At 38.8% G+C, this 72089-nt stretch overlaps 2 protein-coding genes across 6 annotated transcripts; one reads left to right on the forward strand and one right to left on the reverse strand.

Moving 5' to 3' along the window:
• Positions 1–29262: 29262 nt before the first annotated feature.
• Positions 29263–51688, forward strand: LOC103718949 (deSI-like protein At4g17486). Of its 5 annotated transcripts, none has more exons than XM_039121421.1 (6): positions 29263–29588; positions 30705–30919; positions 38713–38849; positions 38937–39000; positions 51041–51281; positions 51355–51688. In XM_039121421.1, the coding sequence occupies exons 2-6, from the start codon at positions 30709–30711 to the stop codon at positions 51392–51394; spliced, it is 693 nt and encodes a 230-aa protein (XP_038977349.1). In that variant the 5' UTR covers positions 29263–29588; positions 30705–30708; the 3' UTR covers positions 51395–51688. The 5 variants fall into 5 exon arrangements, with proteins under 5 accessions (XP_038977349.1, XP_038977350.1, XP_038977348.1 ...); XM_039121422.1 differs by having other exon boundaries at positions 51104–51281; XM_039121420.1 differs by having other exon boundaries at positions 29265–29588; positions 38713–39000; positions 51104–51281.
• Positions 51689–53261: 1573 nt separating this feature from the next.
• On the reverse strand, positions 53262–55391 carry LOC103718959 (homeobox-leucine zipper protein HOX12-like). The gene is made up of 3 exons (XM_039121424.1): positions 54987–55391; positions 53846–54153; positions 53262–53719 (listed from the first exon to the last, which is right to left on the reverse strand). Exons 1-3 carry the CDS (start codon positions 55066–55068, stop codon positions 53465–53467), a joined length of 645 nt encoding a protein of 214 aa, XP_038977352.1. The 5' UTR covers positions 55069–55391; the 3' UTR covers positions 53262–53464.
• Positions 55392–72089: the final 16698 nt, after the last annotated feature.

Consider the following 72089-nt stretch of genomic DNA (forward strand, 5'->3'; position numbering starts at 1 on the left):
ATTGGGCTTGTTCTCTAGTATGCTCATGACAAATTGGGATAGTCACAAGGTTATAACATGTTGGCTATTAAAGCTTATGTCTGCACTTGGATTACTACGTATGGGCGGTGATACTTTATTTTTTCTTAAGCGGTTATAGTTCATGTCTAAGACTACTAGAGGCTTTGGAGTAGAGATAATATTTCATTAAGTGAATGTTCAATGCAGTGATACTGCATAGCACACCTTCATGAGGCATGACAAACCTTTTTTGGTCGATAAACTCTCTTCTTCCATTTTAATATTAAAATGAGTGGGGGGATTGTTGGTACATTTTAAAATTAACATAACAACAATTTGTCAATAAATTTGAGAAAGTTGGGAGAATATGAATGAATAAGAATTTTTGCATATTAACACTACTACTCGTATGCTAATGGGGCTTAACTATTCTTTTTTTTTAGTGGAACATTTATCACCCACTCTCATACTGCTCTCATTACTTATGCATTAATGGGCCTAATTATTATTATATTTAATAGAACATTTATCACCCTCTCACCACATTAGCCTATATGTTGTTCTCATAATGGGCCATATTAATTTGGGAAAGCCTAATATGAATAGACTCCTGATGACCCAAAGATTGATTTAAAGATTGATTTTGATGATCACAAAACCTTGAAGTATAAATACTAATGTTTGTGTTACAAGAAGAAAGATAATTTGTTTTGCAAGGAACATAGCAAGTTGGAAAAATACAAGAAGGCCTCAAAAGCTCTCAAGAAAAGTTGGAAGAAAGCTACACTTTATTGGCCCCAAGTTTCAAGTTCAAAGGATTCAAGTTGGAGGAGCAAATTCAAAGAAAGATTCAAAAGAATAGTCCTCGAGTCGACTCCTGGAAGTTCAGAGTCGACTCTGGCACTCTGGAGTTTCAAGGAACAGTGCTCGAGTCGACTCCGAAACTTTACGAGTCGACTCCGACTGAGAACAGACAAAAAAACAGAGAGTTGATTTTCAATGCTACAGTGCTCGAGTCGACTCCGAGACTGCAGGTCGACTCCAGGACTGCAAACAGACAAAAAACAGAGAGTTGATTTTTAGTGCTACAGTGCTCGAGTTGACTCCTACTTTAGCCGAGTCGAATCTAATACGCTGGGAGGCATAACGGCTATTTTTTTCTCAACTCCAACGGCTCTATTTTTGTCTCTAACGGCTAGATCTTTGTTCCCACGCCATCCAAGCTATAAAATCAAGGAGAGAGCTAGGAAAGAAGTTATGGAAGTGGGAGAGAATACTTAGGAAAGAGATTTCAAGAGAAATCTCTCAAAAGCACAAAAGGTCCATTCAAAGCAAAAGAGAGAGAAGAAGAGCATCCGAGTGAATCCCAAAGCTTCCTCTCCAACTGTGTGCTGCCTCAGTGATCCTCTACCTTGTGCCAAATCAGAAGAGGGTCAAGTAAAGAAGAAGCCGAGTTCCTTCATCTTCAAAACTTGTTTGAGGGCTTCTCTTTACTCTACTTGTTTACATTGCTATATTTGCTTGTTTAAGAAGCTTGTATTTATTTTAAATTCTTAGTCTAATATCTTGTAACTTGATTCAATCAAGAGATTGAATCAAGGGGTTAAGGTTTGTTGGTGAGCCAAAGAAAAAACCAACAGTGTTAAGGTTTGTTGGAGAGCCAAAGGAAAAACCAACGGTGTTAAGGTTTGTTGGTGAGCCAAAGGAAAAACCAACGGTGTTAAGGTTTGTTGGTGAGCCAAAGGAAAAACCAATGGTATAAGGTTGTGGTTGGTGAACCGGAGAAACCAACTGGGTTGGATTGTGAGCCCGTGAAAACAATTGGATTGGTTCTAGTCGGTGAGCCTGTGAAAACCGACCGAGTTCGTTGTGATCTTGCGAAAACAACAAGTTGGGTTGTGAGCTTGTAAAACAACCGGCTGTAATATAAGGAATTATAGTAAAATTCCCAAGAGGTCTTGGGGAGTGGATGTAGGTGCTGGGGTGCACCAAACCACTATACATCTTTGTGTTTATGATGCCTTATTTCTTGCGTTTCATGCCTTACATACATACTAGACTGTGTAATATCTCTAGCTTTATTTTTTAATTGATTATAGAGATTGTTTAGAACTTGCTTAACTTTCACTCTATTCTTACCATTCACATAGATTAAATTGATCATACAACTATAAGTTAATTTAGGATCAATTGCGCCCTAAAGCAATAGTATAATTGCTCTAGCTTAATTTATTACTACATAACTTGTAATTGCCTAGAGCTTAAGTAAGTAACATCTTATCATTCCGCTGCATTCAATTTAAAGTAAAAAATTAGGAAACACAATTTTTAGAAAACCCAATTCACCCCCTCTTGGGTTATCATCTTGGGCAACAAGTGGTATCAGAGCAGGGTGCTCTAAAATTAATTGTCGATCTTACGATCAAGAGCCAAAGATCATGACAACTCAAATAGATAGTTTTCTAGGAGAGGGACAACTAATTGATAGACCTCTACTATTTAATGGCATAAACTACACACATTGGAAAGCACGCATGCGCATTTTTATTCAATCACAAAACTATGATTTATGGAATATCACAATAAATGATCTTCACACACACTCTCGAGCTATCAATGAAAAAGACTTAGCAACAATTGAATGCTAATGCTATGAACATTCTATATTGTGCTATCCATGAAACTATATTTCATAAGATTTCTGCATGCTTATCTGCTAAAGAAATCTGGGATACTTTAAGAAATATTTATGATAATTTCAGATTAGCTCACATTTACTTCAATTGCATACTAACAATGAGACTGCAGAATCTTCCACATTAGCCGAGTCGACTCCCAGTTTGTCCAAGTCGACTCCTAGAGAAAAACAGTCTGAAAGGCAGAGACTTAGTCTTGGAGATCCTGTGAACGAGTCGACTCCAAGTATTTCAGAGTCGACCCCCAAGTTAGCCGAGTCGACTCCAACAAGGTCCGAGTCGACTCCGAGGCAGAACAGTTCAAAAGACAAAGAATCATCGTTTAGGACTCTGAGAACGAGACGTCTTCCGAAGATCTCGAGTCAACTCTCAAGTCAGTCGAGTCGACTCCAAGTAAACCCGAGTCGACTCGAGGAAGAAAGAACAACAAAAAAATTCAAAAGCTTCCTAAAGACAAAGAAGAAGAGGAAGCAAGAAGAAAGAAAGAAAGAGATAAAAAGGAAAAAAGCCTTGACCAAGGAAGAATCAAGCAAGAAAATGAAAGCTAGGAGCAACAATGATGATATTAGCTCCAAAGAACTACAAGAGGTAACTAACTTGTGCTTTATGGCACAAGAAGATAAGGTAAAATCTGAATCTACTTTTACATCAAATAATTTTCAAGAAGAATTCCCTTATGATGAATTATTAAATGCTTTCATGATTTGTATGGTGAATGTAGAAAATTAGCTATGAAGAATAAAAATCTTAAGAAACTAAATCTAAAAATTTCAAAAGAAAGAAATTCTAGTGATGAAATACAAGATAAACTAAATTCTGAAAATGAAAGCTTAAGATTAAATTTAGAACAATTGATTCAAAAAAATCAGAGTTTAATTAAAGAAAATCAAAACTTAAGTAAAGAAATTAACCAATTAAGATCTTTTATTAACAAATTTACTGTAAGTTTAGAAAGATTAAAAATGATGTTTGAAAGCCAATATGTTGCTTATGATAAATCAAAACTTGGCTTGACTCCTTTACTTAACAATAAATCTCTAGAGAAAAAGGTTATCAATTCACCAAGGAAACCATTAAATAAGATAATTTATTTCAAACATGAAATGAATGGGCATAACAACTTTACCTATCGCTCTAACATAATTAAATCAAGTGGTAAAGTTATTACAATTAAACAAATTTGGGTTCCAAAAGGAACTATATGTCCTAACTCTCAAGGACCCAAGCAAGCTTGGGTACCCAAAATGAAAATATGAGGATGTAGATGTAGGTGTGCCAAGATACCCATGGAACAAATAGAACTTTCATACAAATGGGTGTTCTAGACACACATCAAAAAATAAAACTTAAAATATACTTATGAAAAGTAATTAAAAAATAATAATAATGAAATCAGTAACCCTTGCATCTCATCATTATTTTTTCTTTAGTATTTGATTAAAATATGAATTGCAAGTATTGATCAATTTTGTGATATAGAAAATACTTTTGGAAATATAATCAAATCACTTCATTTTATAGTATGCTTTACTCACTATTGGATAAGTTGCTAAATGATTAATCAATTTATTAAGAATAACTCTATAAATTCTCTATATGCTTGATTGAGAGTTTTTATCCATGGCATTATTGTTTATTGATCATAGATATGAAAATGTGTACTTGGTATGCCTTTGAATATATGCACTATGAATACCAAGATTAAAGAAACCATCTTTGGCATATAAAATCAACTCATGCTAGTATGTACTTAATCTCAAAAGACCTTGCCATTGGCTTACTTAGATTATCTTCTGAAAGGTCAAAGTTTGCTATGCATGTTAACTAAGGAAACAAACAAAAATCAATTTCTAAATCTAAAGATGTTGTTTCCATCACTAAGTTTTCAAAAGCTTGCATTAGTTTTGTTCTTGGCACTCAAATTGAAATATTTTCTACATTAGCACAAACTCACAAAAAGGGTTCAAATGAAAAAGGTTTGCAAACTATGAAAATAAAGAAGTATCATGGCATAGTTTTGAAAACCAATTTTGTATTAAGTTGTGCACAGAAAATAATATTGAATACAATTGTTTCTACACCAAGAACACCATAAGTAAAATACGATTAATAGAATCCTTGAAGAAATGAAAAAGGCAATGTTGTATGATAGTCATCTACTTAAATAATTTTTTGTTAAAAGCTATCATCATTGCTTGTCATATATATGGTTTCTATTAGATCTATTTTTGATGAAAACTCCATTTGATCTTCTGAAAAATAGAAAATGATCTATTGCATATCTTTCATATTTTTCAGTAGTATATGTTATGCTTGATATAGTCTCTTGAAAATAATACCAAATTTGATAAAGATATTTCTATCTTTAGATATCATTCATCAAGCAATGCATATAGAACATTCAATGAAAAGATTCTAATTGTAGAATATCAATTCATTTTATTCTTTATGAGACTAATGATTTATTATCAAGATACTAAAATCAAATTATATATGTATATGGTTAATCTTTTATATATAACAATATGAAAACTTGTTAATAATTAGAACCAAATTGAGTTTTGCAGAAATGCACTTAATGAAGAAAAATTTGATGACTACTAAAAGACTAAATCAAGAAAAGATGAAATAGATCTTGATGAAATTCTTGCATGATTAGAAGTAAAGATCACCATTATCATTTGCTTGCTTTATGAGCTTTATATTCTGTCAAATGAATGTGTAGAATGCACTCCTATGTGGTTATTTCATTAGAAAAGATCTATGTAAATAATCACCTTATTTGAAATCACTCATTACAAATATGATAAAGCAATATGTGATTTGGAACAAGCATCAAAGCATGATATATAAAAGCTTGAGTAACTTTTGATAAAAAGTAAAAATGATAAATCTATACATTAAAAAGAAGAATTTGTGATATCTTGCTTGCTCAAAGCATACATTGATGGCATCATTTTTGGTTCTACTAATGAATATTTATATGGAGATTTTACTAAGCTCATGCAAAGTGAGTTTGAAATATGTATAATGAATGAATTAACATTTTTTTCTTGAACTCCAAATTAAGACAAACAAGAAAGGGGATCTTCATTGACCAAAGTTAATCCACAAGAAAACTCTTATAGAAGATTGGCATGAAGAAGGTATGTCTATGACCCCATCTTGTAGAATTTGAAAAGGATGAGGCAAAGTAGATCTATTGTTTTAAAGCTGTATTGAAGCATGATAGAATAATTATTTTATCATACAGCTAGTAGACCAGATTGTATGCTCATTATATGCCCTTGTGCAAGACTTCAATCTAACTCTAATGAATCATATTTTATTGATAACAAATGAATCATAATCTGAATTTTGATAGAAACACTATTTAAGATAAATTGATTAAAACTTAGCTAGCATGTTTTATTGATAATTATCTTAAGCAAATAGAATTAAGCTAAATTGATTCTGAAAACAAGAAATTGATTTGACCTTGATGAATCTTCCTATTGCCTCACATGCTTGTCCTTGAACCATCTTGGTTAATGAAACTATCTCTTTAGTTCAAGTGACATGTGCTTGCTTATATTTAGGCAATCTCTTGAGTAAAGTGACTCAACATTCAATTATTGTCATATCTTATGTTAAGTCATCTAGTTAAAAAATATGCTATATGAATGTTTTGTATCTTGAAGAAACTAATGACTTTCTTTCAAGAAAGAAAAGAATTTTGTTAATAATGCAGGATCCTTGAGCAAGAAAATGAGAGATTTCAACTTGAAGGATATCTCCACGTAAGATACATAAACATTCACATGCAAACAAGAGAGAGAACCTTCTTCAGCCAAAAGTTCATACATAAGAAATCTAGTAGGTATTTGACTTGAAGAATGCAAAATGAATCGGTAATTTTAGTTACCTCTCTCATAAATTAGCTGAGCAAAGTCAATAACTTAAATCTTATTGTGGCATGATTAAAATCTTTAGATATTAATTTCTTGATATCATGTCTATATATGTATTAATTGACTTATGCTTTTAGAAATTGTTTCATGGTTTGCTCAAACTAAAATATTTCTTTGCCTATATCATAACCATGAAATACACAAGTATATGCTTAAAATTTTGATTTAACATAACTTGTGAGAAGTTATGAATCCTTGAGCACAATGAAAATGTTGTTTGCATGATGTACATCTATATGATAAATAAGATTATTTCTTTAGTCCGCTCTTTCATGTAAATTACTTGAGAATAACAAAAAGAGAGAGAGATAAAGAAAAGAAAATGAACAATTATTCAAGGAAGTAAAAAATCTAAGTAAAAGCAAATACTCCAATTTTAAGGAAAAGCAAAACAAGCATAATATACTTGGCACAGTTGTGAGACTTGTATGAGCATTCTTTTGAAAGAGATAAAATTCGTAATTATTTACACTTAAATAGGGAGAGTTTGAAGTGAACATTTTAATCTTTCTATATTGCTCATCATAGGGATGGTGCCAATGGAGAGGCTAGTGGTAGTACCCGGCACTATTTGACCCAACTATTCGATGTAGGGTATATTAGGGACGGCACAAGAGGGAGGCTAGTGATAGTACCTCATGCCCCTTCCAACTTCACCGGATAGGGAGCAAATAGAGTATAAAGCATAAGAAAGTAAAAATGAAAGACAAAGTAAATGAAAGTATATAAGAAAAATCAAGTCAAATTTTTAATCACTTGAAAACATACTTTAAGGATGAAATCAGTGCAAGATTATATTTTAAATAGGAGGAGTGTATTTTATAAAAAAATTGATTTTGATCCTTGACATGCTTGTTCTTAATATTTTAATGCATGACTTAACACATAATATATTTTGCATGTGGCATGATGGTTTGAATTATGGGTTCTCAATATTTTGTAATGCTCCATGCTTGGATAATTTGATTGAAAATTTGAAATACTACATAAACTTTTGTTGGTATTATTAAAAAAAAATTAGATTTATCGTTCACTATCATCTTTGAAATCTGAAAGTTGAATAAATTTGTAAAAAAAAAAGAAGAAGAGAAGGATATCTCTATTTAAGAAAAAAATGAATTGACTTTGTTTTATCCTTCGACTTGCCTAACTTTGATACACAATGTTCTAATTCGTACTAAAATTCAACATTAAATACAAAGATTCTGAAAATACTCTAATATGTTTGAAATATGTATTTTCAATATAATGATTTAAGATGAGCTACAATGTGGAAGATACATATCTCAAATTACAACTTTGAAAGCCTTCTTGAAAATCTTTATGAAGTTCAGAATCTGATTTTGTATAAAAGCTTAAACTCAATATGATTTCTAGATAAAAACTACAGTTTAAGAAAAATAGAATAATTTTGATGCCTTGTTTATTTGCCTCGATACGCATTGAAACATACCATTTCTTATATTTAAAGTGTACTAATATTGGTCTAAATGATGTGTCTTTCAATGATCTTGATTGCAAGCAAATATTTTTAAATATATAATTTTATTTTGATATTAAAAAGATTTATTGTGATTCATGTATACATTGCTGAAAAACTATGATAAAAGAAATACCTCAATGATCATCTATATGTTTTTTTTTCTCTCCCTACATTATTAAAGACTTCCATCAAAAAATATATATATTTTTAAAAAGAGTGAATGATCTTAAGTCTAGAAATATTTTAGCTCACTCAAATGATTCTTAAAAGAAAGAAAATGTAAATGCTTTTTAAAGAAATTGAGCTTCAAATGAATTATTTTCTGATTAATATTTTATACATTTTCTCAAATATTTAGAGGAAGCATAACTTGTTCTTGAAGAATTAAAAAGAGTGATTGCTATAAATTTTGAATAAATCTAGATCACTCTACATTCTTGATATCATAGAATTTCTATTTTTTATTTACGCTTATCATTAAAATCTAAAATTCAACAAAAAGAAAAGAATGATTAAAGAAGAATGCATCTTTTGAGGGGGAGCTTAGACATATCAAGATTTTACATCTTATTCAAAAGCCACCATCATATGATGCATATCTTTTATATTTTATGGATTGATTCTGATGACCCTCCTTATATTGCATAACTTACTTTAGTTATATAATAAGCTTATATCTTGAGATGAGTTCTATAAAGGTTGTCTTATCTCAAACCTTGAGTCCTATGAAAATATGCTGAAACTTATAGAATATATACTTTCCAGATTGACAACTTGAATGTTTTATTGAACATTATCTTCAAATTCTAAACTCTTAAGTGGAATGATCAATTAAGGGGGAGAAAGAAAATTTCAGAATGAGAGATCATATGGAACTTAATCGCATAAATCCATAACTAAAGAAGAGAGAAAGACTACTAAATGAGAAGTGATCCTAATATCCTCCAATAGGTATCATCTGAAATTTAAATATAAAAATCTTTATGATACACCTTGAGGCTTGTTATTTGGTTAATATATCTTATGCATAAATCATGAACCAAATTGCAATTCAAACAGTTGATCTTAAGAGCCTCTAGCTTAATGAAAAAGGGGAGAGAATAATGTGTTGAATTTTCTTGAATATCTCTCAGAAAATCTATTTTGGAATTCACTAATGAGTCCTAATTGGCTTGCTCTTTAGAACTTCAATTTTGTGCCAATTCATATTTTTTTGTATCAAATTGTGCTTATTTTTTAAGGAATAAAAGAAAGTCTTTAAAAGAACTCTAAAAGAACTTTCAAAGCTTTGCATTTTATGTATGCTCTAAGATATATCATAAATTTTATGAATTCATATTTTGATATGTATGCCACAATATTTTTTTTTCATGAAAGAACTTTGAAGCCATTAAAAATTAATGATCCAACATGATGTTATATATATATATATATTTTTAAAAAGTTTTGTTCTTATACTCTGAAAATTAGTTCAATTGCTCTCATGTTGCTAAAATACTTAATATATTGGGCAAAAGATCTTAAATGAACAAGCTTTCATACTTATTATTAAAGAAGGGTTAGATTTTCATTCGTGCTTTCTTTGAATATCATTCTTGGTACTTCTTGAATTAACTTGAGAAAGATTCCACCTACACTTGATTTGAAAACTATCTTTGGAACCACATTCGATGTGTTCTCATTATAATTGGCTCTGATCTATGCTCATTAATCTTTTTCTAACATTATTGCCTTGAGTTATATGATTCATATTCTTGCAATAATTTGACATGCAAATCAGAGTACAATAAGAAAAAGAAATATTTGAGTATTCTTATCTTTGTGCTTAATGTTTCACTATCTTTTTGATGTTGTCAAAAAAGGGGAGAAATATCTAAGTATATGCTCATAATGCTTTATGTGTTGATTATGTTAAGTTGATTAAATCTAAAGCATTATCATGAAGTATATTTTAAAGATATATATTTTCTACTTCAAACAACTTAGCTATGCATTACTTCTAGAACACAATATATTTTATATTGCATATACTCCAAGTTTTGTCATCATCAAAAAGGAGGAGACTAATGACCCAAAGATTGATTTAAAGATTGATTTTGATGATCACAAAATCTTGAAGTATAAATACTAATATTTGTGTTGCAAGAAGAAAGATAATTTGTTTTGCAAGGAACATAGCAAGTTGGAAAAATACAAGAAGGCCTCAAAAGCTCTCAAGAAAAGTTGGAAGAAAGCTACACTTTATTGGCCCAAGTTTCAAGTTCAAAGGATTCAAGTTGGAGGAGCAAAAAGAAAGATTCAAAAGAATAGTTCTCGAGTCAACTCCTGGAAGTTCAGAGTCGACTCTAGCACTCTGGAGTTTTAAGGAACAGTGCTCGAGTCGACTCTGGAACTTTACGAGTCGACTCCGACTGAGAACAGACAAAAAAACAGAGAGTTGATTTTCAGTGCTACAGTACTCGAGTCGACTCCGAGACTGCAGGTCGACTCCAGGACTGCAAACAGACAAAAAATAGAGAGTTGATTTTCAGTGTTACAGTTCTCGAGTCGACTCCTACTTTAGCCGAGTCGACTCTAACACGCTGGGAGGCATAACGACTAGTTTTTTCTCAACTCCAACGGCTCTATTTTTGTCTCTAACAGCTAGATCTTTGTTCCCACGCCATCCAAAGCTATAAAATCAAGGGAAGAGCTAGGGAAGAAGTTATGGAAGTGGGAGAGAATACTTAGGAAAGAGATTTCAAGAGAAATCTCCCAAAAGCACAAAAGGTCCATTCAAAGCAAAAGAGAGAGAAGAAGAGCATCCGAGTGAATCCCAAAGCTTCCTCTCCAACTGTGTGCTGCCTCAGTGATCCTCTACCTCGTGCCAAATCAGAAGAGGGTCAAGTAAAGAAGAAGCCGAGTTCCTTCATCTTCAAAACTTGTTTGAGGGCTTCTCTTTACTCTACTTGTTTACATTGCTATATTTGCTTGTTTAAGAAGCTTGTATTTGTTTTAAATTCTTAGTCTAATATCTTGTAACTTGATTCAATCAAGGGATTGAATCAAGGGGTTAAGGTTTGTTGGTGAGCCAAAGGAAAAACCAACGGTGTTAAGGTTTGTTGGAGAGCCAAAGGAAAAACCAACGGTGTTAAGGTTTGTTGGTGAGCCAAAGGAAAAACCAACGGTGTTAAGGTTTGTTGGTGAGCCAAAGAAAAAACCAACGGTGTAAGGTTGTGGTTGGTGAACCGGAAAAAACCAACTGGGTTGGATTGTGAGCCCGTGAAAACAATCGAATTGGTTCTAGTCGGTGAGCTTGTGAAAACCGACCGAGTACGTTGTGATCTCGCGAAAACAACAAGTTGGGTTGTGAGCTTGTAAAACAACCGGCTGTAATCTAAAAGATTATAGTGAAATTTCCAAGAGGTCTTAGGGAGTGGATGTAGGTGCTGGGGTGCACCGAACTACTATACATCTTTGTGTTTGTGATGCCTTATTTCTTGCGTTTCATGCCTTACATACATACTAGACTGTGTAATATCTCTAGCTTTATTTTCTAATTGATTATAAGAGATTGTTTAGAACTTGCTTAGCTTTCACTCTATTCTTACCATTCACATAGATTAAATTGATCATACAACTATAAGTTAATTTAGGATCAATTGCGCCCTAAAGCCATAGACCCGTTGGTCAAAGGAAAGGGGAGGTCCTGGCTCTAGCTTAATTTATCACTACATAACTTGTAATTGCCTAGAGCTTAAGTAAGTAACATCTTATCATTCCGCTGCATTCAATTTAAAGTAAAAAATTAGGAAACACAATTTTTAGAAAATCCAATTCACCCCCCTCTTGGGTTGTCATCTTGGGCAACAACTCCTCACTATTAGCCTCAAAATACAACACATTCTCATTCTATATACCGACAAACTTGAGAGTTCTCTAAACACAAAAAGATATTCTTTTGGTGGAGCATTGGGTTAAACCTCCTATGCTGAGTTGGTTAGGAGTACAATGAAAAGGTCTTCTAACTGGTTCATGGATTTTGCCCATTATAGAGTAGGGCTACAAATGAGCTTAGGCCAATAGTCCAGACTTGAGTAATTGTAGACCGAGTTCGGGCTTAAAATTATAGCCCATATATATATATCAGGCAGAGCTCAAATAGTTATTTGGCCTGGCTTAGGCCTGGCCCTAGCTTGAGCATGAACTAGACTCAAAAACTAAACTTGAGCTAGCCCCACATCTGGCATGATGTCTGGGTTCATTAGGCTTACAAGGCTGAAATGCTGTTGTATGAAAAACCCTCAAGCCCTCACCCTTCTCTCAAAGAGTCCTAACTGGTTGAATTCACCCTTTTCTTCTCTCCGACTCCACTACGTCCTTCCTCTCAAGTTGCCCCCTAAATACTTCCCTTCTGTTGTAACACCCAAGACCTAGACTCAACCTCAACTTAGTTGAGTCGGTCGAGTCAATTTGTTAAGCTCTCTAGTTGGAGTTCAATGTGTAACCAGGTGAGATCATTGCTCAGCTAGGCTAGGGAGGCTGATACTCCCACCCGAGTGGAGCCGCCTCAATGACGATCTGCAAGACCTTAGATCCCCTACTATGTGCATAATGGCCTACGAAGGTGTGCATAACGGTCAAGTAGAGTGGAGCCATTGAATTTTTCCTGTTTCACCCCTTCTTCCTTTCGAATCTCCTCCACCATTGCCTCATCCTCCATTTCATTACCACATATTTTCTTCCAAGCTTTAAAGCGAGCACCGGGCCCCTCATCACCTCAATCATCTGTTGATATTTTTTCTTGTATTTTTGAGGGTGTGCCAAAGCCCTCTTGTCACCGGGTTTGGTTAAGCAAATGACGATCGGGCTCTTTCCTTATTTCAAAATTTTGACCTCTTTTCAAGCTAAATAACTTGCCGGACTGTAAATCTCGTTTTTCCTCCCTATGGACTACTCGTGAAGCCAATGTACACATTAGATCTTGCTCCTCAGCTAGTGGTCAATTCCAAGCCAAGCGACATGGCTCTATTTCAAGGCAAGGTATTTCCTAGCTCAAAGCCACTAGACCTCCTCCCCCTCTAGCCTTCTTCGACCTCTTTGCTATTGTCTAAGCTACTAGATTGGACACCTAGCCCTAGCCTCCTTTCTCCTAATCTCCTTCGCACCTCTTCCACATTTTGATTTCTCTATCACCGAATCTTTCTAGCAAGCATGCATCTTTCCTACTTTAAGTAGGCACTAAGATTCTAGCCCTTCTTTCTCTTTCTTTTATCTAGACTCTGTCACCCTTGTCACCACCTTTGTGGCTGGTGATTTTTCTCTCCTTTACTGGTTGGTCATTGGTCGTGCGAGCCCCCGCAAATTGCTGATTCACTATGCGTTGTCTCATTGTTGTTTTCTTTGCTTCACGATAGCTTTTTCTTGTTGCCCTTATCTCTCCCTCTCTCTTGGAAAGTTGACTTGTCGACATTGGCCAGACCCCAACTATATATCGGTGGCTAACAAAGCTCAAACCTATGAAGTCTCCCTATTCAACTTCTTTGCTTCTTGATCCATTGTGATCTTGGCCTCTTTCCTCAAGACACTCGGGTTTTGTGTTTAACGCCATAACTAAACATCTAAGTACTGTGGCCACCACCACAAGTGATAACTTGACTTCATCTCCACCACCGTATCTCCAATTTCTCTTTCTCTTCCTTGGTTAGCTCCTTGATCTCTCTCTTTATCTATCTATCTCTTCTTCCTTAATACCACCTCTAACACTCGATCATCGATCTTCGTCTAGCGTCAATCAACTGAGCCATCAATAGCCTAGACCATAATGTTATCCCTACTCAGATCAGAACCTCGTCTATTGATCTTGTTGATTGTCCATGTGATCGATTTTGGAATGCCGAGCATCATCACCTCGTTGGCCTTATCTCTTATCCCTCTCTCTTATTGTGTTTTCTCTAACTCGATGATCTCAATTTTGTGAGGGCGTAGTCATTCAGATAAGAAGCCATCGAGTATGGGTTCTAACTTTAGTCCTGGTTGTAGTAAAAATCTTGATCCCCACTTGCAACTAATCTAGATAAATTAATTTGAACTAGTAGAGGTTGGAGGAAAATATAAGGTTTCATGTTAATTTTGTTGGATGGCCAGGTACCTTAATTATGATGATTATTGATAATTTATTAGAAATTGTTAGGGATACACTCAGATTGGTAGGCACATTATTGGATCTATTGTCGGCTTAGGTAAGAATTACTATACACAAAATCTCCAATATGTATATATGTGTTTATTTATATGTAATTATGCATCATATATCGATGGTTTCTAGTTTTTGCATGGATGATTTTTGTTCATCACATAATCGTCGTTATGATGATTTCTTATTTGTATATATGTATTAAATATTGGTGATTTTTAGTTGCATGGAATGTGGTACTTGTTGTTTTGAAAATTGAGAAGAAATACAATATTAAGTTATCTTTTACTTGGCAAGAATAAGATTTAATAACTTAATGGTCGAGAAAGAGGTATTTGGACTGACCATGTTAATTATGAACAGGCTTGTCATAGGCAAGAACGTGGCAGTGTGGATAGCCTTGTCATAAAAAAAATATGGCATTATAGATAGCCTTATCATGGCAAAATATGTCATTGCGGATAGCCCATCATAGATAGGAATATGGTATTGTGGATAGCCCCACTATGGGTAGGAATGTGGTACTTTATTTGCTAGTCATGGATTGGAGTGTGGCTGTGGCATTAACAAAAAAGTTAACTATTGTCATATTCGAATCTTGTCAACTAGAAATGGAAGATAAGACACGTGAAGCCATTATTAAATAATTAAAAAATATTTGATGATATTTGTGATACATTTCTTTCGAATAAGATGGAGATTTGATGATGGGTGATGTACACTACGTGCGTGTATTGTTTTAGTTAAATTATACTAGATAGTTGGTATAAAATTTCATGACTTTAATATCCATTTCGTATTATTTATTTGCTAATATCTATCTTTAATTTTCTTTAATTATATTGGTGTGTGTGTGTATTGCTTCTTACTAAGATGTTAGCTCATACCATCTTGTTCACTTTAGAGTCACAAGATGCTTAAAAAGAAAATAGTGAGAGATGACCGTTGAACAATGGGATAGTCAGCTAGTTTAATTTTGATACCAGATGAACAATTGAAATTGTGTAGTTGAAGCAAGTTTTATTATTTGATAATGATGGACTAATTGGTTGGATTATTATGGCTATTATATATTTAATTTAAATTTCTGATGTTATTGGTTATTGGCATTGCATATTCTTTAGGGCCATGCTCCAGGGTCATACAGTCATGTCACATAACTGACTCAGGTGATGGGTCTGGTCTAAACCCTCCCTTAATTCCAAGTATCCTTCTCGCTCTCCCGCACCGCCTCCTTGGGCACTGCGGTGGCGACAACAACCATGGGTGGTGAAGATCCACCACGAACCCTTGCTGCCCCTAGTGATCCTCATCTTCCACCATCACCGCCTCCACCCCTAGCAATGAGTCCACTGTTCATTTCATCGATGTCAAACCATGGACCGTTCAATTACTTTAGGTGAGGTGGCTTTGTGACGAGAGGATTTGAGCAGCATGAGGCATTTTAGGTGGTGACTAATGTCGATCCTGCTTCTCCGTCAAAGGAAGAGGGACTCCTTGAAAAGTTGCCTAGAAGATTACAAACCAAGTTAGTACTTTCTCCAACGGGGGAGGTAAAGAACTAGAACTGAAAAACAAATCGAAAGGAGAGGGAGAGAGGGGAATAGGCGGAGGAGGATTGGGCTTTTTATTTGTTTTCACTTTCTCTAACCCTCTGCATGGTTATGGTAACGTTGGCCAATCAAGTTCTGTGTCAGGCCTGCCACTAGGCTAAGGTCAGGCTCCGGCTTATATTTTCCATTTTTTTTATACGTAGTATTGCCCAAGGTGACAAGCCAAGAGGGGGGGGGGGTGAATTGGTTTTTCTAAATTTTTGCTATCTTACTTTAGTTAATTGATGAGTGAGTAAAATTAGAACAATGCACAATACAAACACACAAGAAGTATAGTGGTTCGGTGCTCTCCTAAGCACCTACGTCCACTCCCCAAGCGATCACTTGGGAATTCACTATAATCCCTCGGATTACAGTTGGATTGTTTTCCGGGCTCATAATCCAAAAATCTTTATACTTTGGTTTTTCGGGATCACCAATAACCTTTGTTGGTTTTACGGGCTCACCAATGAACCTTCACAATTGGTTTTACGGGTTCACCAATAAACCTACACCGTTGGTTTTGCGGGCTCACCAACAAATCTTTACAAGGTGATTAGTAAAAGAAACAAGAAAGTTGAAGCTCCTAGATGAGCAAATATAATAATTATAAGCTACAAAGAAGAGTTTAGAGAATAGTTATCGCTTGATGAGACTTCTCTCTTCTTTGTCAAGAATGCTTCACTCTTTGAGGGTGGATGGAGCTCTTGATATCTCTTGAAATCTGCTCAATCACTTCCTTTCAACTCTTGAATGAAGCACTTGGATGAAGAAGATTAGGGCACTTGTCTTTCTTGTGTAAGCTTTGATCTTTTTGCAAAAGGATATACTTCTCTGATGAATAGTGTCCCTTTAAATAGTTTTCCTCACCCATTGGACATCCCTCATTGGTCAGATTTCAAAAACTAGCCGTTACTTACTGTTTGGAGGTCAAAAAGTACTTCTGCAGAACTAGCCGTTATGCTTCTGCCCGTGCTTGGGTCGACTCAACTGGGGTCGACCCAACTTTCACTTAGGTCGACTCATGCAACATTGGGGTCGACCCTCTCAGGAACCACAGAACCTTGTGTTTCAGCCTTCCTTCACTTGGGTCGACTCAACACTTTTTGGGTCGACTCAAGGTTGGGTTGGGTCGACTCAAATTTCACTTGGGTCGACCCTCTCAGAGATTCCAGAGAACTGATTTTTGAATGACATAGCCTTTGGGTCGACTCATATTCTGTTGGGGTCGACTCAAGTTCCATTTGGGTCGACCCTCTCAGGGATTCCAAAGACTTGTTTTCTTGAAGCTTGAAGATGGGGTCGACTCAACTTTCACTTGGGTCGACCCAAGTACTGTTCATCTGTGCCATTTTTGCAGAAGTGTGCCAGATGTTTTCTTGATGTGTCGGGGTCGACTCAATCAATCTTGGGGTCGACTCAATCTATACTTTGCTACAACTTAAGGTTAGATTTATCCATATAATCAATGAAATAAACTTTAAACAATTTTGAATATATGTCATGGTGGTGCTACATACTCTAAACAATGAAAATTACTATTGTCCACTTAAGAGTACGTTTCACTTGAAACTTTGCCGAATTAGAATTTAGAATTCACTATCCCTTTCCTATCGCAAATTTTATCTCATTATTAATCATTGTATTAATCATCAAAATACCACTATCATCCTCAATCTCCCCCTTTTTGATGATTACAAAATATTGAGTATGATCAAATTGATTCTTATCTTAAAATTAATTTTAGAAGGGCTCAAGTTGCTGAATTTCAGCTTTTCAAATATGAGAGTGAAGTCTCCCCCTATTTCATCCAAATATTGCCAATTTGAACTTATGGTCTTCTCCCCCTTTCTTTTATACTTGGTTAAAGATGACACTTCAAAAATTTGAGATAAAGAAAGAGTTTCAGATTATGTATCGAGGTATGAAAGGTATGTGCCAAAATCTGAAATTCGATTTAAATTTTAGACTTTAACATTTTCATTGTACAAATTGCTCCTCCTTAAATGTATAGTCTTTCCTATTATAATTTTCAACCTTGTTTGTCAACTTATTTCTCTTTCCTTGCTTCTCCCCTTTTTTGTTATCATCAAATAGGTGCATGGTAATAGATAAATAAACACAATAATTAATAAACAGTTCAGTTTCATTAATCAAAATGGAACATTGTAGTACATTAATGCTAAAACAAAACAAATACAATATTCCTCAATCAAAGTACAAAGTACATGATCAATCACACAAAGTACATGATCAATCACAAAATACATATGAGAACTAGATAAATCCTAGGCACTAATACCAAAAGTGCTAACATCAGCCTAGGGGGTATCTAATGGCTGTGATCTAGTCCTCATCCTCCGAGCATATGTGGCGAGGGGAGGTCGGGCCTGATGGGACTGAGTCTGGCGTGGAGCTCGGTGAGCTGGATGACTCTGTGCCAAAATCTCTGACTCAGCTGTCTGGGGCACAGATGGTCCATGAACCTCTCTCTCTCTCCATAGAGCTCCTACCTGCTCTCCAAGATCGCTAATCTCAGCAGTCATAATATCCAATCTACTCGTCAATCCATCAGTGATAGTCCTCACCTGAGCTGTCATAAGCTCAGTCATCCTACTCCAAAACTCATCTGTGTATCCCGCAGGAACAGATGACGAAGGTCCAGCCTCTGAAGGTGCTGTAGGATGATCCTCAGGCTCCTCATCCTCAGGGATGGGATCTCCAATCTCTGGTGCATCACCCTCTGATACAGCATGAATTCCAGCTCTTGTACGCACCCACTGCCCGTTCACCTTCTCATACCCCATGCGAATAAGGGATCGTGCAGTGTATGTGTCAGTAAATAGTAGATGCCTGGAGATCTCTCCCTCTACTGATATATCATGCTGTCGGAAGATCAGGATGAGTATCATACCATAAGGCAGGGAGACTCTCGAGTTGCATATAACCTTTCTCATCTGCCTAAGCATCATAGCTGGGAGGTTCAGGGAAATGCCCTGAATAATGTGCTCCATGACGACCAGGTCTCGCTCAGAAATGAGATCAAATCTTCCGCTTTTCGGAAACAAAATCCGACATATGAAGTTGTGCAACAACCTCATCTCAGCTGAAAGAGAGCTTGCTATTACATTTTCGGAATAGTCGAAATCATCATTCTTAAGAATCAACTGTAGAGCTCTCAACTTATTTTCAGGCTTTTCTGGAGTTGCTCCTTCGCAGGGGAGATGAAGCAACTCACTCAAACTATCTTCGGAAACCCTAACCCTTACTCCTCGGACTTCAGATATAAGCCCTCCCATTCCAGATTTCAGGAAGGCATAGAACTCACGAACCAACCCTGGATAGATCACCACATCTAGGGAGCAAAGATACTCCCATCCTTGCCTTCGGATCCAATCACCCAACCGGAACCCTTCTTGATCCAAAAACTCGGAGTGGATCCTTCTTCCCGTGGTAACCGGTCTTTCCGCAAATTTTGCAAGTTGGACTGAAGGGGAGGGAGGAGGAGACTCTACACGTGTCTCACCTTGTGGAGGCACTGTAGAAGGCTCTGTAGCATTTCTATCAACATGGGTGGTCCGTGAAATCCTCTCGGATCGCTTGGCTACGGCTCTCTTGGATCCCATTTCTTTAAGATTTTGATCTAACGGCTTTGGGAAGCTTCCTTCTACTGTTTGGAGATGATTGGAGGAGATTTGAGAGTGGGTAATAGGGTTTTTGGAAGAGGACAAAGTGAAAACAGTGCCCTAGATTGCTCATGGGTCCCCCTTTTAACAGTGGGGTCCCGTCGTTGGGTCGACCCTAGATTTTTCTTGGGTCGACTCAACGTTGGATCGACCCCAGACCCAAGTTCAAAAATTTTTCCTTCTCTTCCTTTTTCCTTTCAAAATTTTTTTTCCTTTCTTCCAATCCTTACAAATTCTTACTGGGACAATGATACATTAGTAAGGAATCTATAGACGACTAGTTTGACTAATGTTTCATAGGTTTTTAGAAATGGAAAGAGAGTATCATGAGACATCTTGCTCTTTTGTATATCTCCTTAATCAAAAGGATCACATATGCCTAATTCCCTCCTAAGCATGCAAAATCTATCTTCACTCAAAGGTTTTGTGAATATGTCAGCTAATTGTTTGTCAGTACATACATGCTCAATACATATGTTCCCATTTTGCATATGATCTCTAATAAAATGATATCTTATTTCAATGTGTTTGGCTTTAGAGTACTGAACCGGATTTTTAGTAAGGTTGATGGCACTAGTATTATCACACTTTATAGGAATGCTATCTAGTTTAATTCCATAGTCCTCTAATTGTTGCTTAAGCCATAATACTTGAGCACAGCAACTGCCGGCGGCTATATATTCGGCTTCAGCCGTTGATAGTGCTACTGAATTCTGCTTTTTGCTAAACCATGATACTAAATTATTTCCTAAAAATTGATATGTTCCACTAGTGCTCTTCCTATCTAATTTGCATCCAGCAAAATTGCATCAGAGTAGGCAAGCAAATCTAGACAGGAGTCTCTTGAGTACCATAATCCTATGTTTGTAGTTCCTTTCAAATATTTAAGAATTCTTTTAACATCACTTAAATGTGACTCCTTAGGATCTGATTGGTATCTATCTAGCACATATTCCCACACTGAACACTATGTCTGGTCTACTAGCAGTAAGGTAGAGCAAGGATCCAATTAATCCTCTATAAAGCTTCATATCTATACTTTTTCCTTTCTCATCTTTGTCTAGCTTACTAGTGGGATTTATTGGGGTGTCTACTCCCTTGTGATTTTCATTCCCAAACTTCCTTAATATTTTCTTTGTATACTTAGTTTGATGAATGAAGATACCTTCTTTAGTTTGTTTGATTTGTAATCCGAGAAAAAAATTTAGTTCTCCCATCAAACTCATCTTGAATTCTTCTTGAATTAAATTAACAAACTCTTTGCAAAGATTATCATCTGTGGCACCAAAAATTATGTCATCTACATATATTTGTACCACTAGTAGATTTTTGTCTTTTCTTTTGAGAAAAAGTATTTTATCTACATTTCCTCTACTGAAATCATTATTCAGTAGAAATTTGCTTAGTCGATCATACCAAGCCCTAGGTGCTTGTTTTAATCCATATAATGCCTTATGTAGTCTAAACACATGATTTGGCAATTCATGATTTTCAAAACCAGGAGGTTGCTCTACATATACCTCTTCCTCTATAAAACTGTTTAAGAAGGCATTTTTTACATCCATTTGATACAATTTGAAATCCATGAAATATGTAAAAGCTAGAAGTAATCTAATAACCTCCAATCTAGCCACGGGAGCAAATGTTTCCTCAAAATCTATCCCTTCTTCTTGATTGTATCCCTTAGCTACAAGTCTAGCTTTATTTCTTATAACTACCCCATTTTCATCTAATTTATTTCTAAAGACCCATTTTGTTCTAATTACAGAGTTATGCTTTGGTCTCTCAGTTAATGTCCATACATTACTTTTTTTGAATTGATTTAATTCTTCTTGCATAGCATTTATCCAATTAGTATTTTTTTCAGCTTCTTCATAAGTCTTAGGTTCTAACTGTGAAACAAAAGCAAGATAATCATTTAAATTTCTAAGAGAGGATCGAGTTCTTACCCCTTGAGATGGATCACCAATGATTAAGTCTTTAGGGTGTCCATATGCATACCTCCATTCCTTTGCTAAGTCTTGAGATTGTGGTGGCACGCAATCATTTTCCATCTCTTGATTTGGCACGTCATCAAGATTCAACTTTTCAAAGTCAATAATTCCTGCATCATCATCAAGAATACTTTCTCTCCTAGGAGACTCACTATCAGACTCATCAAAAATGATATTAACTGACTCTTCAACTATAAGAGTTCTTTTATTGAATACTCTGTATGCCCTGCTAGATGTAGAGTATCCTAAGAAGATACCTTCATCTGACTTGGCATCAAATTTACTTAAATCCTTCTTGCCATTGTTTAAAATGAAACATCTACATCCAAATACTCTAAGATATTTAGCAGTTGGTTTCTTATTCTTCCAAAGTTCATAGGGAGTTTTCTTGGTTATTGGTCGTATTAAAACCCGATTTAAAATATGACAAGCGGTACTTATAGCTTCAGCCCAAAAGTACTTTGGAAGATTTGACTCGCACAACATTGTGCGTGCCATTTCTGCCAAGGTTTTATTTTTTTTTCAATAACCCCATTTTGTTGAGGCGTTCTAGGTGCTGAAAATTGATGTGAGATACCATTTTCATTACAAAATTCTTCAAAGTGTTGATTTTCAAATTCAATTCCATGATCACTTCGAATTGCTATTAAGGTGAGCTTCTTTTCATTTATGATATTTTTATAATATTTAAAGAATGCTGAAAATGCTTCATTCTTATGTGCAAGAAATGAAACCCATGTATACCTTGAAAAATCATCTACTATAACTAGTCCATACTTCTTCCCTCATAGACTCGCAATTCTAGTAGGTCCAAATAGATCCATATGTATGAGTTCAAAGGGCCTAGTGGTCGATACTATATTCTTTGATTTGAAGGATGATTTTGTTTGCTTTTCTAATGAACATGGTCCACAGATTTTGTCCTTTTCAAAAATCAATTTTGGCACATCTTTTATTAATTCCTTCTTGACTAGTTTTGATATTAAGTCCATACTAGCATGTCCTAGTCTACGATGCCAAAGCCAACTTGTTTCATTTTTCTTTTCTTCATTAGTAATTAAACATAATCCATATTTCTTGCCTAATTCATGAAGGTCTACCAAGTAAATATTTTTTTGCCTTTGACCTATAAGTACAATGCTATTATCTTTAGGATTTGTGATTATGCAAACTGAGACTTCAAATGTGAACAAAAATTTCAGTGGATTCGTAAAAAACCGAACTATTTAAACCACGATCATGAACAAATGTGTAAATATACTCCTTAAAGAGAAGCGGATATAGAAAGTGTTGTTGCCGAGATCTATCTTTTTCTAAATATCCTTGTAATTCTTCCATTTACATTTCTACTTGAACCAGAGGCGGGACCTATTTCATTTTGGGGGTTATCAAATGATACATAGTGCAATATGGTCAGAACGGGGTATGTATTATGTATATAATTACAGTAAGAAAAATATATATATCCCGCAAACAAAGGAAACAGGGGAGTCCAATCAACAGATCTTTTTCCTCTCCTTTTCTATCCAATTGGTTTATGTTCGTTATAATTACAAGAGGGTAAAAAATCCTTTATTTTTGCAACTCGATCGCTCTTTTGACTTTGGAATAAATTTTCTTTATCAGTATACTGTTTCTTCTACACATCCGTCTCCAATCCATAATAAAGAATAATTAGGATTCATTAAAAAAAAAGAAAGAAAATCAATGGTCCACTCACAGAAGAACCCACCCTTTCCCGCATCAGGCACTAATCTATCTTTAACGTCTAATTAGATCGGGTAATCATTCAAATTAAGAACAAAAGCTCGTTGCTTTTTATTTCACCAGAATTAGAGCCATGTGAAGAACTTGTATCAGTATCTCAGTTTCAATTCAAACATGGGTTTGATTCACACTCCATATTCTGAGAAATATTTACCATCCGGAAAGAGGAAAAAACAGAGTCTTTGTCTAAAGAAATGCGTTGAGAAACGGCAGATGTATAGAATCTTTCAACGAGATAGTGCTTTTTCAAATCTCTCAAAATGGAATCTGTTCCAAACATATATGCCATGGAGCAGCATAGGGTGTACCTCTTCTTGTGCCTTTGAATCCAGAAGTACCCGCGGAGGCCCAAGAAACCACCCGACCTCGTACATCTGTAACAGTTACAAGGGTATTGTTGAAACTCGCTTGAACATGAATAACTCCTTTTGGTATTCTACGTCCATTGCTCTTAATACAGGATCATTCAAGTCAGGTTTCTTTGTTATTGGGATAGTGAATTCTTATAGATCCATCCCCCGAAGGAACCGGACATGATAATTTTTCATCATCCGGCTCGAGCAAGAACCAAAGGAATGACAGAACTAGATACATATAAAATCTATATTTCATACATATCTCCACATATATAATGACTCTATGTAAGAAAAGATTACTTTCATTAAATGATTTATTAGATAATCGAAAATAGAGGATCTTGAGTACTATTCGAAATTCGGAAGAATTACGTAGAGGGGCCATTGAGCAGCTCGAAAGAGCCAGGTAAGTTATGTTTCAAACCATTAACTAATAAGACATTTTCTATAAAGATAGATGGAGTAATAAAAATTTTATCCTTTCCAATGATATATCCTTTTTCATTGTCTCCATAGGTTACTACTCCACCCTTTTTAGATTCCAAGGTGACAAATTGCTCTACGTCACCTATCATGTATCCTGAACAGCCGCTATCTAGATACCATCGTTTATTCACCTTATTAGCTGCAAGACACCCCTGCAATCAAGATCAAGAATAAGCTTTAGGTACCCAAGCTATGTTGGGTCCTTTAGGGTTAGTACTTGATGTTCCTTTTGGAACCCAAACTTTCTTAGATTTAAGCTTATAATTATTACTCAATTTGTTGTAGCTGGACTTTCTATAGTTACATTCATATGCTTTATGTCCTAATTTATTGCAGCAATCACAAGTTATATTTTTATTTTTGGCTTTCACAAATATATTCTTTAAGTATTTTTGTTTCCTATTTGTTTTATATCCTAATCCAGCTTTATCATATACAGCATTTTGACTATCAAGAATCATATTTAATTTGGTTGAGCTAAGTGTAAATTTGTCTACTAAGGATTTGTATTTTTCAGCGTCTTCTTTTAACTTGACATTTTCAGTAATTAGATTCTTGGTTTCATTTGAGAATCTCCTACTTAATGTTTCATAGTTATTAGATAGTTTCAGCTTATCTTTGATAAGAGATTGATTTTCATCTTTTAGAACTTTATTTTTGTTGATTAGTTTTTTGTGTTCTTCTATGAGTTCTAAAAATGCATCATGTAATTCATCAACAGTAAAATCACATTCATGTTCAGAATCTACCTCATCGTCATTAGCCATATGGCAGATTTGAGCCGTCTCTTGTTGATCTTCCTCTTCCGAACTTGACGCCTCACTTTCACTCCATTCAGCCATGAAGTTCTTCTTTTTAAGTTTTCGTGCCATCCACTTCAATTCCGGATAATCTATCTTGAAATGCCCGGGCTTGTTACACTCATAGCAAATTGGCGTTTCCTTTTCTTTTCCTTGTCCTTACCCTTTTCTTTGCTTGAACTACCTTTGAAGAAGGGCTTCTTTTTATGAAGTTTCTTCTTTCCTCTCATAAATTTTCTGAATTTTCTTCCAAGCATAGCCATTCCTTCTTCATCAAATTCCTCATCATCATCAGATTCTTCCGATTCAGTTTTCTGTTTTGGAGTGGTAGTCTTTAATGCAATGGTCTTTCTTTTCTTGACTTCATCTTCTGAATTTTGCTTCATGGTCAACTCATGGGTCATGAGTGATCCTAGAAGTTCCTCCAATTGCAGTGTATTGAGGTCCTTTGCTTCCTGAATTGCTGTTACCTTGGCCTCCCAAACTCTTGGTAGAGACCTGAGAATTTTTCGCACCAATTCAGAGTTAGTATAAGACTTTCCTAAACTCTTTAGCCCATTTATGATTTCTGTGAAACGAGTAAACATTTCAGTTATGGACTCAGTAGATTCCATTTTAAACAACTCATACTTATGTACTAATATGTTTATTTTTGACTCCTTAACTTGATGAGTTCCTTCATGTGTGACCTCAAGTTTATCCCAAATTTCTTTTGCGGAGATGTATGTAGATATTCTATTGAATTCACTTACATCTAATGAACAGTAAAGTACATTAATCGCTTTAGCATTTAGTTGTGCTAGTCTTCTATCACTTTCATTCCAATCCATTTCTGGTTTGGGTATGATAGTGCCCTCTACACTAATTGTGGGTGTGTGAGGTCCTCTAGTTATAATATACCACAATTCATAGTTTAGAGCTTGAATGAATATCCTCATCCTAGCTTTCCAGTATGTGTAATTAGTGCCATTAAATAGAGGAGGTCTATTTGTGGATTGCCCCTCACTCATAGAACATCCCATTTGGGTTGTCATGATCTTTGTCTCTTGATTGTGAGATCAACAAATACTATATGAGCACCTCGCTCTGATACCACTTGTTGCCCAAGGTGACAAGCCAAGAGGGGGGGGGGGGGGGTGAATTGGTTTTTCTAAATTTTTGCTATCTTACTTTAGTTAATTGATGAGTGAGTGAAATTAGAACAATGCACAATACAAACACACAAGAAGTATAGTGGTTCAGTGCTCTCCTAAGCACCTACGTTCACTCCCCAAGCGACCCCTTGGGAATTCACTATAATCCCTCGGATTACAGTTGGATTATTTTTCGAGCTAACAATCCAAAAACCTTTACACTTTGGTTTTCCGGGATCACCAATAACCTTTGTTGGTTTTACGGGCTCACTAACGAACCTTCACAATTGGTTTTACGGGTTCACCAATAAACCTACACCGTTGGTTTTGCGGGCTCACCAACAAACCTTTATAAGGTGATTAACAAAAAAAAGAAGAAAGTTGAAGCTCCTAGATGAGCAAATATAATAATTATAAGCTACAAAGAAGAGTTTAGAGAATAGGTATCGCTTGATGAGACTTCTCTCTTCTTTGTTAAGAATGCTTCACTCCTCGAGGGTGGATGGAGCTCTTGATATCTTTTGGAATCTGCTCAACCACTTCCTTTCAACTCTTGAATGAACACTTGGATGAAGAAGATTAGGGCACTTGTTTTTCTTGTGTAAGCTTTGATCTTTTTGCAAAAGGATATACTTCTCTGATGAATAGTGTCCCTTTAAATAGTTTTCCTCGCCCATTGGACATCCCTCATTGGTCAGATTTCAAAAACTAGCCGTTACTTACTGTTTGAAGGTCAAAAAGTACTTCTGCAGAACTAGCCGTTATGCTTCTGCCCGTACTTGGGTCGACTCAACTTTTACTGGGGTCGACCCAACTTTCACTTGGGTCGACTCATGCAATATTGGGGTCGACCCTCTCAGGAACCACAGAACCTTGTGTTTCAGCCTTCCTTCACTTAGGTCGACTCAACACTTTTTGGGTCGACTCAAGGTTGGGTTGGGTCGACTCAAATTTCACTTGGGTCGACCCTCTCAGAGATTTCAGAGAACTGATTTTTGAATGACATAGCTTTTGGGTCGACTCATATTCTGTTGGGGTCGACTCAAGTTCCATTTGGGTCGACCCTCTCAGGAATTCTAGAGACTTGTTTTCTTGAAGCTTGAAGATAGGGTCGACTCAACTTTCACTTGGGTCGACCCAAGTACTGCTCATCCGTGCCATTTTTGCAGAAGTGTGCCAGATGTTTTCTTGATGTGTCGGGGTCGACTCAATCAATCTTGGGGTCGACTCAATCTATACTTTGCTACAACTTGAGGTTAGATTTATCCATATAATCAATGAAATAAACTTTAAACAATTTTGAATATATGTCATGGTGGTGCTACATACTCTAAACAATGAAAATTACTATTGTCCACTTAAGAGTACGTTTCACTTGAAACTTTGCCGAATTAGAATTTAGAATTCACTATCCCTTTCCTATCGCAAATTTTATCTCATTATTAATCATTGTATTAATCATCAAAATACCACTATCATCATCACGTAGGCCTAGCCCGAAGTCTACTAAACAATGAAAATTACTATTGTCCACTTAAGAGTACGTTTTACTTGAAACTTTGCCGAATTAGAATTTAGAATTCACTATCCCTTTCCTATCGCAAATTTTATCTCATTATTAATCATTGTATTAATCATCAAAGTACCACTATCATCCTCACGTAGGCCTAGCCCGAAGTCTACTAAAAACAAAAAAAAATGTTTCTAGCTCTGGTAGAAGCGTGACCCAGTCTAGCCCAACCCATTTGCTGCCCTATTACAGAAGACTTGAATCTCCTCAAAAGAGAGCGAGATTTCTGCACCTTAACTTGATCAGTATCGTCACCAAAACAAAAAAATTTTTATTATTTCTTCAATATATATATTCCTAATAATAAACTTATATTCTTTAAATAGATATTATTTTTCAAAGACTATACAACATAGAAAAATATTCGGTTTGCTCGTAACAATTCGCCTTAGCCGTTACTCTCCTTACTCGATTTATGAAATAACGTCCCATACAAAGGCACCTTCAAGCTGACTCAGTCAACTCTCTTATAGGATGCTTGCTTTTTCGATCTTAGTTATCATTAAGATGTTCACTTGAAGTTCCGTCATCATTGTCCTACGATAGTATTGCCCCGCAGCTAAATAATGCTCTTTATATTCTATTTATATTTTATTCAAAATATAAATTATGTATTGAGCATATTCGCACTTTACGCAAAATATAGATATCTGAAAGAATTTTTCAAATAACCCTGCCTACATGCATGATAGGTAGGAGCATACCTTCAAAAAAAAGAAAAAACAAAAGAGTGTCTATCATGTACTCTAGCGAGAAGTAACTCGTCATGAGTATTTGCTATCCGTGCTACAGTTCTAAGATTTATAATTGCCTCTCATAATTTGATAGTCCAAACTCCAAACCAAACAGTCAACAATTATCCGTACTCACTCCTGGCAGTGCCCACCCACTGCGCGGGCTCACTTCATGGATGGGGTCCGGAGTGCAAGCGAAGGAGTAAATTAAAATATTGGCTCTTAGGAAGATACGGCTCTAACAAAATAATGATGGTTATCTATCTATTGTTGCAAAGCGGTTGCGGCCAGATGGAGCCAAGATAAAGAGAGTCACGGACTCGGAAACTGAAGGGCGTGCCGACGGTTTAAAATAACGGCCGAAATACCTCAACAGCTGTTACAAATTATAATACACATAACAGCTGTCATTCTTGCCATTTTTGCAGGAAAGCACATCAGCAATTAGTTTGCAGAAAAAAATCAAATTAATTTTTACAGATAATATATATTTTAAATTTATTTTACAATGAATATATATATATATATTTTATATTTCGTACAAATTTTTTTAGATTATTATCTATCTTATATTTACATCCAGTAATAAACTTAAAGTAAATAATTCAATATTTCTTGCAAAATTGATAATTAAGTGATTTTATTGCAAAATTTATATCATCCTGTCATAATAATCATAAGAAAATGATATAGTCATTATTTGACTTCTATTTATAAACAAAACTAATTAATTTTTTTGGGCCGTTTCCTTTGTGCGAAAAAAAAAACGGCCGTTACCTAGCCGAGACTAATGATATCAGAAGTACTTGTTTAACGCACCCCACCTGGAAATCATTGAAAAAAATAAAATAAAAAGCGCGCCCTCTGAGAAAGCCTGTCTGTTCTTTTACTGGAGAGAGAGAGAGGGCCAAACTCTCTGATTGATTAAGAGAGAGAGAGGGAGAGATTTCTTCTTCTCCCTGCCCCAAATCTTTCTCAGAGATCTCTCTGCCCACCTCTCTTTCCTCGCATTCTTTTCTTCTTTTCTCTTTTATGTTGCTGCTAGATTAATAATTGGAGTTGGGAGAAGAGGGTTGGTGGTGGTGCTCGCTGGTGCTGGAATGGCGGCTCTGCATGGGGGTGGAGGTCGGATTCTGAGACGCTGAGTTGGATTTCTTCCCAAGCGGGTAAGTGGTTCCTTTGTCCTCATTTGATGGCTCTCTCTTTTTCAGATTTTCGTTTTCTTTTTGGATTTTTTTCGTTTATTTGTTTTGCTTCTTTTTGGCCCGCCCGGAATGTTCTAAATGTGGGAATAAATTTATTGACAGGTATAGGGTTCAAATCGAGCTTAACTTTTTGGTTATATTTTTGTTTTTTTGTTTGTCATCTTGATTTGTCGACATTCCTCGAATTATTGTGGGGAAATAGCAGAAAGTGAGATCTTTCTCTAATTCTACAAAAATGTACATAAATTTCTTCTTCACAGATTTGTTTTTCTTTGATTTGGTTTTTTTTCTTTTGCTTTGTTTTTTTCTAAGAATTGGTCTGCCCTTTTTCTTGAAAATGTACTTCGATTACCCACTTCTGAGATGTGGGTTTTGACTTTTTTAATTGCTCTAGCCTGTGGGCGTTCCAAAACAATGAAAAAAAAACTGCTTTTTGTTTATTTTTACCCCTCTGGATATGCTTCGTTTGTAATATCTTCGGGTGATGACTGGTCGCCAGATACTTTTCATTATGAGTCAAGTTCAACAATTCTCAATTTGGCATTAGTTTGATTAATGTGTGTAATTGCAATCTCATGATGGGTTTATGGATGCATTTAAGACTGAGAAATATGATTGAAGTACCTTCAATTGGTCTAGCATGTTATTTTTCATATTTATTTTGGCACGTTTGATGTTGCCAGCTATTTCAATATCAGGCTTTCATGGATCTCACAATGGTGCTGTTTCTTATGTTTTTTTCTGCTGTTCTGTGGTGGATTTGTTTTGTTTTTAATGCTGTTTATCATCATCATGCTCATTCATCTAAATATTACTCTATGCATTCTAATGGGAAATATTCCCAAAATTTCTTGTTAAAATTATATGTTCACAGATAAAAGATGGTTTAGTTGAGAAATTGTGAGCTCGCTCACTTGTTCTTTTTGGAAATTAAGGATCTGATGCGATATCATATCTTCTTTCACTCCTAAATTTCTTGTCTGTCTTCCTCTGCTGTCCCTCAAAGTGATTTTGTTAGCTTAGTTGTGTATGCTGAAAGGGTGTTGCACATTGATTATTTTTGTTCTTCACTTCAAGGACCATGAAGTTCGGCTCAAAGAAGGGGTGGAAAACCCTTATGCCTCTTCGCCTGCATAGGAAATCTGCTACCCGTTTCTGTATGTTTCCCAAGGTCCGCTCTGCCAGCCAAACACCAGGAAATGCACCGGTTTATCTGAATGTCTATGATTTGACGCCCATGAATGGCTATGTTTATTGGGCAGGCCTTGGGATTTATCACACTGGCGTTGAAGGTATAATTGGCTTAACCTTTTATGTCAAAGATTTATGCGTAGTATAAATATATAAATTGCTTTCTCTTTGAGTGAGTTGTTTGGTGAAGATTTTCAAATGAGACAAAAGCTTTATGACTTTGTTCAACCATATTGTACATTACGTGCGTCTGCTTAAAATGTTTTGTCAGCCTACTGTATATAAACCTTGAATCTAAATTATGACAGATGCTTAGCAGCAATACTTTTATTCTGATTAAGTGTTTAAGCTTTTTAATTGATGCCATTAACTTTCTTCATGTAAGCTAACATAATTTTGTGCAGCCACAAGTTAGATTTATCAGACTCTTCTAACTTCTAAGACTATTTTTTTCCTTTGATCAGTAGGAAATCTATTCTTGGTTACAGGAAAGCCATGGTGAGCACAGAAAAAAAATATTAACTATGGAAAATGGGCAAAGAAAATTAGTGATTAGTTATTCAAACAAGTAAGTCATGGAAAATTATAAAATAAAGGTGTTTATATGTGTATCATAATTGATAAGTCCATTAGATATAACAACCTAGTCCTTGACATAAAACTGCAGCTATGTTGTCACCTTGCAAAACGTGCCATTAGTACCAAGAAATTCTTAATGCTAGAAATCTGTTTATTAACCAGATGTATTTATATTATAATATTATCATGTGAAAATTTTTGTTTGCCATTACATGGTTATGCATGGCTGTGGACTTTGTTGAAATGTCATGTACATCAAAGGAACTTTGATCTATATTTCATGATTCAGGGATTATGGATGACACTTCTTAGTCATATTCATGAATTATGTTATGATACTTCAAGACTATTCGTTGAGACAAACATCAAACACTTTTTTTATTCATCACTTACGTATAGCAATGGATGAGAGAATAATATTGGACGCCCCATAAGAAATCTTTCAATCATCAACAGAAATTCATTCACTAAGCTAAGGAATATCATTGTATTTGGAGGAAGGGAAACAACCCATCAGCAAAAACATAGTGCTTGATGGATAATGACCTGTAGTTGATAACAAGGATTTGAAAGACTGTAGTTTGTATCTCAGATACAAAAAGATAAGTAACAATATGATCCAAGGTCTGTGGAACCGTTTTGAACCGTCCGGTTCGGGGTGTCTTGGGCCATATCAGCGGCGCACTGGGACGGTTCCGACATTAAAACCGAGACGCCGTTGTCGGAGGGGGAGGAGGAGAAGAAAAAAGAGGAAGAGAGAGAGTGGGGAAGGGAGGGAGAGGGAGGGGAAGGAAGAGAGGCCGGCTGACGGAGGCCGGGGAGGCTCCGTGCGGAGGAGGCGGAGGTTGGGGAGATGCAGAGGCGGGGGGACTTCAACTTAAAAAATGCAAAAATAAAAAAGGCCTCCTTCGGGCCTCTATTTCGAAAAAAACAGGGGACTAGAGGCGGAGCCCCGCCTCTGCATCTCCTCGGCTCCAGCCGGCCTCTCTCTTCCTTCCTCTTCCTCTCCCTCCCTTTCCCGCTCTCTCTCTTTTTCTTTCTCATTCTCCCTCTCCCTCGTCTCTTCTACTGTGTCGGTACGGGGCCGATCCGGTATGGCGTAGGCCCGTACCGATTTGTCCTGCCCGGTGCTTGGTATCAGTTCCGCCGACGTTGATATGATCCATTATCACCAAGCAATTATAAAAGTGGGAGCATGGTATGCTGAATTAGCCTGTAAAAATGGTTCCGGCCCTTTTCACGCAGCGTACTAGGGTGAACCGGACCGGTACCGCATTGTATCGGTGCCAATTGGACCGGTTCGCACCGGTACGCGCGTGGCAGCGCGCAAGCACGTGGGGAAGAAGAGGAAGAAAAGGAAAGAAGAGGAAGAAGAGAAAGATGAGAAGAAGGGAGGCTGGGCCTCGGGCCTACCCCCTCCCGAGCACCCCGACGAGGATCACCCCCCTCCCAAGAGCTCTGTTCGCTCTTCCTTGCTCGTGGAAGAAGGGGGAAGGAGAGGAGAAGATAGGAGAGAGGAGAAGAAAGGAGAAGCTTCGAGAAGAAGAAGGAAGAAGAGAAGAAAAAGAAAAGAAAAAGGAAGGCGGCAGCGTGCGGAAAAACTCGCCCGCGCATGGCGAAACGTGCAGGGAAGCGCGCATGCGTGTGAGGCATCGTGCAGGGAAGCGCGCATGCGTGTGCTGGGCAGCGCGCCCCGCGCTTTGGGCAGCACACCCCTCACTTTGGGCAGTGTGTGAGGGGAAACGTGCGGCGAAGCACTCCCGTGCATGCGGCCTCGCCCGTGGAAGCACGTGGAAGTACGTCCTGCACGGAATAGCTCCCTGCTGGCGCTGGGAACTGCACGGGCGCGCGCTTCTGTGGCAGACTGGATCGGTACCAGTTTGGTACGGCTCGAACCGGTACTGACTTAGTCCAGATCGCCACCGGTACACCGATCGAAACTGGTTTGCCATACCTTGAGTGGGAGCATGTGCTAGCAAGGCACACTGTTCTTATGTATGGTAATTTGTAAGAATCTTGTTGCTTGTCATTTTCTCGCAAAAGATGATAAGTTTGGAGAGGTCAATGCTAAATTTTAGTTAAGGTGTAGAGGAACAAAGAGCTTCCTTCTGGGGTCTTGACTTGAGAAGCTGCATAATCTTGTGTAGCTTATCTAGTATTAGTAAACCCAGCAAGTTCTGAAATTTTGTTAACTTATTTAACTCTCATTTTTTTTATCCTGAGCTGGTAGACCGATATCCCTTGCTGAAATCTCTTGAAGACCAGTCATAAACAAAACATGATTTATCTTGCACAATCCTGAATGGCTTGGGACACATTGACATGACTGAGAAAACTTACATTTACATTGGTTGGGGTTTCTTGTTGTATGAAGGACTGTAGAGTTAATCGATAAAAGTAAATCACTGTTTGTACAATACTGAAAATTATTTGTCTATATTATTTGGTTGGATAGGTAAGTCATTTTAACCTGGGTTAGGCTTCATTGAATGCTAACATTCTTAGGTCCATTTATTCATAAATGGTTGTGAGCATGCTTCTGTCTCATCATAGATGATCCATATTTTTGCCTCAAGTTAGAATTTGAGTGTAAATTTGAACCACCCACAGAAATCATGTGGACATGTCAAGTATTATCAACTTGAGGGTTTGTGCTGGTATTTGGGGCCATCAATACATTTCAGCTCATATTGAGGGCCATGGGTCCCATGAATAGGAAACAAATGTCCCTTGACTCCTAATGATGAATTTTGGTTCCTGTAAGGCTCATAATAGCCTACCAATTATCACACAGCCCTAACAACTTGTGAGCCATATGAAGCCCATATATATAAATTAAAAGCTTTAAGGACTTTTTTTATTAAATTTTGTGTCAAATAAAGCCCAGAACAATGAATAGTAATGCTTGTAGGGCCTTCTCAGCCAACTATACTCCCCACAACCTACAATAGAGCTCAGAAACCTTTAGAAACCCTTGCACCTTATAGTCCCAATAATGTAACAACTCTGGCTCATTGCAAAACTTTGTGTCATGCCTCGAACCCGCCACCTGGGTTGGCCTCGTGATACGGCTGCCTACTTCCTAAGGTAGAGCCCTAGAGAATATGCCAGGCCTGAAAAACTTATCACATCCGCAATATCCATGAACAAAAATGATCTCGTTTCATAACAAGTAACAAACTTGTACAAAATTATCAGTTTCATTCATCCAATCGGAAACAAGGATGCTCTATCTATTCATCCCTTCTACAGATGATCTCAACCATAGCCAAGTACTACACAACCTACAACTTCGAAAAAAATTTCATATAAGAAAATGAGCTTTTCCAGCCCAGTTAGAATCGCAAATCGCTACACCATAAGTAATAGAAAAATAATCAAATGAACTATACCCGATAAAATATATACCATATCAATACTCGGAAAGCTCATACAAATAACATGCACAAAAGCCCTCATTATCATCTTATCAAAGAAGCATATATATACATACATACATACATACATACATACATATATATAAAATTTAACCAATTATTCAAATAACAGTTTTTTGTGTCATGTCATCTATTTCTTATTAACTTGATTTTCAGATTTTATAGCAATATTTTTCGGGCTTTGGACTAACCAAGATCATGACCTAGTCCAAGACTAACAAAATTTTACGCATAAGCCCGTGGAGGCTATCCCACGCATAAGCTCATGGTGGCTATCCCATGTATAAGCTCATGGACGCTATCCCACGCATAAGTCCATGGAGGCTATCCCACACATAAGCCCATAGAGGCTATCCCATGCGTAAGTCCATGGAGGCTATCTCACGAATAAGCCCGTCAGGGCCATGCATGTGTACCGGGAGGCCAACTCAGCTGCTGACTGGGTGGTCTCCTACGCGGCGCATCACTCGAATTTTTTTTTTTTTTGGGTGAACCAGGTAGATTTTCCTTCTTGCTTAGTTTGCTTCTGTCTTCTGATTTTCTTGGCTATACTCATATACGTTTGGTGTGAGGAGCCGGTGTACCAAAAAAAAAAAAAGTGACACGAGCTTGTTTATTTTTCATGCTTCATCCAAGTTATGAAAGTATTATATTTGTGCAAAATATAAACCATTTATTTTCATAATGTAGATTTTCAATGCATAACCTTAAAAATAAACTTTTCAAGAAAATACAATTAGTGTAGTTTCTCAACACAATTTTTAAGCACTAGCACTAGCACATAATGCCTTGTTTTCAATGTAATGTATCCGTCAAACCTTCGAACACCATTTTCAACCTGCTGGTAGTGTAGAGGTAACTTACAAAATTAGTGGACCACTTATGTAGATCCTTCCGAACAAGTTGCAAAGTGTACACTCTATCATAACCCTGGAAACATGACACAATATTCATTTAGAGTCATGGGGCAACTCAAAAGCTTGAACTTAGGTCTAAAACCTAAATTTCCCCTACTAAAGAATGCATTAACCTTTCTTTCATGTCTAAACCATAATTCCTATATAATTTAGAAGCTTACTACAACCTAGGGATCAAATTCACAAGAGCAATCACCAAATGGCGGCCTAGGTGATGGAAAATGGTAGCCTAGGCTGAAATCTAAATCTTGCTAAAACTCCTATTAGACTAAAAAATGCTGAACTGGCCCATACTGGCTGGTTCAACCCATATCAAACCGGTCCGGTCTCTGACCGGGTCGGTTTGGGCACAAAAAACGGTTCCGATACAAGGGCGAACCGGACACTTGGTACTAGTTTAGCTATCTTTGCATTAGACACAAGGGAAACCCCTAAATATATTTGAGTAGTAAAACAATTTCAATTATGATATTTCTGAAGTAATAACTGCAACAGATATGAAATTGAAACGTCTTGGATCTATCCCTAAAGAATTTCTAACATACTTATGCCCTATGCCACGTGCATACGAGATTTCTCTATTTAAGCATACGAAATCCTAAAAGTGCAGAGTTAGGTATTAAACATGGTCACCTGATGATTCAAGCCTTTTATCCTAAGCCCTTGCCTCCAATCCATAAGAACAAGAGAATAGAGATCAGATAAACAAGGCGAAAGGAAAGAGAGAGAGCATAGTGGAGAACTTACCTTAGAGAAGATGCAACAAAGGGGAAGAGATTAGTGAGAACAGAGCAGCATGAGAGGGGGAGAGAGTGAGAGAGAGAAAAAATGAGAGAGAGAGAGAGTGAGGTCATGTGTAGGAGTGAGAGAGGCAAGAGAGGGGTGGCATGCAGAAGGAAGTGAGAGGGTGAGAAAACATGATGGAAAGAGATGCTAGAGGAGATGGGAATGAGAAGAGAGAGGCGTGTGTCCTTGGGATTGGTGGAGTCCAAGGTTAAGGTCTTGGTGAGATACAGAGAGAGAGAAAGGCGCTAAAGGGATAGGGGTATAGAGTAAGAGGAAGAGAGAAGAGGGTGTGTAGTTATTACATGAGGAAGGAGAGGAGGAGGTGGCACCGAGGTTACATGGGGTGAGAAAGGCGAAGGGGCGCAGAGGTTACATGAGGGCCACCGCCGGGGGTGGGTTGGGGGGGGGGGGTGGGTGGGTCTCGACTTCGGGTTGGACTTGGCACCTTTTTAAGTTTAGGGTATTGCAGTCATATGAGACATCTATTCAAAGTACCAAAACAAGATATTATAGAGGTTAGAAGATGGAAGCTTGAATGAATTACTATTTGCAACTAATTGGGGATTCTAGGTCTGTATAGCTTTTAGGAGCTCTACAGCCATTCTCTCCCATCAGTTGAAGTGCATGGGCCAGCCAACTAGCAAGGTGATGATCCAATAAGTTATTTAATTATTACGTTGTTTTCATAATTGATAGTTATTCTGTTGTTTTTACAATTGACCCAATATCATTGTATCTATAAAATTTTGGAGTCCTGTTTATGTAGAGGATAATTTTGAATTTGAAATATTATCAGGATTTCTTTTAAGATGGTCTTTGAAGCTGACTGAATTTTTTTTAGTAGTTGTGAGTTGACAAGGAGTTCTCTTTAAGTTGTCAAGTTCAATTTATTTTCTTTAATGTAAAGTTCTATGAGGAATTCTTGCAAGAGTTTGGTGTTAATTGGGATTTATATTGTACCAAGTGCTAAGGTTAGTTTTGGTAAACCTTTAGAGCATGGTATGCTGAACCGGCCCGTACCGGCCGGTTCAGCATGTATCAGACAGGTCCGGTTCTAGCGTGAAAAACTGTTCGGGCCAAGAGAGGCCGGAACCGATCGGTACGGTCGCATACCGGTGCGAACCATTCGCACCGGTACGAATCCGATACCGTATTGTACCGATGCAAACCCGACCGGTTCGCACTGTTACGCGCGCTGGAAAGTTTATTACCTTTTTTGTATAAAAAACGGATCACACAACTGAAATTATTATAAGCAAGTAAAAAAAGACAGAAGCTTTAAGTTTTTAGAGTGGACTTCTTCCCAATTCTTATAGTAATTTTTCATTTATATGAAAGTTCATATTGGCAGATGATTCAGCCTTCAACAGATTGTAAAGTACGGACTGCATGCAAGTGCCTGTGTGACATTTCTGAATACATAGATTTAGACATATTTCTTTTTTCACTATATCAAAAGAGAAAATAGCACCTGCAACAAAAGCAACACGAATACCCAAGGAAATAATCGCAAATGGGAAGTAACCATTATATAAAAGAATTCTAAAACTGAAAAAAAATAGCAGATAAACTCTGTCCTTGATTTCCGAACAAGGATGGCCTACTGCCTCACTAGTGAAGGGCAAGACAGATGCACAGCAAGCAAACATGTGATCCATTCCATCATATGCTTCAGATATGTTGAATACATCTAGGGTCTGTTTGTTTCAATGTCAGCAGGAATTAATAGATATAGGTTTCTTGGAAATAGTCCAAAATGCTTAGCCCTTGGATTCTTATTGTAATAGAAGTTGGTTTCAAGCAAACATGTGATTTTTAGCAGACGAAGCAAAAAATATATATGGGACAAATTAAATGCTAATCTCTTGGAATCTTGTCTTGATATTAAAATAAATCATGAATGCAGAAATGTTGTAAATTCTTTCAACATTTTACATACAAAAGATGGATGTATTTCATGACTTTGATCTTCTGTTATGATTGCACTTTAATACTAATTGGATTAAATAACGAAAATCATGATAATCTGAAAAAAGGTGGTTGCGTATATTACTTAAAATTCATTAATGTAATATATTCATATCTTAGAAATTTGTGCCTAACAATATGATTAACTTCATTTTTATCAGGCAATGAATATTCTACTTTTTTAATGCTTTATCTTCATGCTTGCAGTTCATGGTGTGGAATATGCATTTGGGGCACATGACTATCCAACAAGTGGGGTCTTTGAGGTTGAGCCTCGGCAATGTCCAGGCTTCAGGTTTAGAAAATCGATATTCATGGGTACAACCTGCTTAGACCCAATGCAGGTTAGAGAGTTTATGGAGCTTCATTCTGTAAACTACAATGGAAATACATATCATTTGATTGTGAAGAACTGCAACCATTTTTGCAAGGATATTTGTTATAAGCTGACTGGCAACAGAATTCCAAAATGGGTGAACAGACTTGCCAGGATAGGTATGATTCTATTTATTTACATCATGCACTATATAGTTTAGGATAATTATGAATATGTTCTGATAAATCATGAGCTACATTTAGTATTAGTAGTTCTACATGTCAGATATGCCTCTTGTCTATCTGGAATTATTGTTGGTTGCTTCATGACTATCTAGTGATGCCACTCTCTCGAAGAACAGAGCTACCTTATGGATATATTTGTACAGCCCTTATCAATGCATTTGTCTTGTACACTCAATTCCTGTTAATGGAATGTTGTTGCAGGGCTTATTGTTCATTGTTTAACCTACAGCTTGCTATGACTGTTCACTGTTAATGGTGTTTTTCTTTCTTTTTTTTTCTGTAGGGGGTGGTGGGGTGCAACGATATTGGTTCTCCCTCATCATTCAGTATTACTGAACTTTTAAAACACATACAAAGTCTTTTCTCAAGAACCTTACTAATATAACAGCCAACTGCCTTCCTTCCTTCAGGAGATCAAGCACTCATCCAAGTTCTTAATCTTCTCATATAAAAGATCTGTGGATGATTAGTCACCTTATCTTTTAATTCTTCTTCACTTGTTTGGCTGAGAAGGGAAGATTTTGATAAATGTTTATTGTCCAAGTTCATTAGAGAAGATACTGAGGTCCTTGTTTCAGTTTTGCCCAAACAGCTTCGCTGTTTTGTGGAGTCTTTGTTTAGGACTTATGACTTGCTTATCTACTTAGTACTAAGTAACTCATAAGAACCCCATGCAGCTGACTTACTAGATATAGTTGTTAATTTTTCATAAAACAAAATGGCTATCCATCTGTAAATCTGCTGTTCACCTTACCACGGCCAACCAACCTTCTAGGTGCAACAGTTATTGCATGTTTATACTGTTAAAATGGCTTCCAGAAATTACCAAAATATAAAGCTATTTTTTGTGCAGAATATATGTTTGGGCTGGATTTCAGTTCTTATCAGCTAGGCTAAAACTGAAGGTCTTTGAAGATCAGCTTGTGAATGATAGCATTATATATCTAACTTCTCTAGATAACACAAAACATTTTCAAGCTTTTGAGATCATATTTTGCTGGTACTTTGAAGATGGCAAATATTTTCATATGGTGGGAAGGGAGATCTGGTTTTTAAGTCTAAATGTCCAGCATTTTCAACCTTACATAAGTTGTAGCTGATATTGGTACATAGCTTCAAAGGCTCAACCTCATGGCCGAACCATTTAGTCTTGCTTGGAGGCTGGCTCTTCTAGTCAATTCGACAAGACTCAATCCTTCCGTGTCTTGTTTTCTTCTCAATGATATAGTCCGGTCGCCTTTTCTAACCTCGATCTATTTTGCTTTCGGGCCTTCGCGAACCACTTGTCCCACTTCTGCAATTGGACTCCATGGTTGGGCTACTCCTTTCCATCCTTGTTTACAACGACAATAGCAACTCTCTCACCTTCTCGATCTTGGTTGATCGATTGGTGGAACCAAGGGACGAGAGCTTGGCCTCTCATGAGGGGTATCGGCTTCTCGTATTATCATCCTAAAATTATTGCAAGCGTTAGCAAGTTGCTTTGCTTGGGCAATAGTTGCAATGTCTATGTTTTCTTGTATTCTAGAAGCAGTGATTATAAATTTCTTTCTGTTATTTACAAATTGATACTTTCTCTGCTGCTTGTAGAATATAGCATCTCGATCTTAAGGGTATGGGTTCCCAAGGATGATATGGCAAATATCCAGAGGAACTACTTCACATGTTAGTATGTCAATGTATTTTTAGTTATTGCGAATTTGAAGGTACGCTGCTTAGCAATCTTCAACTCGATGCCTATTTGAATCCAACCAAGAGGATAGGGATATGGATAAGGCTTGGTCTGTAATTCTAGCTTCTGAACCAAACTTCCGGAGATGAGGTTCTTTTGGCTTTTAGGATCTACAGTCGCCTTGATTCTTTGCTTCACTTGAATCTTCAAGTGGAAGAGTACATCTCAAGCCTCCAAGTCTGCCTCAGTTGCTATCTCGGTTTTCTCGCCATTAAGCTCAGTTTTGAATATGCTTGCTCAAACTTGAGCAACTTAACCTCAGTTATATTAAGGACTGCTTTCCCTTTTTTCTTAGGATCCTCATCCTTCGTTTTTTTCCTTGGCTGCAACTCAAGCGGAGCTTCCAACACTTCTTGGTGTGTCCAACAATCCTATAATGGTTGCAATAATTTTTCCAAGTTGTATTGACTCGCTTCTTGGTTTGCTCCCTTTCTTGACCTAATTTTCTGCAAATTTTCTTGAACTTCTCGCCTTTCTTGCCTTTCCTAGGCTGATTCTTCGCGATCCCCATGGTCTTTATGCTAGCTTCATTGATGTCTTCAACTTTGAAGAGTTTTAGCTCCTTTCAGATACTCTCGTGGAGACCTTCAACATACTTCATGAGGACCATATGATCATTGATGGAGATTCAAGTAAGATGGCTTGCTTGGAAATTGATGGCGTTGCCCTAGATAGGTTGACCATATTTTTGTCATAGGTTCTGCTACTTGATCACTAATCCTTCTTGTGGCTAATTGGGTAGAATTATTTCTTGATTAGGCCCTTGAATTTGCTCCACATCAAATTAGAGATGTTTTTGTTATATAAATTTCATAAGGTAAGAACATGGATGGAAAGATTGACACCGGTGAAAGTTACCTTTTGGACACTTCCATATTCATAAATGTGAAGTGGGTCCCAATTATCTATCCTCTCTGCATTGACATTCCCATCGTATATAAGAATCTAGACTCGAGCTTCAACTTTGAAAAGCTAAAGAGGGGGATTCTGAGTGCCAATAGGTTGCTCATCCTCCTTATCAGATGGTCGATCCTTGTCTCTAGATGCGAAAGATAGTTTTGCTGCAGGAGTTTTTAGTGTTTGTGTTGAAGTTATCGTCAATTGAGATATGATCTCGATAAGTTGGGCAATCTTCTTCAATTATATGAGACATTCCTTCATCTTGTCATCTATCGGGGTAGAACTAGCAATCAAATTTGTTTGTCCTTCGATGTATTTCAAGTACTGATAGCTCTTCTCCTGTTTACTTATATTGCTCGCATGTATGGACTATAAATTATGGCCCTCCACAGATGTAGAGGACCGAGTTCTAATACCAACTTGGTCCAATTAGAGAGAAGGAAGAATGTCCTTAACTAGAACCACTCAAAAAGATTTAGGAAAAGGTAGAACGATGGAGAAAGTAGGGTCTAGGTTCTTTTTTTATTTATTGATGAATCAAAATTAAGGTACATATAGTGTCCGCCGAGCCGACCAAACTGGTGTACCGGTGGGCTCTGGTACCGATTCGGTACCGATTGGAACCGGTGCCGAACTGGAACCCAAAAAAAAAAACGGCAACGCGCGTGCATGCCCACATTTTAGCCATTGTGGCATTAAATGCCCCACACGGCCTCGCGTGGGTTCGCGCTCGCGTGCGGTGCCGCATGGGCTCGCTGCTTTGTGCGAGTCCCCGCACGCGGGTGAGCGATTCTTGTGCGTGGAATCGCGTGGGATTGAGATTCGGAATCGCGTGCGGGCCAGTGATTCCCCACTCGCAAGCACGCGGGCGTGCTGCCCTGCGTGCAGAAAGATTTTTTTTTTCTTTTTATTCCTTCCCTTCTTCCTCTTCTTTCTTCCCCTCTCTCCTCCTCTCTTTTTCTCTATTTCCCCCTTCTCCTGCGAGCAAGGAAGGAATCGTTGGGAGGGCCGCGCGCGCGTCGGGGTGCTCGGGAGGGGGTCGGCCTGAGGTACGTCGAACCACCTTCTTCTTCTCTTCTTCTCCTCTTTCTCTTCTTCCTCCTCTTCCTCTTCTTTCTTCCTCTTTCTTCCTCTTCTCCTCTCTCTTCTTTCTTCTTCTCCGCTCGGTTCCGGCCCTGAACCATTTTATGTAGCTGTACCGTACAGGTGGGGGTCGGTACCGGTACGGTATATGCTGAACCGATCGGTACGGACCGGTTCAGCAAACCTTGGGTACATAGCTTCTATCTATGTTAGTGAAGTCTGCCCTTGCACTATTTAAATCAAATTCCTCTTCTAATTCGAACAGAACTATGTTTCCTAAAATAGATATGACTAGTGGACTACGAGAAAGCTAAAATCCTACAAGAAGTAGATCTTGACTTCTACATCAACTCTGCTTTTAGTCGCTCTACCTTATTCTTTCTGGCTTAGAAGATACATATGATCAAAATCTTTTCTGAAAAGAATTTTTGATTTGATAGGCCCATTTTGGGGCCTAAACGATATAACTTGGGCTTGATTGCTAGCTACATTGTACCCTTTACATGGTGGCGCCACGCCATTAAGCTCGAAATGTTACGCAATTTGAAAAAAAAAAAATCATTTCAATTGAGTGTCATGTAACCAAGTTATAGCTTCCGAAAGTTTAGCTCGCAATTCAGTTTTCCAATGTAGTGGATCCATCCAGTACTATTCAGTAGTGGCCAAAGTGGACTATATTGAGTTTGGTGATCCTCCTAAATCACAGAGGCTGATAAAAAAATTTATCTATTTTATCGTTATTCATCCCAATTTTACCATTGATATGAATATAGTGATCTGTTCTAAAATGCTTCTAGGAACCTCCATGGAAGTTGTGTTATGAGGTTCGTCAAAAGTAGTCTAGGCATCTGTTTCATGTTGAAGAGAAATTGTCACCATAAAATTGTGAGATGTTTTGATGCAGGCTAGGTTAGTTCGCCCACAAATAGACATATACGGAACCCTTGTCACTTCTAGAAATATCAAACAAGATCACATACTGAAGTAGAATAGAGGACTATGTTCAAGCTGAAGTGGCTGAGACATTCATACATTACTAGGGCTTTTATAGGGAGGAAAGAATAAAAATGTTTTCGATTATCAAGTAGCAATTATTATATCAAGTAATTCTTTGATAATTGGATGGACATGGAAGTTGATTGTCATTTAATTCACAATGTTATATTACATAAGAAGAGTATATCAACTCAACTCAACTAAGTCTTAATCCTAAACTAATTAGGGTTGACTATGTCAGTCCATCCATTCCGTTCAGTTTAAGGCCATAATTTCTGAAATATATTGAGATATCATGTCCTTTCTTACTACTTTACCGCATAGAATTTTCAGTCTTCCTTTACCCCTCTTCATTCCTTCGACATTTATTAAATCACTTCTTCATACTGATGCATCGATTCCTCAGCCTACATTCTATATGCCTAGACTATATAAGTCGTCATTCTCTCGATTAGTCTTAAACTTGTGCTTTCTTATTTTTTAATATTTTCATTTCCTTCAACTTACTAGGTATCTATGATTACATAATATCCTAGGTGCACTTTTTCATTTGATCCATCTAGTTTTAATCCTATAGATAACATCGACTTCCATTTTCTTTTTGTATGAATGATCGATTCTAAATATAAAAAACAATCACTCTTAGAAATTTCATAGTCCTCATTTTTCACTCTACCTTCATATCTATTTTTGCACTTGCTAAAACTTCATTCATGTATACCATCTTAGTTGTATTTAACCTAAAATTTTGGATTCTAATGCATTTCTTTATAATTCTAAGTTACAATTAACCTTGACTTTAATTTCATTCTCTAAGACTTTATCATCTATAAATAGCATGCACTAAGGAATACCGTTTTGAATACACTTAGCAAGCTCATCTATAACTAGCACAAAAAGGTAAGGATTTAGAGCAAATCCTTGATGCAATCTATTGTGATTGGAAATTCATTAGTATTATGATCAATAGTTCTCACACTAATAGTGACACAGGACTGAGGAGGAAGGAGAGGGAAAAAGAGGAAGATGAAGAGGAGGGAAGGTAACAAAAGGAGGAGAAGAAGAGAGGGAGAGGAAGAATTAGAGAGAGAGAGAGAGGCAACTCAATATTCTCAAATCTCAATAATGCAGAACTAGGGTTCTTAATTACATATCAGTGGGTATTTATGGACCTAAAATCCTAATAAGAGGCCGAATAGAAATCCTAATATATATAGAAATAAAAAGTACTGAATTCCTCACAAAACTCTAATCCTAATAAAAATAGAATTCCTAATAAAAATAAAGTTTTCTAATTTCTATATTTGCACCTAACAGTAGTGCACTTAGATCTCTTATCGAACGTTTTTTTGTCATACTCCCTCGGTGGGAAAGAACTCGACTTTGGCGAATTTGACTGCAAGTACTACTTGAAAGGCTCTAAATCTAAGGCGCGAAATTCATCCTCTGTAATTCAAGAAGCATCAAATGAAGGACATCTTTCCATTGAACAAGCTAACAATAGAAGCCACCATCAGAAGAAGTAACAATCTCATCATCCAAGGCCGCTTTAGTCTCATCTCTTTGTTGAGGAAAATATGACATCTTAGGAATTGGAGTAGTACCTGTAGGTTCACTAGATGACAGGAAGCTCAAAGGCGCTTCTATAAGGTAATAAATCCTCTACAATGAAAATAGGACTAATATTCATATGATCAGCAAATCAAGCAGATATGCATTATTTCCAAGTTTTCTAATAATGGGGAATGGATCAATCACTCAAGCATATAGTTTCTTGAAGGAATTTTTATGCAATCGTTATGGACGAATGCAAACTGTGACATTACCCCCGCCTTAAACTCCTTAGCCTTATGATGTACATCAGTAGCAAGTTTATAATATGCATTACTCATTGCAATTTTGACCTAATCTTTGTATACAAATCGTGCATGTGTTGGGCAAATGTCTTGCAAGTTTAGAAACATGGTATTGGGTGGCAAAGGACAAGATCAACAGGACTACAGGGTTGATATCCATGGACACTCAAATAGGCTCTTACCCATAGACCTATGAACAGAGTTATTATAAGCGAACTCAACAGTAGGCAAAACACACCTCACAACATCATAATAGTGGTCAATTACCTCTAAATTATCCTTAAACTCTTTCTTATCTCTAAAATATTCTACAGGATCCACTACTTTGTCCTTAATCTTTTGCGAATCCTTAGACTCTTGCTCAAAGGTTAAAGCTCACTGAGAACAATGTGCAATTATGTGACCCCTATATGACAGTGATGACACTGCACCGAAGTATCACTAAAATGAGGATCATGGTCTGTTGAACCGGCCCGTACCGTCCGATTCAGCATGTATCGTACCGGTACCAACCCCCACCGGTACAGTACAGCCACATAAAACGGTTCAGGGCCGGAACCGAGTAGGGAAGAAGAAAGAAGAGAAAGAGGGGAAGAGGAAGAAATAAGAGGACGAAGAAGAGAAAGAGAAGAAGAAGAAGACGGTTCGATGTACCTCGGGCCGACCCCCTCCCGAGCACCCCGACGCGCGCGCGGCCCTCCCAACGGTTCCTTCCTTGCTCGCGGGAGAAGGGGGGAAAGAGAGAAGAGAGGAGAGAGGGGAAGAAAGAAGAGGAAAGGGTTCGGAAAGGAGGAATATGGGAAGGAAATAAAAAAGAAAAGAAAAAAAATATTTCCGCACGCGCGGCCGCACGCCCGCGAGCAGGGAATCGCTCGTCCCGCGCGCGATTCCACGCGCAGGAATCTCGATCCCGTGCGGTTCCCCGCGCTCGCACGGTTTCCCCGCGCCCGTGCAAGGGGACTCGTGCGGGGTAGCGAGCCCACGCGGCACCCCTTTTTTTGGTTCCGATTCAGCACCGGTTCCAACCAATACTGAACTGGTACCGAACCAGTATCGGAGCCCACCGGTCAGCTCGGCGGATACTGATGAGGATCAATGACAGAACCATTAGGATGAGTAATAGACCGAGGTTTTCTATTCCTAGCAGTACTATCTGTATAAGCTGTTTGGGAGACAGGTCTAGACTAGGTAGCAGTTCTCAACTGGAAAATAGGATTAGACTAATGAGAGTCATTCACCTGAGAAGAGAACCTACAGTAAGGAGTCTTAAAATATCTCTCTATTGCGACAGCTTTTTGAAATGCCTACTCCGAAGAACCATGTGCATACAACTCTACTTCTTTTTTTATATCTCCCCTAAGCCCTACTTGTATGGAATGGATCTTCCTATATCTTAGTCCTAAGCATAAGCAAATCAATCTCTTCACATACTTGGACACAGTTGAGGTTTGCGTGTGGTTCAAAAATTGATCAAACAACTGATTCCTATAGTAAGAAGGTAGGTACTTCTCCATTAACTTTTGTCACATGACTGCCCATTGGGTGATGAGCGATTCACCTAGATGTTGAAGATTTTGCTGGACACCTTGCCAATATTTCCTTGTAGTTCCTGCTAACTTTATCATAGCAAAATGAACTCACTCTATCAGTCATATTATACCAATTAAAGTAATTCTCAAGCTCATTCAACCAATCTAAGATGATGTCAGGGTCTAATTTACCATCATAAGATTACACATCTACCTTAACCAACCTGACATTAGTGTCATCTTGATCATATCTATGAGGTGGAGGAGAATGCCTGTTGATCCTATAAGGATATCTATCATGCTGATCAACTAGCCTATGACGAACTTCACTTGGATGACCATGAGTTGGTTGCCTATGATCTTGTCTTAGCTGATGCCTAGGAATCTGTTGTTCCTCTATAAACTCATCCTCATGTACACCCTAGACTCCATATTGTAACAAGGATCCCTAGGTAAAACTCGAGCATGTCTTGGAGCATATATGGCTTGAGCTGCCTGTTGACTCAATTGCTCATATTGTTGACTTATAAATGCTTGAGGGTCAAATGGTGGTGTAGAAGAGGAGGGAACGGGATTTGTAGTAGTTTGGTAGATTGTGGATAGGTGGTCATTCTGTTTGTTCCTGGTCATAGTTCGATGCACTCAAGTATATAGGGCAATGAAAGTATACAAAGACTAAAAATTCTAATAAGTAATTAGGATTCCTAAACTACTACAATGCACACACGTAAATCTAATAAGCCTAATACAGATGATATGCCAAAGTTCAGAACTAGGATGGATGCAACAAGAAGAAAGGCTAGATGCAAGAATATAGTTTTTTTTATGGAAGAAAGGGATAAAATCAAACATGGATTACGACAATTTACTAGTTATCTAATTATATAAATATCAATCAAGCTTTCAAGGGGAAAGATGTTATGTCGCTAAGAGTACTTTAAACCACTACACCTTCTGGTGAAGAAGACTCATTGTAGAGTCAGGATTCCAATTCCTAATGAGAAGGTGAAGAGTTGACAATCCTGGGACTTTAGCAAAAACATACATCAAAAACGGAATCAACATGTCGAAATTAGCCAGGACAGGTTCTTGATGCTAGTGTGGCAGGTGATGTGGCGAAACCGCTGATGTGACGCTGATGCGGCTGATGACATCAATAGGCTACATGGCTATGATGATGTATCAAGTTTGGTTGATTGGGTGCTGACGTATATTGTTGATTGGTTGATGATGTGGTAGAAGCGATGATGCGGCAAAAGTGATGTGGCAAAAATAAATCGAGTTGGTGGGTCGGATGTAAATCATACTTGGATCCGCCTGGAGCTATTAAACAGGTCGGATCTTGATTTAGATCCAGATCCGCCTGGGCTTTCTTCCTCGCGAGGGCTTCAAGCCCGCAACCCTAATCGTGGGGCGGCACTGGAATCTGACCTTTCGACGAGGGAGGTGAGAGGCGAGAAAATGGGTGAAGGCCGATGGCGACTTGGCCGCGGCGGTGGTTGAATCTGACCTTCCACGAGGGAGGTCGAGAGGTGACAAAACGGGCGAAGGCCGATGGCGACTTAGCCACGGCGGTGCGATGGAGTCGAGGAGGTGGGTGGATCGCGTTGGAGATGCCATGAACGAGGTTGACTTGTGGCAGGAAGCCTCCTTACAAATGATCTCATCCGCTGAAGCGACGGAGAAGGAGATCCAACGCCAAGGCAAAGGAGTTGGAGGCAGCAATAGCGAGTGCAGGTGGATGATGGCAGACTTGAGAAATATGGAGGAGCAAAGGGGTGGGTTCCGAAAATCCGGGTATGAGGGAGCCAATGATGAGAACTTCCACCGAAGGGCGGAGTCAAGCCTGGGGAATAGGAGCGGCTGAAGGATGGAGATTGGTGCTTCGGATGGGCGCGGTGGTTGCAAATGGATGAACAAGGATTTGGGCAATTTCTTTTTTTCTTTTCTTGGTGATGGTGTGGTGAACAAGCACGAATCTTGAGGTGATGCTGATGGAGCAGCAATGATGCTATGACAACGTTGGTGGATCGAGGGTATAATACCAAACTAACGCAAGACAGAGGAAAAAGAAGAGGGAAGGAAATAGTGGAAGAAGGAGAAGAAGAGAGGGGAAGGAGAGGAAGAATCAGAGGAAGAGGCAACTCAATATTTTCAAATCTCAATAATGCAGAACTTGGATTCTCAATTACACATCAGTGGGTAATTATAGATCCAAAATATTAACAAAAGTCTGAATAGAAATCCTAATAAGTATAGAAATAAAAAATATTGAAGTCCTTACAAAACTCTAGTCCTAATAAAAATAGAATTCCTCATAAAAATAAAATTCTCTAATTTCGATATTAGCACCTAACAGTAGTGTGCTTAGATCTCTTATCGGATGTCCTCCGTCAAATAGCTGTTCTATTATACGTCTTTAATCATATTAATATATCTAACAAAATCTTCTTTCTTTTTCTAACACCCACCATATGCAAAATTTGAAAATAAATCAAAAAATTATCTTTGCCAAGGTACCTGATTGATTGGTTTGCATATCAGTGTTACCAAGCTAGTCATGGATACATTCCTGCTCCATTCTTGGAAGCAGCATTGAAGGCTTACTATTTTGATCATGTGTTATTGATTTAGATTAATACATGCACAAACACTGAACTTTACCCTTATATAGACTGTGATCCATTCTTTGTATAAAGTAACATTTGCTAAAGCTTGGCTGCATCTACTAAGGATATTCTTTCAATAACTACTAAGGTATTTTGTAATTAGATATAAAGAGGAGAATTTGCCCAATGAATCCAGCTGACATCTGCAAATTTTCCTCCTCTCTTCTCCTGTATCCTTCACTGAAATCTTTTAATCATAATACCCTTTCGGCTTCCTCTGATAGGTTAAGGACAAATATCTATGGTCTTCAAGACTCTATTCACAGGTTAAACATTGGAACATGCATTTGGATCTAGCTTTGTTTGTGGCCTAAAGATTCTGGATCTGAAAATCTCTCAAAAGTTGGATTCTTTCTGACATCATCCACTGCATAAGAATCTTCTTGTATGACTTGCAAAATGAAGTATCTGGGAAAGCATTCTCAGCAACTTCAAGTCATTGATCAAGATATGATTTCTTGGATATCCTTAAAATTCAGACACGTTATGTAGATATTTGACATATTTCCTTGGTCATTTTTGGAGAACTTACAACGTGTTGCTTTAATTGTTTAATCAAGGAAGAATACCTATTGCACTGGTAGTGTGTGAGCTGGACAGACCAATCAATGTAACACATCTTGTTCTAGATATAATCATAATCCAAAGATTAGATATGGGTCAACAGGCTTCTTAGAGATGATTGAAATGATGGAGATAGGATGTGTGCTTAATCTGATGCAATCTCTTTGTCAAGTCTCCAGAATTTGCCAAAAATTTCCACCTGGATTTGTGGGTTTCATAATGCCCTTTGGTTCTAAATAGACTTTCAGTTATCATATTGGATAAGGAGCTTTGCTATAGCTTCAAAGACGTGGTGATTACACATTACCCTAGTCATCTTTTCACTTTGTCTAAGTAGCTTTTCTCAATAACAGGATTCATGGTTGTAAAGCATATGAATAACAATTGGCTGCATCTTGGTCAGACTAATCTAGGAACTTTAATCATGTAATTTCTGCCTATAAGTTGATAAATAATCAAAGTGTGCAACCACAGCTTTTCTTGCATAGTCTTAGTTTTCTACTGCTTGTGATCCGTGACCACTAAGGAGCATATCAATCATGTCTCCACAATGTTTTTATTAGCATTTCTATTGATCTTGGTCCCTTTCATTCATTTATAAACTTCCTTAACATATCAATATAGTTATGATTTTTTTTTCTGCAGGAGCCCTCTGCAACTGCTTATTGCCTGAGACCCTTAAGATTTCTGCTGTTCATCATGACCCAGATTCCCAAGCTGAGGATGGCGAGAAAAGGAGGTTGAGAAGTGCCTTCAGTTGCCTATCTTCAATCTCTATGCGTCAGAGGCAGTTGTCAGCATCCTCTCTTTTCTTGCCCTCTCCCCTAAAAGGGTGCCTTCCACCATGGGAGTTAAAAAGGTCTGGTGCCATCCTGTTGAAGGAGAGGTAACAGATGTTATGTGTTGTTGATTACATTCCAAAAGAACCAGCTGATTTATCAGAGATCTTTTTCCACCAGGAAAGCATTTGATCAGTTTTTGAGCTCTGGTATGAAATGATGGCAATGTAAAACAAGATACAAGCTTTTCAGGAAAAATTGCCACAGGGAAAAGCATGGCAAAATGTTGTTTGATGCTAAGTGAAGGGAAAGTGTATAAGTCTTTGTATGGTTTTGTTTAGGCTGGCATACTAAGTGGTGACTGTCTTATGTGGCTCTGTATCTGTCTGATGATTTTAAACTCTAGCAATGCTGTCATTTTGTCATGGCAGTGATGGTATCCCATGTCGAAATGACTGCTGTTCTCATTTCCTTGAAATACTAATGCTTGATGAGCTTTCTTGTGTTGTACTTCTGTAGCTCTGTGTTCTATTTATCTATTTGGCTCTTTGAGAACCTCTATGTAGGTGCATAACTTTTTTTTGGGATTCTGTTGTTTGATGACTTTGTCATGTAACTTGAATCACAATCCATGCATTCTTGCTGACAGTGAACACATTCATGTCATGATTAAGGTTTGTCGTATCGGTCAGTACTATAACGTACTAGAGGTATGATACCCATGCGAGTACCAAACCAGTATATAGTTTTGAACTAAATTGATGTTTGATATATCTCGCTGTTTTGTATTGTACTGCATACCGATATGGTAATAGGATGGTATTGTTACGGGATCTCCGGTATCAGGACGGTAAACTTTGCTTGAGATTTTAACTTGGTTTTATCTCTAGGGAGTAAGTTAGAGATTTCTCGTTTGAGCTTATTATATTGGGCAGAGCTCGATCAGGGTGAGCCACATGAGAGGTGGTATGAATGGGCAGAGAGTTTTCCCTAGAAGCAGAAAGAGGCATGGGTCTCAATCCTTCCAGAAGAATAGTTTAAAAATAAAACAAGGCAGTTGCACTTGGTTGTGGAGTTAGTGTACTCCCAAGCATTGCCATATATTGTTAGTGGTTCCTTTTTTAGGTGGCCTTTCAGGTGCTGCATGCCAAATTGTGTTTATGCATTGTGCATGCACTTGACTTGTGACTTGTGAGAGAGAAAATGGGGGCAAAGAAAGCACAGTGATGTGAGCTGTCTTGCCCAAAGAGGGGGTTGGATATGGTGAATTTAGTAGTCCCTGATGCCTTCTGAAGGGGTTTTGAATAAGTGTGGGCTTTAAAATCCCTTGTTCCTTCAAAGGGAAGAAAGGAAGTGAGCCTACACTGTCCACAATACGGGGCAGATCTTGGGGCCCTTCATTCATAAGTCTGCACTTGAGGAAAAAGGAACGGGGGAAGTGGTATTTTGTGGGGTAGGAGAACAGGAAAGAAAAACACTTGGGAGGATGGCCAGGAAAAAAACAAAAAGAGTTATGATGACACATGTCACATCCTTCATGGACACCGTGACTTGTGGGTTGTTATTTGCTGGAAGAAAAGGACATCCATCAGCAAACTTTTGATTTTACCTTTGTCTCTTTCAATCTCTTCCCTTAGAAATTCATGGCATTTCATAGTGATTTGAAGCAACTTCTTGGTCTCTCAACAGGTCAAATCAGGGCATCATCAAACTAAGATTGAAAGAAGGAGATGGATATATTAAAACTTAAAGATACCCATGTTAGCAACATGGTAAATGGCTAATTGGGATACTGCAGTTTGGACTGAAAGTTAGAGCATTGCCGGGAGAATATGGTTTAAAAGAACTTTGTTAATATGAGCTGCCAGCTTGACTTTAAAAAAAAGAAAGAATAACTACAAAAATGTAGAACGCAGTGCTTTCTTTTTTTTATTTCTCATTGGAAGCAAAACGTTTACCAGAAAAGTAACCTACTTGTTCTTAAGGATTTAAAACATGGTCAGTGGAGGGTACCCAGAGCTTTGTTCTTATAAGCTGCCAGCTTTGAATTTACAAAAATAAAAAGAAGAGATATACAACTATACTTCTTTTTCTCATAAAACCTTGGAAGCTACTGCAGCTAGAATTACATTAAGAGCAAACAATTACAACAAATTAGAACCTACTTCAAGTGTACTTACAAGTTCAATGACTAGAGAAGGATTCTATCAGTCAAAATACTTCAAATAGCGAAAATGACATAATTTACACGGATTAATCACGAAATTATGACAGTACTGATACTTGTTTCTTACATTCCAAAGAGATTACCCCACTCCATCATGTAGTTACTAAAATTATACTCTGGTATGTACATGAGGTCAGCTTCTCCATCCACCCCAAATTCTCCAACTAGAGGATGGTAAGTAACTGTTGAGAAGGACGAGGTAGGGCTGCCCTCACCCTCGCCGCCGCCGCCGTTGTAGCCAGAAGCTCCATTCACTGCTTGGGAGAGCTTCCTCATGGACACTTCGGCCTCTGCAAGTTTCTCCTTTAGTTTCAGAAGCTGCATGCCAAACAAAATACTTGGTTATCTTCTCCGATGAGCCTCAATAACTATGGAGCATCTTTATATGATGCAGTTCTTGAATACTAAACCACATCTATAGTAACTTGGAAGAGAGAAGCAGACCTCATTCTCAAGGTGGCATTTCTCGACGACGACGGTGTCGTGGGCCGACTTGAGCTTGAGATACTCCTCCTCCAGATGCTTGTTCTTGTACCTCGCCCTTCGGTTCTGAAACCAAACCGCAACCTGCTTCGGGTCTAGGCCGAGCTCGCCGGCGAGGTGCACCTTCCTCCCTGACTCCAATTTTTTCTCCTTCACGAAGCTCATCTCCAAGAATTTGACTTGCTGATCACTGAGCCTCCTCTTCTTTGCCTCTCCCCCTGCACCATCCACCTTTGCCTTCCTCCTCTTCCGACGTGTCCTTGTCTCCCCTGCACATAGCAAGAAATAAAATGTTTAGCTCAAGAAAAGCCAGCCCAAGCTCGAAACACTAAATATTCTTACATCTTGACACTAAAAGCTAATGAACTAACACTAAACTCTGATGGACCTTCTCCTGCACTCAAAGCTAATACGATTAAAGTAAAGCCTCTATAGTTGTATCACGTGGATCTTCATTTATATCTTCCAAGCATTTAAGCCACAACCTCGCTTGCTCGCTCTCAACATGGAAATCCACCATACATCTTACTGATCCATGAAACGGGAAAGAAGTACTAAAGAAATATAAAAAGGAAGGGAAGGTGGAGGGGAAGGAGTAAGGGCAGCTAGGAGAAGCTGAACAGCAAAAAAAAAAGAACACCGAAATGGATGTTCAGCAGCGCGCACAACAAATTACCCAGCCAGCTCAAAACTCTTAAGTCAGAAATATTAACAGCAATTACCAGAACAACAGGATCTATCTCTACAGGAAAGCAACTCAAAAAAGAAAAAAAAGACAATCCTATAACATCATCAAGGACTCTCTGTTAACAACCAAGACTTCCACTTTCAAAACTGAACAAAACCATGAGCTAAAACTTTTCTTTCACATTTGGTTAGAAAAGTCTACTACACTTGCATCATTTATAATTCCATTTGGAATTAAATTTATCATAGTAAAAAACAAGATGTTTTCGCAATCTTTTCTAAATTTAAAATCGTGTCATTTGACTGCTGATGATGAATAACATATTTTACTCCTTGCATTCAAATGACTCATTGCATGCTCTGAAATGTAAAACTAAAAACAAAGCTCAATAATGGAAATTAAAAATAGACCGACCTTCAATCTTTTGGGAGTGCACACCAAAGCTCATGAGAGAGGAGAGTTCTACTTCCACTTGGCTCGGGACTGCCTTGATCATATTCTCTGCAGGAAAGCTTCAAAACTCCCTTCCGTTCTGCTCGCTTTTGGACTTTAGTAGTCTTCTCTTCAACCCTAGCCAATGGTACTATATACTAACACCTTTAGACCAAGAAAGAAACCTTTCCCTTCCTCTTCTTTGGGTTGCAAGGAGGAGTACTTTGGGGGAGAGTCGAGTCTAGAGAGATCAGAGGGAGGCTCCTTAGGTGTAATAGTGTGGTGAAGGTCTCGAGGCATTATTTATAGGACGCAAGTGGACACCAGTGCCCCTCAAGGGTGGCTAAAACCATGGTGGTGCCATTGCTACAAGGAGAGAGAACATCTCCATTCCTTCAACTCCTCGTTAAAAGTAACAGCAATCCAAATTGACGTCACCCTTGGGGACACGTAGGCTTGTGGGAGAGGGGATATTTTTGGAAGGGTAGGGCATTGTGGGAAAATGAAGCGAGGCTAAGCAACGGCAATCCTGCATGCTAAAGCTGTAAGCCACCATTTTCTTGTTTTCATGGGAGTTAGACAGTGAGAGAGAGAGAGAGAAAAGGGTTTGGTTTATTCGCGATAATATTTTTTTCCCCAGAATGGGCCCGGATCCGAAGTCTGGCCACCTAAGACGACGTCGTACGGATAGAAGTCTTTTCTCCTGTTCATCCTCGTGACAGGGAGGATTCCTTTTTCTCCCTTTGGAGGGCTCCCGGCTCGGCTCCCCTTCTAGTCTTCTCTCAGCTCCGTAGTTGGTTGACCCAAGTGAATATGGCTTGGTTTTAGTTTGTGCATGTTTTAAGTCATCTTTTGGTATTTAGCCGAACAAGCTTATATATTGTGCTTATTGAAGTATACACATGCGATGCATGCATTCATGCGAGACTAAGAGAATGGCCATCCTTCACCTCCTTTGAATGTAGCATCTAGCATTTCAAAATGCTGAGGCCTCTTCTATCATATATATGAGCTTCTTATATATAGGGTAATAATTGATCATTGTGAGTTAAGTAGAAATATATACAATGGCACCATAAAATGTTAATGCATTATTTATAGGGGTATAACGACTATTTGTTATTATGTGAATACCATATTAACTATGTTTATGTTAAAGGAAAAACGTTGTTTCAATATGGATATGACTATAGAAAATATATAGTGGAATTCAAAGCACTCGATCTTTTCCTGGTTTAATTTATACATCGAATAATGAGTTGTCTTCTAGTCTTATAATCACATATTGTGGTAGCATTCTCTCTAGTTACGAATCCATGTTCTTGGTGCTCATACAACTAAGTCATTGGAACTATGGTCCGTCAACTAGTATCCTTTTTCTTTTTTCTCTCAAAAGTAAAACATTTGATGTACAGTAGGCAAAAATATAGTAATATTGCCAAAGAATTCTGTCTAAAATGCAGGATTTGCTCATGAAAATTTGTTAGGTGTTTTCTGAACCTCACTTTATTATGCAATAATTGGGTTTAATTGATGGGCTGTGATAGGTCATACATAATAAACAAAATTCACCCATTGGGCACTAATCATAAAGAATACATTTTTTATTAACCTTAATATCATGCTCCATAGATTTTGGTTTTGAAGTAGCACGCAACAACGTAACAATAATGATGTGATGTCATTTTCATTTATGTTATCTAGCTAATTGACAAAATTGGATCGCTTGAAACCAAGCATATTACCGTGTATGGTGAAATACAATAGAGAATTTTAGACTAGCTTGCTAATTACATCAACTTATTACATCTGAATAAAGATGGCAAACAAAAATTACTAATAATAACCCAAACTTTACTTTCAATTGCCATCCAAAGATTTCATTATCAGAGGTGTAATTATCATCTAAGGTGATGATTAGATACTAACTCTCAAAATTGAAAACCTACATTGTTAGCCACTAGCCAAGCTGTGGCCTTGGAGTTGGTAGGGAGGGAGGGACAGAAAAAAAAAACGGATAACTTGCAGGGAGGGAGATGGGCACATGGGGCGCACTCAGAGGTTCTAACACGCGTCGCCAAGCCAAGGAATCCCGAGGAGGGGACGGTAGGTCCTATGTTCCCACGTGTCGTTTCGTCGTGTGCCCAAATCTGTCAGAGCCTGTCCTCCAATCACACTATCACCCCATCCCTTTGGGGCTAACGGCTCCTCCCTCTCACATCACACCAAAAGGAGGCGAGCCACTCAAATGCTCTTTCTTCAAAGCTCACCTACTTTATTTCGCCTCTTTTTCTTGTCAAGTTAACGAAGCACCAAGGCAGCAAGATAGTAGTTTGGTTATCTAAGTTGTCCATGTACAGAAACAGGACAAAGCCCCCGGCTTAGTTAAGAAATGGGACAGGCAAGGGGATCAGTCATGGCCATCTTTATTATGTATATTTTGTTTTAGATGAAGGCAGGATAAGGTGAGATAAGGGCATTGTATTGTTTCAATTGACCAGCGTTATCCCCATACTATGATTTGGTCAGTAGAGCTGCCAGCATGGGATTAGGTTGGGATGAAAAGGTAAAATTGTCCCCAACTCTACACTTGTCATTAATTTAAGATTTTTTTTTGATCATTTTATAAAATAGAGGTGGGATGTATTGCCACAAAATCCAGGTTAAGGTCGAAGTGTAGCTCGGACGACCCTGAGGTTGATTGGAACCGAGCTGAATCGGCTGACCAAGGTGGGGTTGCTGATCTCCTCCAGAGACGGCCTGTAAGAGGTCCGCTTGCCGGAGAGTTTTCAGCGGAGGACCTTTGATGCTGGCAGCAATATGGAAGGAAGAAAATTTCAGCAAAGTAGGGTTCTTTGTGGGTAGTATTGCATAAGGTATATCATAGTGCATAACTAAGGCTCCCAGACCACCCCTTTATATAGAAAAGTTAGATTTGTCATTACCTGGGTCGGTATGACATACACCAGTTGCCAGGCAGCAGCCAGTTGTACGGCCATGGTGTGAGCGTTGGTCCGCATGGACGGTGTATGACACTGACCACATACCGAATATACAGCTGCCACAACGGCCAGTCGGTGTCATGACGGTCGATTGTTAGGACTGTCAGTCTTTGTTGGTACGTATGTGTTGGAAGAACCCTCGGTCGGAGGCGAGTTTGCTCACTTCGGTTGGTCGGCTTCTCGGTTAGATCCGAAGTTGTCTGAGGTCGGTTTATGCCAAGGTCAAGGAGAGGTTAGTCTTGTCCGAGATTGAGATGTCCAATATTTTCTTCATCAGACCCCTCAGTTGGAGGCAAGTTTGCTCACTTCGGTTGGTCGGCTCCTCGGCTGGAGCTGAAGTTATCCGAGGTCGATTTATGTCGAGGTCACGGAGAGGTCAGTCTTGTCCAAAGTTGAGATGTCCAATATTTCTTCCATCACTTGCTCCTCAGTTTCGAGATCAAACTGCATTCCAGTTCGGGCGACGAAAGTCGAGTCGTCATCTCAATCAACTAACAAAGCTGTTGTTTGGGGGCAATAAATATGTTGATTGGTCTTTTCGAAGCGTCGCTAGATCCGGACCATCTTGAGTCATCATCATTGTAAGGCTATCCCATAGATTCATTATTGTGGGGTGACTCCAAGATGCCATTAATGTAGCAATCTGGCGGATCGCTCGCATCGTTTTTCGAGCTAACATGTGGCTCGATTTGCCCAGGTAGCCGAACTGGTGCTTTGACCAGGATTGTCCTCACCTATATATAAGGGTGGCCCCTTCCTTTAGTTCATATATCTTGGTTCATTTGCTTCTCCGCCCAAGTGCTCATGCGTCTAGACTCCTAAGTGGCACTTTGACGAAGTTTGTCATTTCTAGCTATGGCGTCTCCTTCTCTTGTCCTTTTTCAGTGGGTGTCCATTCCCTGGATGCTTAGCCCCTTCTCCTTGTCTTCCTCCTCGTCTTTGTCCTTTTCTTCATCTTCCTCCTTTATTTCTTTGTTTCTCTATGATTTACACCATGAGTGAAGTTGAAGCCAATGCCTCAAAGGAGAGTTGGTCATCAGACCACTCTCCTCAGGCTTGACAGTGGTCAACTCTAGCTAAGCCTGAGGCCCGATCGGGCCTGGACTACGAGGTATCCATCCTCACACAAGAAAGAGACGGACCTCATCTGAGCTCAACACTTCATTTCTTCTGAGTTTGTTTTCAAGCTTGATGGTCCCAATGACTAGGTGAGCGGTCAAGGAATACCGCTCGTCAGACCAATTTCGAGATGAGTACGAGGAAAAGGCGACCGATGCCTTCTTAAAGCCTCAAGGACTGCCGGGCTCGGTCCTAGCATCTCTTCCTGGGGATGAACTTCTCCAGTCTTCAGCTTGATTTTAGTGGCGAAGACGACAAAAAAGGCAAGGCCTGAAGAGCCGGTGAGGAATGTGAGGCCGGTGGCAACAATGGTGATGGAGGTAGAGAAGGCGATGACCGCGAGAAGGGCGAGGTCGGCTACGGTGACCTCGATAGTGACGAAGGCAGCGAAGGCTAGGAATGCAGTCCCACCTTTCTGTCTTTTTTGTTCTTTCTTGTTTTTGTTCGGATTGGTCAAGCTTGATGTACTCTCTTTTTGTTCAGCTTCTGCTAAGGTCAGTGTAAAAGTTCATAGCTAATGAAAGTAAAGGATTTCTCAAAGTACTTGACTTCAGTTTTTGCTCTTGTTGTTTGTTTTGTTTGAGTTTAGGTCGTCGCTCCAAGCTTCGACCTTTTCTTATATTTCTTTTTGCTCGGCCCCTGATGGGTTCAACGTATACACTAAAAGTAATAAAAGTGAAGAAAATTTTCAAAGTACTTGATTTTGGACTTTACTTGTTGCTCATTTCTTTGTTTGAGTTTGGGTCGTTGCATCGAACTCTTCTCCTTGTATTTATTCTATCTAGGAAGGGGTGGTGAGGAGCTTCAACCTAACTCGGGCTCCTCGATTGATCTTTTTGGAGTTCGGATCCAAAGGAACTCCAAGTGAGCTCTATTGAAGGAGGTTCCGGGTCGGCCCAGGGTGTCTCTTTAGTTGTTGATCTTCTCTAGAGTCCTGCTACAGAGAGATTCCAAGTGAGCTCGGTTGAAGGAGGTCCTAGGTCGGCCTGGAGTTTCGTTTTAGTTGTTCATCTCTAGACTCTGATTCTAGAGGAATTTCAAGTGGGCTCGATTGAAGGAGGTCCCGGGTTAACCCAGGATGTTCCTTAGTTATCGATCTTCTCTGGACTATGGTCCTAGAGGAATTCTAAGTAGGTTCAACTGAAGGAGGTCTCAGATTAGCCCAGGGTGTCTCCTTGGTTGTTCATCTATAGACTATGGTCCTAGAAGAATGTGGAGTGATTGATGATACCCCTATTTGATTTTGATGAGCTCAAAGCATTTGAGTATATTTCATGTTGTACTAATGAATTCAATCTAGTATTTCAGGCAAATATATGTGAATTTATGTTTAAGTGCATCGAGCCTTGGTTCAAAGTAATTTGGCTAAGTATTGAACTCAATTGAACCATAGTCTGAAGCTCGAGTCGACTCCGGAAGATTGCGAGTCAACTCTAAGTGTTTTAGAGGTTCTGGCACAAGCTCGAGTCGACTCTGGTACACTACGAGTCGACTCCGACTGAGAACAGAGAGAAGGACAGAAAGATGATTTCAGACCTTGTCAGCGAGTCGACTCCAGAAGGCTTAGAGTCGACTCCGATGCTTGCCGAGTCGACTCCCGATAGTTCCGAGTCGACTCCAAGGAGTAACAGACAGAAAGACAGAGCGATGGATTTTAGACCCTGTTACCGAGTCGACTTCAGAAGGATGCGAGTCGACTTCGATGTTTGACGAGTCGACTCCTAATTATGCCCGAGTCGACTCTCAGAGGAAAGCAGACTGAAAGGCAGAGAACCAAACTCAGTAACCCTGTGAACGAGTCGACTCCAATAATTTCAGAGTCGACCCCCAAGTCAGCCAAGTCGACTCCAACAAAGTGCGAGTCGACTCCGAGGCAGTTCAGATCAACAGACAGAGGATCGGCTTTTCGAACTCTGAGAGCCAAGTCGACTCCAAGAGAACCCGAGTCGACTCGAGAGAGAAAAACAGAGAAATGAATTTTTGGAATCCTGAGAACGAGCGGTCTTCATAGTGCCGAGTCATCTCCAGATATTGGCGAGTCGACTCCAGGTTTGGTCCGAGTCGACTCCAGGACGGGACAATACTTTAATTCAAATCCTGAATAGTGGGCGAGTCGTATCAGTGAAGCATGAGTTGACTCCAACAACAGCCGAGTCGACTCCAGATCGAGCAAGTCGACTCTGACCCCAACGGATACATTGTCAGTATGTGCAGACTATACAGAACGGCTACAAATCAGTATCTAATGGCTATTTTCCATAGGGAACAGTTTAAATAGCTAGAGTTAACAGTAGTAGACAAGGATTAAGCGATTCCATTGTGTGCATTAAAGCTTTTCAACTACCAAGATCCTCTAGAGAGAAAATACAAGCAAAAGAAGGAAGAAGTGCATTCAACTCAACCCAAGAAGTACTTCCTTCGCAATCAAGGCTCTACTACTGTCATTCAACCTTCTGTGCATTCAAGAGAAGACTCAGAAATCGAGAAACCCCTACTTTTCCTTCCGAAATCTGTTTGAGGGCTTCTAAACTTTCTCTATTAATATTGTTCACATTTGCTTTTTAGAAGCTTTCCTTGTGACTTTTCCAAATTATTTTTTCTTACTCGATTCAATCAGGGGATTGAATCAAGGGTGGTAAGGTTTGTTGGTGAGCCAAAGTTAAAACCAACAGTGTAAGGGTTTGATTGTGATTCCAGAAAAATAATCGGGTGGTTCTAGTCGGTGAGCCTGTGAAAACCGACCGAGTTCGTTGTGATCTCGCGAAAACAACAGGTTGGGTTGTGAACTTGTAAAACTACCGGCTGTAATCCTAGGAATTATAGTAAAATTTCAAGTGCGGCTTGGGGAGTGGACGTAGGAGCAAGAGTTGGCTCCGAACCACTATAAAGTCTCTTATGTTTGTATTGATTAATTGTCTCTTCCACTCTTCCATTCACTATATCTAGTAATCTATTTAACCTGCTTGCAATAGATTTAATTAATTACTCATTAAGTTTTAATTTGTCAATAATTAATTAAAACCCAACTCACCCTCCCTCTTGGGTTGTCTCCTTGGGCAACAAAGAATTTCAAGTGGGCTCGATTGAAGAAGGTCTCAGGTCAGCTCGGGGTGTCTCCTTAGTGGTCTATCTTTATACTATGGTCCTAGAAAAATTTTGAGTGGGCTGGCTAAAGGAGGTTCTAGGTAGGCCCGAGATGTCCCTTTAGTTGTTGATCTTTTCTATACTATAGTCCTAGAAAAATTTCGAGTAGGCTTGGTTGAAGGAGGTCCTAGATCATCCAAAGGTCTTCTTAGTTGTTCATCTCTAAACTATGGTCCTAGAGAAATTTTGAGTGGGCTCGGTTGAAGGAGGTTCTAAGTCGGCCCGAAGTGCCCCTTAGTTGTCCATCTCTATACTATGGTCCCAAAGAAATTTTGAGTGGACTCAGCTGAAGGAGGTCCCAGGTCTATCCGGGCTGTCTCCTTAGTTGTTGGTCTTTTGTGTACTATAGTCCTAGAGGAATTTCGAGTAGCCTCGGCTGAAGGAGGTCCCGAGTTGGCCAAGGTCTCTTCTTAGTTATTGATCTTCTCAGGACTATGATTCCAGAGAAATTTCGAGTGGGCTCGGTCTTAAGGAGACCACAGGCATCCCCGAGGTGTCCCATGTCGAAAATACACTTTCATAATCGTCCGATCTAAAAGACAAACACAACAAGAAAATTTTTATTGGAAATAAGCTTGGACTACAATGAATCTTACTGATAATAGAGGCGGAGGTAGTCAGAGTTCTATGTTTGTGGGATCAGAGCACCGTCGAGGTGACCTAGTCTGTATGTCCTTGGCCGCACTGCTTCAGTCACTTGATACAAAACTTCTCAATTCAGGCTAATTTTTCTGAGTTTTCTTGGTTGTGACGCTTCAGTCTTTCTCAAGATGAGGTCGCCAGGTCAGAAGAGCTTGACTTTAATCCTGGAGTTCTAGTATCACACTACTTTTTTTTTTGTACATCACCAGGCATATTTGAGCTTACTTTTTGGTTTCTTTCAGCAGATCGAGGTTAGCTCGAAGCCGATCCAAGTTCGTCTGGTTGTGAAAGTTTTCTAATTAGAGCGATGGAAGTCCGACCTCCAGTGGGAGCACCGCTTCCATTTCAAAAGTGATGTTTGTTGCCCAGATAGACAACCCAAGAGGGGGGGTGAATTGGGTTTTAAAATAATTTTGCAATTAAAACGTTGTGGATGACTAATTAATGCTTTACCAAGATGGTTAATTTATTGCTATGTGCTGTGAATGAAATGAGAGTAAAAGAAAGAGACAAACAATCACAAACACAAGGCTTTTATAGTGGTTCGGAGCTAACCCTTGCTCCTACGTCCACTCCTCAAGTCTCACTTGGGAATTCACTATAACCCCTTGGATTACAGCCGGTTGTTTTACAAGCTCACAACCAAACTTGTTGTTTTACGAGCTCACAACGAACTCGGTCGGTTTTCCCTGGCTCACCGACTAGAACCACCCCGATTGTTTTTCCGGGATCACAATCGAACCTTTACACGTTGGTTTTACACTCGGCTCACCAACCAACCTCTACACCTTTGATTCAATCCTCCGATTGAACCAAGCAAAGATAATATGGAAAGAATAAGAAACAAACAGAAAAACTGAGCTTCTTAAAAAGCAGATTTGCTACAATATAAACTAGAGAGAAGTTAAGAGCCCTCAAACACTTTTGAGTTGGAGTAGAGTAGGGCTTCTTGAACTTTGAGTCTCCTATGGAATGTCTGGTCGACTTGAATGCAGGAGGAGGCTTCTTTAAAATGCTGGGAAGAGGAAGTTGGATGGAGTTAATGGCGCTCTTCCTTCTTTTCGTTGAAGACAAGTATGCAGAGAATGAATGCTTGATTTCTTTGAATGGAATGGTGCTTCTCTGCCTTGCTACAGTCCTCTGTGGCTATTTAATCCATCCCCCACGGAAACTAGCCGTTAGACACCTTTTTCTGCCCGTTCTGCACACTCTGCACAACCTGACAATATGTTCGTTGGGGGTCGGAGTCGACTCGCGCGATCAGGAGTCGACTCGGCTGTAGCGGGAGTCGACTCATGCTTTTCTGGAGTCGACTCGGCAACTGTTCCGGATTTGAATTAAAGTGGCCTCTTCGACTGGGAGTCGACTCGACTTGACCCGGAGTCGACTCGCCAACTTCTGGAGCTGACTTGGCATTTTCGGAGTCGGCTCATCCCATGAAGTCCACGGAGCCAATTTTCAACCTGGCCCACTCAAGTCGACTCGACAATCCTGGAAGTCGACTCGGCGCTCAGAGCCCGAACTCCCGATCTTCTGTCTTTTGGCTCGTCCAGTCTTGGAGTCGACTCGGACTGTTCTGGAGTCGACTCGGCTCTCAGTTTCCGAAACATGGCCTTCTGCCTTTTTGGTGTAGCGCTGCCTTGGGGTCGACTCGAGCTGTCTGGGAGTCGACTCGGCTCTCAGAGACAATAATTCGGTCTTCTGTCTTTTTGGGGTCGCGCTGTCTCGGAGTCGACTCGCGCATTGCGGGAGTCGACTCGAATCTCAGAGTCCGAAAACTGCTCTCTGACTTTTGCCTTGTGAACCACTGAGAGTCGACTCTCGCTTTCTTTGGAGTCGACCTACCAACCATCGGAGTCGACTCGAATCTCAGGGTCGAAATTCGCTCTCTGACTTTTCTGTCTGTAACTCCTTGGAGTCGACTCATACTACTCCGGAGTCGACTCGGTAAACATCGGAGTCGACTCGCGCACTTCAGGAGTCGACTCGCTGACAGGTTTTGAGTTGATGCTTTCTGCTCGTCTGTCTGTTCTCAGTCGGAGTCGACTCGTAATGATCCGGAATCGACTCGAGCCCGTGCCAGTAATTCTGATACGCTTGGAGTCGACTCGTAATACTCTGGAGTCGACTCGAGTCTCAGACTTTGGTTCAAACTGACTTCTTAACTTATCCAAAATATTATGAACCAAGTCTAGAAACACTTTAGACAAGATTTTCACTGAAACACTCAATTGAATTCATTAGTAAACAAGAGATATACTCAGATGCTTTGAGCTCATCAAAATCAAATAGGGTTATGATCAATCACTCCACAATCTCCCCCTTTTTGATGATGACAAAACATTGAGTATATGTAAAGTGAATTGCTCAATAAACAAGGAAATAAAATCCATAAATGAATTCAAGTGTCTGATTATATAATTTATCCAAGCTTGAAAGGTGTGAAACAATAAATTTTGGAATTAAAGCTCCCCCTTTCATTTGGAATTATATAAGCCTTCATATCATGCAATCAATTGTTTGGCTTATATATATTTAATGATTTAGCTTTCTTAAAAATTCAGATTCTCCCCCTCAACATATGCATTCAACTTTGTTTTGATTCTCTGAATTTCCTTTTAATGCATTGCAGTTTTTGAACTGAAATTTTTGGTTTTTAGAGGGAAAATCTGTCAATTTGTTCTTGAGTAGGATTCAGCTAATCTCCGAATATCTCTTGAATAGATTCTGGAGATTACTCCATTAGGAGCCCCAACAGAGAGATAATGAGCCTCGAGGTACCAAATCCACTAAGAACAAATTATGTTTTAATTTTTGATTCTCATTTTGAGTTCTTTTATGTTGATTCCATTTACATATCTACTAAATATTTCTTTCCCTTTTTGTCATCATATCAAAAAGGAGGTAAGCAGAACAAACAATCACTTAGAGATCAAATTGCACACAATTGAAGAGAATATGTCTACTCATTGTATTGATGTGTATGTAAATACATTTTAGAATACAATAAGTAAAGCAAAAAAGTACATGTCAAAATAACACAAAATGATCTAAGGCTTCCTCGAGGAGGATGCGGGTCCCCGGGGCATGCGCTCTGCAAGTAGTGTGACTGCATTGGTGACGTGCTCGAGCTGTCGGATAATGGCCGAGGTGGCCCTGCTATGTGTCGTATCGAGCTCGGTCACCGACTTCTGAAGTGTGTCCAGCTTGTCGATGAGCACATTCGCCAAGCGCTCGGCCCCCTGGGTAGTGGTGCCCATATCCTGTCGGACGTTATCGCGCATCTTCCGAGTGGTGCTCGAGACTTCGCTCATGCTATGGAACTGGGCTTGGACCAGGAACCGTACATTGTCGATCTCTTCCCGCACATGGGCCGTCATCTCAGTCACGGCTGTCAAGGAAGGGACCAACGCTGAAGATGGTGCAGGAGAGGGAGCAGGCACTGAACCCCGGAGCTCCCGAAGTAGATCATCCCGCAGGTCTCTAACTATCTCCTGGCGCAACTCCCGGAGCTGCTCAGGAGCGATCCGGACCTCCATGGGCTGAGGAGCTGAGGAGGAGGGTCCGGCTGAGGTGGTAGGAGCAGAAGTGGAGGGAAAGTCAGGATAATCTGAGTCTGGCTCAGGACTAGGGGAATGTCTGGTGGTATGTGTGGAGGTGGAAGACTTCCTAACCCAGGTCCCCTCTACCTTCCGAAACCCCATCCTGTGTAGGGTCCCCGGACGCATGCGATCTGTCCATCGCAATGCGCGAGAGGGTTCCCCCTCAGGAATAGGGATCTCGGCCTCCCTAAAGATAAGGGTGAACATCATGCCATAGGGGAGGGTGAGCCTAGGTCTATCTAGTGGCTCACATAGGTATCTATATATCATCTTGGAAAAGTTTATGGGGGTATCCTGAAGAATGTAGTACATGAGGGCTAGGTCCCTCTCAGACACAAAATCGAACCGTCCGGTCTTTGGGAACAAAGACCGAGAAATGATGCTCAAGAGGAGCCGCATCTCAACTGAAAGTGAGCTGGCGGACACCTCATCTAAAGGGGACTGGGGTGGATGCCCTAGAATGGCCGTAAGGGCCTCAGTCCTATCTTCGGGGTGTGTGGGAGCCACCCCTAACTGTGGAAGGTGGAGGATTTGGGCTATGAAATCCTCGGAAATAAACAATGGGACACCGGCTACGGTTCCCTCTATTCCCCCATTTCCCCCTATGGACAGTACCATAGAACTCTCTAATTAGGCCAGGGTATGTGGGGAGGTCTAGGGAACAAAAGTACTCTAAACCCTGGGCCCTAAGTCTATCTCCTATAGTGAAGCCCTCCCGGGAGAGATAGTCAAAATCGACGTATCTCCCGGTGGAGACCGCCTTCCCGGCACACGGCCTCGAGGGAACGGCCCTCGGCGGGGAACGAGCCGGAGGTTGTGGCCTCACGGGGTCGTTCCGAGCCTTGGAACGCCGCTCGGCACCGGTCGCGGAATGGGGCCTCTTCCGGCTTGGGACAGTGGCTTTGCGAGGCATGGTTGACCTAGAATGGTATGAAATCCTAATGGACGATGAAGGATCAACGGAAAAAGGACCTAGGGGCGGCCGGAGACGTTCTAGGAGTCGGCTCTAGGGTTTTGAACAGTGGCGGCGGTGAAAATAAGTGTTTTCTAAACGATGGAGTTAGGGTTAAAAAGTCGGATCCCGACCGCGAGTCGACTCGACCTCGAGTCGACTCCAAAATATGCGCGAGTCGACTCTCCTTAGGCGCCTGTTGACCTCGAGTCGACTCCTTACTGTATGCGAGTCGACTCCCCCTCTGCTGCCATTGTTTTCGAGTCGACTCCCGTAAATGTGCGAGTCGACTCCCTCTTACGAGCCGACTCTGAAACTTACTCGAGTCGTCTCGAACTCTGGCACGCACCTAAAAATCATGCTATGTTCGTGCCGAATGAGGAAAAATCACTAAGTTATGATCTGATTTGATGATCATTGTAAAGAAACTCTAAATTAACCACAATCTAATCATCAAAATCAATGAACTAGTGGAAAACACCACTAGCATGGATCAATCACTCCTAATTTTCTCCTAAGCACACTAAATCTCTCTTCACTTAGGGGTTTTGTAAAAATGTCAGCTAATTGATCATCAGTACAAACAAATTGTAGTGTCACATTACCATTCAGTACATGATCTCTTATGAAGTGATGTCTTATCTCAATATGTTTAGTTCTTGAATGCTGAATTGGATTCTTAGTTAGATTAATGGCACTTGTATTATCACAATTAATGGGTATTTTATCTTGTTTAATGCCATAATCTTCTAATTGTTGTTTGATCCATAAGATTTGAGCACAACAACTCCCGGCTGCAACATATTCAGCTTCAGCAGTAGATAATGCAACCGAGTTTTGTTTCTTGCTAAACCATGAGATTAAGTTTTCTCCTAGAAATTGACAAGACCCGCTGGTACTTTTTTCTATCAAGTTTACATCCAGCAAAGTCTGAATCTGTGTATCCTATTAATTTTAGGCTAGATTCTTTAGAATACCATAAACCTATATTCTTAGTTCCTATTAGGTATTTAAAGATTCTCTTAACTGTAATTAGATGTGATTTCTTAGGATTAGACTGATATCTAGCACACATGCAAACACTAAACATGATATCAGGTCTACTTGCAGTAAGATACAATAAAGATCCTATCATACCTCTATATAGTTTCTGATCTACAGATTTACCTGATTCATCTTGGTCTAATTTGCATGATGAGCTCATGGGGGTGCTGATTGACTTGTTCCCCTCCATATCAAACTTTTTAAGCATCTCCTTGATATATTTGGCTTGATTGATGAAGATGCCTCCTTCAGACTGTTTGATTTGAAGCCCGAGGAAGTAGTTCAGCTCTCCCATCATGCTCATCTCAAATTCACTCTGCATCAAATCAGCAAATTCTTCGCAGAGGCGATTGTTAGTAGCACCGAAAATAATATCATCACCGTAAATCTGCACTAATAACATATCTTTGTTTTGCTTTTTCAGAAATAGTGTTGTATCTACATTACCCCTAGAGAACTCATGTTCTAATAGGAATTTGCTAAGCCTCTCATACCATGCTCTAGGTACTTGTTTCAAACCATAAAGTGCTTTGTTCAATTTATATACATGATTAGGGTATTGATGATTTTCAAAACTAGGAGGTTGTTCTACATATACCTCCTCATTAATATACCCATTTAAAAATACACTTTTACATCCATTTGAAATAGTTTGAAGTCCTTAGAGCATGCATATGCTAATAATAATCTAATAGCCTCAAGTCTAGCTACAGGAGCAAAGGTTTCATCAAAATCTATACCTTCTTCTTGATTATAGCCCTTTGCTACTAGTCTAGCCTTATTCCTTATGACAATTCCATTTTCATCAAGTTTATTTTTATAAATCCATTTGGTACCTATAATTGGATATTCAGAAGGTCTTTCAACTAGATTCCATACTTTGTTTCTAGTAAATTGGTTTAATTCTTCTTGCATTGCATTTATCCAATTTACATCTTTTTCAGCTTCTTCTATGCGTTTAGGCTCAAAATGTGAAACGAAAGCTAGATGATTGTTTAAGTTCCTAAGGGATGCTCTAGTCCTAATAGGTTGAGACGGATCATCTAGAATTAATTCCTTAGGATGCCCGTGAGCATACCTCCAAGCTTTAGTTAGCCCATGATCTACTATAGTCTCTTGGCTTGATGATGCATCTTCAATTAATTTTGACTGTTATCTTGTAATGTCATCTCGTCAATCTTTTCTTCAAGAATTTCCGTATCATCATCAAAATTAACTCTCTTACTAGAAGTGATATCACTAGAATCATCGAAGACAACATGTATGGATTCTTCTATAACTAGGGTTCTTTTATTAAAGACTCTATATGCTTTACTAGTTGTAGAGTACCCTAAGAATATGCCCTCATCAGATTTAGAATCAAATTTTCCTAGATTATCTTTCCCATTATTATGAACAAAACACCTACATCCAAAGATATGAAAATAGTTTACCTTTGGTTTTCTGTTTTTCCAAAGTTCATAAGGTGTTTTCTTTATAATAGGTCTCAATAAAACTCTATTTAATATATGACAAGAAGTATTAATGGCTTCTCCCCAAAAGTACTTAGGGAGGTTACTTTCACATAACATAGTTCTAGCCATTTCCTCTAGAGTTCTGTTTTTCCTCTCCACAACTCCATTTGTTGTGGTGTCCTAGGTGCAGAAAAATTGTGTGTTATCCCCTTTTTACTACAAAACTCATCAAATAAATGATTTTCGAATTCGGTACCATGGTCACTTCTAATAGCTATTACTGAAGTATCTCTAGCATTGGTTACTTCTTTATGAAATTTCTTGAAAACTGAAAAAGCTTGATCCTTATGAGCTAAGAACATGACCCAAGTGTATCTAGAATAATCATCTACAATAACTAGACCATATTTATTTCCACCTAGGCTTGTGGTTCTAGTTGGTCCGAATAGGTCCATGTGTAGTAGTTCTAGAGGTCTAGAGGTTGAGACACAATTTATAGATTTAAAGGAGTTCTTTGATTGTTTGCCAAATTGACATGCTTCACATATTTTATTCTTTTCAAACTTTAATTTTGGCAAACCTATCACCGAATCTCTTTTAACTAGTTTAGATATCGTGTCCATGCTTGCATGACCTAACTTACGGTGCCATAACCAACTAGCATCATTGTCCTTAGTTTCATTAACAACTAAGCATGGGTTGTGTTTGGCAAGATCCTCAAGGTCACAACATACACATTTCCACGTCTTATTCCTTTAAAAACTAAACTATTGTCATTTGGGTTTGTTACGATGCCTAGTGATGGTTTAAACATAACATCATAACCTTTATCACATAATTGACTAGTGCTTAATAAATTATGCTTAAGACCGTCAACATATCTAACATTATCAATAAAAGTAGAAGGGGTAATTTGTACTTTACCTATACCAATGATGTGACCTTGGTTGTTATCTCCAAAAGTCACAGCACCTCCCTTCTTAGCTTCAAGGGTGAAGAATTGATCCTTGTCACCCGTCATGTGTCTTGAACAGCCACTATCCAAGTACCAGCAATTTTTGTTGACCTTGGCTGCAAGACACTCCTACACAAGCAGATCACATAATTTTAGGTACCCAAGTTTTCTTGGGTCCTTCATGGTTAGTCATGTTGGTTCCTTTTGGAACCCATACCCTTTTGATTTTTCTTTTAGTTTTTTCTTTCCTATAGTCACATACATTTGCTTTATGTCCTACAGTTCCACAACAAAAACATGTTATTTTCTTAATTTTACTTTCTCCTGCTTTAACAAAGAAGTTACTAAGAAGTTTTTGCTTGTTTTTAGGTTTGTATCCTAGACCTGCTCTATTGAATACAGCTCGTTGACTATTAAGTATCATATTTAATTTTTCAGAACTATATGTAAATTTTTCAACCAAGGGTTTGTATTTCTCAAGTTCTTTAGTTAGTGTCTGTTTTTCTGCTTTTAGATCATTTAGTTCTTTTGTGATACTCTCATTTATATGTTTATAGTTTTTGGGTTCTAATGTTTCTTTGTTCAGCCTTTCATTTTCTTTAGTTAAGGTATTATTCTTTTGTATCAAGATTTGGTTGCTTGTTTTAAGTTCTGCATTTTCTTTGATAAGAACATCTTTATCCTTAACTAATGAATCATACTTACGGAGATGAGTTTGGTTAGTTACTTTTAGTTCTTTGTTTTCAACGTTTATCATTTTGTATTCATCCATTAATTCATTGAAAGCATCATACAGTTCATCGAAAGTAAAATCTAAATGTGGTGCGGATGTTACCTCATTTTCATTGGCCATGAAGCAGAAGTTGGCCTTTTCTACTTGTTCCTCATCCGATGAGGATGATGATGTGTCGGAGTACGATAGGGTGGTGACAAGGGCTTTCTTCTTCTTGTACTTGCTCCCCTTCTTTAGTAGAGGACACTCAGCTCTGATGTGTCCCGGCTTCTTGCACTCATAGCATCCAATCCCCTCATTTTTTCTTTCCTTACCTTTATCCTTCCGATAGGAATTTGAGGGGCCTCTCCTCTGATGAAAGGTCTTCTTTTGATTGATGAATCTTCTGAATTTGCGCACGAGAAGAGCCTCATCATCGTCTCCCTCATGATTCTCTTC

This window comes from Phoenix dactylifera, unplaced genomic scaffold (assembly GCF_009389715.1).
Source record: "Phoenix dactylifera cultivar Barhee BC4 unplaced genomic scaffold, palm_55x_up_171113_PBpolish2nd_filt_p 001070F, whole genome shotgun sequence".
Taxonomy (NCBI): Eukaryota; Viridiplantae; Streptophyta; class Magnoliopsida; order Arecales; family Arecaceae; genus Phoenix; species Phoenix dactylifera.

Bases quoted from the DNA above. Each gene is read 5' to 3' on its own strand.
- LOC103718959 (XM_039121424.1), bottom strand. From the start codon at position 55,068: ATGATCAAGGCAGTCCCGAGCCAAGTGGAAGTAGAACTCTCCTCTCTC. The intron at 54,154-54,986 runs GTCGGTCTATTT...TGCTATGTGCAG, and splicing joins GCACTCCCAAAAGATTGAAG to GGGAGACAAGGACACGTCGG. The intron at 53,720-53,845 runs GTCTGCTTCTCT...TTTGGCATGCAG, and splicing joins AATGCCACCTTGAGAATGAG to CTTCTGAAACTAAAGGAGAA.
- LOC103718949 (XM_039121418.1), top strand. From the start codon at position 30,709: ATGAAGTTCGGCTCAAAGAAGGGGTGGAAAACCCTTATGCCTCTTCGC. The intron at 30,920-38,712 runs GTATAATTGGCT...TCATGCTTGCAG, and splicing joins TTATCACACTGGCGTTGAAG to TTCATGGTGTGGAATATGCA. The intron at 51,282-51,354 runs GTAACAGATGTT...TTTTTCCACCAG, and splicing joins GCCATCCTGTTGAAGGAGAG to GAAAGCATTTGATCAGTTTT.